The sequence below is a fragment of the Pistacia vera genome, unplaced genomic scaffold (assembly GCF_008641045.1).
Source record: "Pistacia vera cultivar Batoury unplaced genomic scaffold, PisVer_v2 Contig801, whole genome shotgun sequence".
In the NCBI taxonomy this organism is placed as follows: Eukaryota; Viridiplantae; Streptophyta; class Magnoliopsida; order Sapindales; family Anacardiaceae; genus Pistacia; species Pistacia vera.
Window position 1 is genome coordinate 39112 of NW_022196670.1, and position 72089 is coordinate 111200.

Genomic DNA, 72089 nt, shown 5'->3' on the forward strand with positions numbered 1-72089 from the left:
AGAGTTACTGAGCCAAATTTTCACTCAATGATATCATTTTTGAATCAATTTATATTTCTAGGTCTAGGTTTAATGCTCATTATCCTTTAAGTTTTATTAAGTTAGGTTCATCCCAGGTATGAGTAGAGACTTGAAAGATTTTTCTGGTCTTAGTTTTTCTTTTGTACATCTAGATTTTCGGTCTTAAAAAGAGTACTGAGGAGCTAATTTTTAACTCAATGATATCATTTTGCATCAATTTGTGTCCTAGGCCTAGGTCCAATCCACATTTTCTTAAGTTAAGGTTCATTCTTGGTGTGAACACAAACTTGGAAGATTTTGGCCTTAAAAAGGGTACTACTGAGCCAATTTTTAACTCTCAATGATATCATTTTGGATCAATTTGTGTCCTAGGCCTAGATTCAATCTGTTAGGATCCCATATTGAAAGAGAAAAGAGTGGGCATGTAGGTTATATAGGCTTGGACACCCTCCCTTGGCAAGCCGATTTTCTAAGAAAAGTTTTACCCAAGCCCATGAAAGACCCATGGCCCAGCCCAAATTGTTGAGTTATTGGAGTGGGTTCCTATCAATTGATATGAGAGCATGATCCTGTACCTATGTGGCAACGCACGCGTGGCAGGTTGACCTTGGGTTCGGGCTGTTACCTCGAGAAAGGGCATGGAGGCCCGAGGGAAAGGGGATCTGTGTAGTCACCCAAGGGGTAAAGAGGCTGATGGGGGTAAAGAGGTCGACGTGGACGTCGGTTGCGGAAGCGTGGTGGAATGTTAGGATCCCGCATTGAAAGGGAAAAGGGTAGACATGTGGGTTAAAGGTTTGGGCACCCTCCCTTGGCAAGCCAGTTTTCCAAAGGAAGTTTTACCCAAACCCATAAAAGACTCATAGCCCAACCCAAATTGTTGAGTTATTGGAGTGGGTTTCTATCAATTGGTATCAAAGCATGATCCTACGTCTATATGGCAGCGCACGCGTGGCAGCCTGACCTTGGGCCCTGGCTGCTACCCCGAGAAAGGGCATGGAGGCCTGAGGGAAAGGGGATCCGCGTAGTCACCCAAGGGATAAAGAGGCCGACGGGGGTAAAGAGGTCGACGTGGACGTCGGTTGCGGAAGCGTGATAGAATGTTAGGATCCCACGTTGAAAGGGAAAATGGTGGGCATGTGGGTTATAAAGGCTTGGGCACCCTCTCTTGGCAAGCCGGTTTTTCAAGGAGAGTTTTACCCAAACCCATAAAAGACCCATGGCTCAACCCAAATTATTAAGTTATTGGAGTGGGTTCATATCACAATCCATAGTTTTTTAAGTTTATTAAGTTAGATTCATTCCTCGTGTGAATAAAGGCTTGGAAGATTTTTCTGGTCTTAGTTTTTCTTTTGTACATTTAGATTTTTGGTCTTAAAAAGGTTACTACGAAGCCAAATTTCAACTCGATCATATTATCAATAATATCTTTTTGAATCAATTTGTGTACCTAGGCCTAAGTTCAATGCACAATTTTTGAAGTTTTATTAAGTTGGGTTCATTCCTGGTGTGAATAGAGACTCGGAGGATTTTTCAAGTCTCAGATTTTCTTTTGTACATCTAAATTTTTGGTCTTAAAAAGGGTACGGCAGAGCCAATTTTTAACTCATAGCTTTTTAAGTTTTATTAGGTTGAGTTCATTCTTGGTGTGAACAAAGACTTGAGAGAATTTTCTAGTCTCAGGTCTTTCATGCATATCTAGACTTTTTGCTTGAAAAGGGCACAGATACCATCAATGATTTCATTTTGGATCATTTGTGTAGGCCTAGGTTCAATGCATAGTTTTTTAAGTTTTATTAAGTTAGGTTCATTCTTGGTGTGAACATAGGCTCAAGAGATTCTTCTTGGGAGCCTAGGTCATTTGAAACTGAGACTGTACATTCTAACTACATATTCCAACATTCGTCCTACCACTTGAGCCACCCAAGGTCAGGTCACAGTTTTTTTAGTTTATTAAGTTGGGTTCCTTCTTGCTGTAAACACTCAGGACATTTTTCTGGTCTCAGTTTCATGGGAAATTGTGGCTTTCTACATGTTGAAGAGAAAAAATCTACTATAAGTTCAATATCCATCGTTTAAGAAATCGAAAACCAGATATTTAGTGGTAATGTAATGTACAGTAGTAAATAACAAAAAGTATTTATTTGTACATTTATATTTTTTAAGTGAAGTTTGGCTGGGTCTACTGCAACTTCACCATTGTAGTAGTATTGTGGACATTACAAGGTTTAACAAAAAAAAGTAGTGAATTTTTGGCATTAATACATTGATAATTATAGCAAGATTATCAGATTTCATAATCCCATAAATCTTCAAGGGTCCTGTATGGGCTAGTTGTTTGGTTGATAAGAAAATCTCCTCTCATAATCTTCCACTCTTCCAAATTGTCAATCTGAATGAGATCTTCATCGTCCAATTTAAGATTGAAAGAAGCCATGTTCTCCCTTATTCTCTCTTGATTGAAGCTCTTCACAATCACACTGGCTCCCTTCGACAATCCCCATTTTAGAGCAACCTGAGCCGGAGTAGCCTTGTGTTTCAGAGCAATGGCTTGGATGATTGGATGTTCAACCACAGCCGTTGATCCCCATGAATTTCCTGGCCCACCCAGTGGTGAATAAGCACTGACGTGGATTTTGTGCTCTCCACATACCTCACGAAGCTTGCTTTGTCTCCACATAGGATGCATTTCCACCTGTATAATTAAAAAAAAAGGGAAATTAAATTATTTATTTATTTTATATATTTAAATATTAAATAAATAAATAAATTATTCGATTTTTGACTATCAACTTATTAGTCGTGCAACATAAACTGTTTTAGATACATTGTTCACTGAATCAGAATTTAATTTTAGACGTGTCATCAATAAATAAAGTTGAACTTTTTTTCATTTTCAAATAATTAATTTGTTCAGAAATTAAAATATAGAGTTTCAAAGCACAACAACAGTTTTTTTTTTTTAAATAGTTTCAGTATTAATTATACCTAATTAATAATAATCGGATAATTAAAAATACAAAGGCAAAGCAAAACTTGAAAAGATGATTAAATAACCCTTCATCGATATTTGATATTTATTTACTTTTTTGTGACCGAGGGTGTTCGGACCAGTTTACATGTACCTCGATTAATCTTTCGGGATCTAAAATTGACAAACAGGTAAATATAAATCCTCTCAGTGGTCATTTCTATTAACAACTCAAGTGAATTGAATTCATAATCTCTTAAATAATATACTCAAAAATCCTAATTGACCCGTTGACCATCTAGTGATTGGTTGATATTTAATTTTTGCCTTCCCAATTCAAACTTTTTATTTTTTATTTTTTATATTATGTTATGCATGTGGGAACCACGAAGTATTAAAGAGTAAAAATATAATAATATATTGTTCTTAATACCTGATTAACGGCTGGAGGGACAGAAGCAAAATCTAACAGCCGTTGGATCTTCTTGCTAGAGAAATTGCTGACACCAATGGTTCTACACAATCCCAATTCTAAACATCTCTCCATGGCTACCCATGTGGCTTCAATATCCAACTTCTCAAAGTCTTCTTCATTGGGGACTGGATATACTGCCCATGGCTTTAATTTTACAGGCCAATGCACCAAATACATGTCTATATATTCCATCCCTAAGTTCCTGCACATTAATATAATTCCTCATATTAATTCAAATATGGATAAAGTTATGCATGCACAATCATCTATATGATATGTTGATAGTTCCAAAAGATTAGCTGAGCTTTCGAGATCTTCAAGGGCCTTAGATTCTGTAAAGATTTTTACAAGATCTTGAAGGAATAAAATAAAAAAGCTTTAAACCCACTTGCAAACACTGACCCAACTGCAGTTTTTAAGTAATGATACGAGTCATAAACATAAGATTTGGGTAAATCTTGATGATGGATTTTGTTTAATTTTAGGGTTAATTAATATTAATATTATTATTATTATATTTTGATGATATTGATGCTTACTTTAGAGTTTGTTTGAGTGCTGAAACAGGATCATGGTGATCACTTCCCCAGAGTTTAGATGTCACAAAAACATCCTCTCTCTTCACACACCCATCGAGAATCGCTTCGTTTAAAGCATTTCCAAGTGCCGGTTCAGAACCGTATATCTTTGCTGTATCAAAATGGCGGTAACCCATCTGCATATATAAACCATATTATTAATTTTTTCATGCAAAAATCATTTCAGCAGTACTCATATTATTTTCACGTAAAAATTTAAGCAAAAACAAAAAAACCCATCAAATGGGTTGTTCAGTCATGAATTAAGATTATCATTATGTGAAGATGCCTCTGTATAAGTTGGTTTTGAAGTAAAATCTAATTGAATATGAAGTTTATCACTCCATGAAAAAGGGATATGTGAATCTTGATACACAATCTATATATTTCACTGTAATAGTTCATATAAGAACCAGAAACAAAAAAAGGTACTACTATAACATTAACATCAATGCATTTCCAAGAAAGCAGAAGACTTAACTGAAAAAACTGGATTATATAAATGGATTAACAGCAAAAAGAAGAAGAAGAAGAAGAAGAAGAAGAAGAAAAATTATGTACCTTGAGAGCCAAATGAACAGCATGCTCAGTGGTTGCCTTATCATTGGCAAAGGAATAAGTTCCAAAGCCAAGAACGGGCAGTGTAATGCCGGAATTCAAACGTACTTGATCGCTCCTCATGGTGATGATGAATTTAATTTTGGTTATCTTTTCTCTCCTCTGTGGTTTTGTGTCTCTGCACAGCTATACAAATTTGGCCTTCAGAACTTGGATATATATACAAAACAAAGTCAACATTATTTAATTTGTTTATTAAGACACTTCAGCCCTTGAATATAAATATATATGTAAACAAATCCAAATATAAAATTGTTATTTGGGAGTTACTGAAACATGTGGGGGGATCTTTAATTATTGAGGAATAAAAATCAAAGCTAAGGGATCTTCCATGTCTCTTGGGATCTCATGAGATGGCTCTATCCATCGTCTAAAGCCAACTCTATTTTTTTTTTTTTAAAGGAAGAGGTTTGGACCAGTTTGCTCGCACCTCAATTAATCTATCAGAACTTTGAAGTAAATAACCAGATAAACCCTGTTAGTGGCCACCCTTAATCCCTCGAGGTCCTAAAATGAACGACCGAGTGACCACCCTTATTAGTGTTTGGGAGGACTCGAACTCAGAAACTCATGTTAGAGTCCTTTGCTCTTTTATCATCATATCACCCAACCATGGTTTTTTATCAAATGAAATCATGGATCATTAAGTCAACTCTATTTTAATGTCTTCTTTACGGAAAAAAAAAAAAAAAGGAATTTTGAGAATTTGTTAGAGATTTAATTTTCTTGTACTAAATAAAAAAATTTCTCAAAAATCACTCCTAATAAGAAGGATTTTCTATAGAAAAAAAAAATGATAAATGCTTCTATATATTTGAAAGAAAAATATTTAATGGTCGAAACACTAATTGGCTTTTCAAAATAATTATTTAATGTGATTCCAACTGTTGCTACCTTCCTATTTCTTGTAAAGGGCGGCCGTTCGGTTTGAGGTTGAAGGGATTGAATTTTAAATGTATTTATAGTTGAACGGTTTTATTTAATTATGTCAACTTATACCTTAATATAAATACCCATTTATTATTGTTTTACTTTGCCGACTTATGTTGACTTTTATTTGTTTTGTTCATTAATGAAATTGTCAAAATGGACACCCATTTCCTTGTCACGAACTTAGTTGCTCTTCATGCTCTTGTCATTGTCAACTTATTAGCTAATAAAAAGTTAGAAACAAATGGGAAGATACAAATAACCCAACAATTATTTAACATCTCAAATTACTTTTATACGTTTTATATTTGATGATCGTCATCTACATGTTTTTAGACATGATTATAACATGTTTGATTTTAAATTTATATATGTTACGCCTAAAAAAATCAGGGTTGACGTAAACTTACGTCAGCAAGCCCTAATCAGAGTTCAGAAAAACTTTGCGTCGTCCAGATGCTACCACGTCGACCCAAGACGGAAAGAATATGGTTGTCATCAACTTATCAGATTTAGGTTTTGTCTATGAGTGACTAAGGACCACACACTTGTCCCAGCCTCGGATAATTTGAAGATATTTGCTAAATTATCAGCCAATGGGAGGCAAGGAAGGACTTGCAAGACACTTACTAACTTACAGATTTGTGATTATTACCTTGAATTCCTTTGCTATAAATAGAGGACTCTCCCTTTCATTTTAGGGATTATGATCCTGAACTCTTATTCCAATTGTAATCTTGATTTTTAGAGCAAAAATAACCTACAAGAAAAAGACCGACTCGGTATTCTCTCTGAATACTCAATTATTGTACCTCTGCTTGTTGTTCGCTATACGTGACCTCTTGTAATCTCTCATATATAAAAGAAACAGTGGACATAGAATTCGCTTTAAGCATCCAAGCCACTTTAAAAATTATCTCTCTCATTTATTATTCAATCTTTGCATTCGATTATATTGATTAGCTCTCTCACAATCATTCATGTGTAATTTCTAAGACCTACGTAGCACTTTATACATGCAGGTCGTTAGTGTCAAAATCACACTTTAATAATATATATGATATCTAGATAGCACTACACATACAAAATTAGGGTCATAGCTTTACATCTCAACTTAATGAAGATTGAAATCATAAGGAATGATTGTTTTAATAAATATGGTATTGATACATTACTACTCATACGAATCAAAAGTTGGAATCCTTCATTTTTATGATAATAGATATTATTCTTATCAATATTTATCCAGATTTGCATATTGCAAATGGTGTATTATTAATTACCTCTAGGTGGTCAAGTGGTTCGATTGGTACTCTTAGGTGTATTATTCAAAAAGTCTTGAGTTCGAGACACTCATTGATTGCTCCTAGGGGTAACTGTTGTGATGTGGCACTTGATATTCACACACGGGGAAGTCAACTTTTACCTTGGGTGGTCAATGTTAATTTCTATTGACTTAAGGGGCATTTCAGTCTGTCTGGTATCTTCAATAAACCTAATCTAATTTAGGTTTTGCGCAACTTATTCTCGATCATTCTCTCTTGGTTAACAGAGAGAGAAAACGGTTGGAATATGCTGTGCTGGAAATCTGAAGAACGTCGATGGAATCAAACGGTGATGGTAGGTCTTAGCTGTCCTATCTGTTTCCCTTTTTTTTGCTGTATAAATGGCCTCTAATTTCTGCCTATTTGAATGATGTATGAGTGGTGAGAGCATCTGGGTGTACGGGTGTAAATCAGAGAGGTTTTTATCGGGTTGTACCTTGTGTAAAGGGGGTGAGCCTAATCTCTGTAAAGTTTCTCATTTTTCTTATAGTGGATTCTATTTCTTTTGCCCTGAAGAGTGGATATAAGTAATCTTTTAGATTACCGAACCACTATATATTTGGTGTTCTTTATTTATTTTCTTGCTTTTTCATTATATTTGATTATTGCTGTAAACTTATGGCTTTGGCTTGGTTTCGAATACTGCATTTTGTGTTCTGTTTTTGTTTTTCATGTTACAACAGTAACCATTGGAACTCTTATCCGATCGGTAATTCTAGAATCCCGAAGAATTAGTTGAGGTGCGTGTAAACTGGTCTGAACAACCCTAGTTATAAAAAAAAAAAAAAAAAAAAGTATTATCTTATGTGACATTAACATATAATATGATAGTAATATATCATAAAACAACATTTTGAATGTAAAATTTGGAATATATCTTGGAATCAATTTTTTGAACAACTAATAATATTTTGATTTTATAAGCAAACAAAATCTTAGGAAGTTTGAAGTTTTACTTTATAAAATTAAAAACTGTATCTAAATCAATCTTCTTGTTGTTTAAGTATGAACTGTTAAATCAAATTACTTTAAAAGATTTTAGATTGAATCTAACGTATGTAATTTCAAAGCGAATCCAAGCAAAGAGATTTCATTTGGATTATGAAAATCAAAGGTATAATGTAATAATCAAAGTACACATTCTAATTTTGTTAGTCCCAAAGGAATCGAATCCCAGTAGATAATAATAAAAATAAAAAACAAAGAAAAGAAAAAACATGGGTGGATTTGGGAAACAAACGCCAGAATAGATGTCTTGTCAAATAGTGCACCGCCACAGTAGATGATGTCGAGATCTGAAAAATGAAATCAAAAGCCATGTGAAGCCTTTGATTATTGCATGTTCTTATAATCTTGACACTTTTCCGTATAATTACTTGTGTACGTATACTACACCCTTCTTCTCTCATTCCCTTTAAAATATTACAAAGAAAGTCAACTAGTTTAATTGATTCAAGAGCAACTGCAAAGACTGGTTTAGACTTGGGGGTGGTTCCAATAGATGGGGGTTTTGATTATTGCATGTTCTTATAATCTTGACACTTTTCCGTATAATTACTTGTGTACGTATACTACACCCTTCTTCTCTCATTCCCTTTAAAATATTACAAAGAAAGTCAACTGGTTTAATTGATTCAAGAGCAACTGCAAAGACTGGTTTAGACTTGGGGGTGGTTCCAATAGATGGGGGTTGTGTTGTTTACACTTCACTCTATGTTGGTTTAGTATTACGGATTTTCAGGGCTGAAAGATTAGGGGTCGGTGATCTTAAAAATCAAAATTTGATTTGTAAAAACTGAATATGAGTGAGCTGGGGGAATTATATGTTGTGTGGGAAAAACCAAATCCGAATCTAATTGATCAAGGAAGAGATTTTTATACGGAATCATACTTGAAAGGACAGATAGTGGATTGATTTGATTCTCATTCTACACGTTTGGTTTCGACACAGCCCGACAGCTTGCTATAACCCTTCTTATGAAATCAATTATAAAAATATTTTTGTTTCTTTTATAAAGATTTTAAGATGGTTGTTTAATTTCATATGGTGATGTATTTTTTTGTTTATAGAGAACAACCGCCAGTGGTCCTCTTCCTCAAATTAAAGTAATTTCTGATTTAAAGTTTTAAACCTCTTTTCATTTCTAGTTTTCTTTTCTACTTAATTTTATTGTAAATGGCTGGTTATTCATCAATTCTAACTGGATATTGAAGACACTCCATTTTGTTTCAATTCCAGAACCTATTTAATTCACTCCTTCCGATTCATTTTAAAGGCATTATATTTGTGAGCGCATCCATTATCATACCCAGAGAAGCAACAAAACCCAGCTCAGTTTATACTTTATAGCCCCATATTATACTGTGTTCCGTTGCCATTTTAACCATTTCTGCTGAGATTTATTATTGAGAAGAGAATCCCTTGGGAAATTTTAACCATGCCCATTGTCCACAGAGATGTGGTTGGTTCAAGTTAATAGCTGTTATATGTGAACCATGAACATCGTCCAGTGCCCAAATTTCTTTAGGCCGAAGAATATAATAATCTGGAAAGAAAAAAATATTACAAATGTAACACTTTATACAAAGTGGATGTGAGGTTTTGACGGAATATAATGTGGTGCCACAAAAGATTAAAAAGAAATCAATATATACACTACAATTGATTAACAGTCTTAACCCGGATTTCCAAAACCTTAGTGCATGTTGTCAGCGATCACACCAGACACAATAGACTCATCTACAGGCTTAGGTCCACCGCATGACCTTGAAACTGATTCAAACAGTTTCTCAATCTCTGGCGCACACCTTGTGAAGCCACGGTTCCAAAAGTTGTATCTAGGATTCTGGAAAAAAAAAAAAAGACAATATTGAATTTAGTTTCGAAAACACTACCAACCCAACCATCCATACTGCATTCATTGTCAAATTACCTTGATGAGTTCGATAAAGGTTGTCAGAAGACCCCAAGGGTGAGGTCTGTTAACAATAAGGCGTTCAAACAACACTCGCGTTATCTGCTCCTGGATGATTTCCTGCATGCAACATGGTGTAAATAAATGAATAATTGAGTTCAGCACAAGCAGAAAGCAGTGCACGTTTCAATTACACATGCTATCAAAGTAATGCTATAAAATTCTGCCAATTACACTGAAAGCCTGGAATCTGAAACATTTAGATGCATAATTCATAAGTTTGATCAAAAGAAGAATTCAGGAGAGTATTAAGTCTGTTCCCATCACAAATTGCTACAGCACACTGATGACAAGTCATCATAACATGCAACGTCATCACACTGCATAATGCATGCCATGATCAAGAAGAATGTGTACATTTATTTTTGTTGTAGTAACAATACTTACATCACCTAAATGCCATGTGATAAGTTTATTTCATCGTATTATCACCAAAAAACTAAAGCCAAAAAGAAAATATGCTTTTTAATGACATTATAAGACAGTCAAACATAGTGAGGAGAACAAAAGTAAAGAGAAAAACATTTCTCACCTGACTTGCTTCATTAAACAAGTAGAGAAGAACAAAGGAAAAGAGATGTGTGTGGTTGTTAGGGTAGCGCAGCTGATTTGCAATTGCATTGAGGAAAAGGTAGCGCCCTTCTGTATCCAGGTCCACAATCAAAGTTTGAAAAATATCTAAGGCAGGACCCATCAGGTATAACTCCATTGGACCATTGTGAGTAATTGGCTGGGAAAGGGGAGGCGGGGTCTTTGTCTGCAGTTGCTCGATAGTCTGCAAAAAATGCCCACCAATTAGGCTTTAAATGAGAAGTAAATGAAGGATATGGTTCTAGATGACTTCCAGGAATCCTCCTCCTGAGTTGCTACTAGAGCTAAAGTAAAGCATTAATAATGAGTCTATTTCACTGAGTTTTCCCTTAACACAAAGGAGGATTACTTCCTTAGTTCTTTGCCAGTCTACAGAACTAGATACGGGAATTCATGAGTCTGCCAATCCTAATAGTTTGAGTCTGATCCATTTATTTGTGCACAGCTGTAATGCAATATTAAAGATGCCCCCTTCCATATACAAGTCATCAAAATCGAAGACAAGTCATTGAATAAAATTGAAAGATCATAAATCATGACGTGAAGCAAGGACATCACCTGCATTCCCACATACAGAACAAGTGAGTTTATCAAGGGTACATTGTACCGGGTACCAGCTTGAGCTGCCTCATTTTGTGATAGCAGTAATCCTTGCTTCAATTCTGATAAGAATGGCGATCCCTGATGTCTTGTCTGAAAATCAATCCAAAGATCTATTATGCTATGAAAGGAAAAGGAAGGAGGACCAAAACCTAAGAAGATGTGAGAAATCCAAGAGCAAAAGACATAATAAGATACATTTAACCAGTACGAAGAAGTAATAAAGCTGAGAAAGCAATGGAGAAAAAGAGAGTGAGGGAGCATCTGAGACTCCTGCCGCTATGGAACTCTGTAAAAAGTTTGATATTGAAGTCAGCTAATTCAGAAAATAGGAAACAAGCATTACCTTCAGATACTCGTCCACATCAGACTTCATTTGCTTAGCTTTTAGAGCAGCATCAACCTCTGAAAATATGTGCGGTGATCTATGCATTTCTGGTAGCAGGTCAATCTGCAGAAGATACTATTTATAAGAAATTACGATATATTAAGGTAAAGTATCATGTATCAACCTAACATCTTAATGAAAAATCCAATGAATAATGCAAACTCATTAATCAAATACCTTTAAGTTGGGAGTAGAAGGATCCGGCAGCCTCATATTGCGTGGAAATGCACTAAGGATAACATTTCGCATCTGAATACAGCTTGAAGGGATCACATCACAGAAGCTGAAGTGATTATCACCCAGAAACTCTGGAAAATCATGCAACAGCACAAGTAACACCCTCAGAGTTCCCTTGTACAGACTGTGAATCTGCAAAGGACGCAACATAAAATTAAGAGAAATTAGAAAGAGACTTTCAAAACTATTGATGCTGCAGGATAAGTTAAAGAGAATCAAACCGGTTCTCCAAGTTCAGCATTCCTCAAGTAAGGCTCCATGAATCTGAACAAGTCTACCAGCAAACATTGAACATAGATCCAACCTTTTGGCACATTGATAGTTAGCAATTTTGGCATAAAACTGCAGTGACTCACCAGCTCAAGCCATGCAAAGCTGAAATTAAATTTTTTCGTTACTACACAAAAGCAAACGTCTGACGAAAAAGAAGAAAAACAAAAGCAGAAAGACTAACAGCCAGTATCAAAGAAAGTTCACAAAGATATATTATGTCCAAATAACTTTATGCTATCGTTCTCTACCACAGAAATATTTTATATAGCCTAATATAGAAATATAATAAGGCAATGTGGAGCAAAATCTGAGCAACACTTTTTTGTTTTACCTTTATAGCAGAAGAAACTATTGTGCTAGTATCAAAAGCGGGACACAGAATAGTAGGATGACCAATGGTTCATCAGAAGATTTACAAATTAGTGCAAAAAAATCTCTACAGTATATTCTCCATACACATCCAAAACCTAACTATAGCGTAGCATCGCTCCCAAGTTTCCAAAATGAAGAAAAAAAGAACAATCTTAGAATTCTACGAAACCCCATAAAGAAAATCATTAAAATAAAGGCCCCTCTTCTCAAGTTACAGAGGGCAGAAAAGTTATGTTTAAGTACAGCCTTGAATGTTTCGAATGGCTAACCTGAATGCAGGAACTTTAAGGGGCTGCAACGCATGGAAAGCATTTGCAAAAATGATCAAAACCTGAAAGTATCCTATCTATGTCAGTTCATAAATTTTAAAAGAAGAAGCAGATTTAATATATTTATATGAAAAATATTACAAAATAACCTATATATTATAACCAAAAGACCTGAAAAAAATTGAAACAAATACCTGAAAGTTAGCAATGTCTGAGGCAGGATCCTGGGAAACAAGATCGAAAAGCCAGTTGATAAGCAACCTGAAGTATGGCCTTGGATTGAAAGATCCCTTCTTCACCTCTGCATCTCTCTGTACAATTCTGACAGTTACCGATAGAATCTGCTGACAGCCATAATTTATACCATTCAGCCAGTTTTTCCAAAAATAAGAAACAAATAAAAGTAAATTCTAACACAAACCTTTGGCCATAGCAAGAGTTTACTTGGTCCATGCTCCATAATGCAATACTAGCCATCAGAAAACAGACACAGCATAAGGAACTGCACGATGATGGATAGCATACCGAGACCAAAAATTTTAACAAGTGAAAATTATACCCTCAGAATGAAAGAAACAAGCTTTGCATAAGCATCGATCGGAACAAATGATAAATTTTGGGTAGCTTGAGCTGACTGAATTAACCAAGTACTTGAACTATTTTGCTCAGAGGGAAGGCAGTCTTCGACAGAGAATTCCTGAAACAAATAATAACAAAAATCATAAAAAAAAAATTTCAGTGCTACGTATCAGCAATTATGAAGTTTCCAAAACAGACAGAATATTACAGTGAGAATACGGAAAAAACGATCAGACATCCCATCCCCATCTAGATATCCATTTTGATGCAATTGTGCAATAAATTGCATGCACACGTCATCATTTGCGCCATGAAGTCCATATATCTGAGACCATTCCTTAAATACAGCAGAAACCTGTAGTATATTGACAATTTCACAAGATAAAATATAATATCATTATTCTCAGGAGATGCATAGATTTCAGAGAGAAAAAATCCAACATTTTGATATCTTAAATATAACCAAAAAAAAAATTAAAACTGATGAATGAACAAAAAAAAAATTTCTATTCTGTCACAATGTCATCTAATGATCTATATTCTCTACTGCAAGGGACCATAAGTGAGAAACTCGGAATAAAATTAGTATTTGTACCAAAATACTACCTGGGTGTGTGCAATATGGGTACAAATACAAGAATATGTTTAGTAAGAAACTTTTGGTTTTTAAGTCAGACCGCAACCAAAACACACTTTCTAAATCTCCATCCACACTTCTCTAGCATGATATTAAATTTTAGAGGTCTGACTAGGTACTGTACTCGTATACCTGATCATGAAAACCTGCAGGATCTAATCCAACAGATTCAGCATTGATGTACCCTTCCCTGCTTGTCATGGAACTATCAGATACCTGTTCAACAAGGCAATGAGAACTTATTCTTCGCATTAATCTAACAACCTCTATTTTATTCTAAAGAGAGAAAAATTGCGAGTATCAGCTACCATTATTTCACTAGTTTGCTTGGTCCGATCCTCCTTGCCAACAGTAACACCAGAAAGAATTTCTTCATTTGCAGCAGGATTCTTTGCAATTTCAACCAACTGTTGTAATGATTCTGGAGATCCTGCTCTCAGTGCAAGCTGCGGCAACCAGTCATCATTTACGTATTGTCAAACATTAGGATTACTCCAAGCAACTGAAAAAATAAACTAATTCCTACCTTTGCCAAGGCATCCACGAGACCAGGAAGTTCTGACAGATGGACTCTTGATTCTTGAACCAACAAGGTTTGAAGGAGATTTATTGCAAACTCCGTAGCAGCCTCTGTAAATTACGTATGATTGGAAAGCTTAATTAGATGCTCCAGCATATATGGACAAAGAGTCAAAATTTAACACATACTATTCCTTCCAGCATCAATTAGCTTTCCCATGTGCTTGTCATATTCGTCAAGATCTAGCAAATCCTTCCGTATAAGGCCAACAGTTACATTTGTATTAAACTTCCTTTCCTCCTTCGAATAAATCACCTAAAAGGAACAGGAATGTGTAGCTGTACATTAAGATCAAAGAAGTAACAGGAAAGTAAATGTAAAATCTAAGGGAAAGGTACAACATGTAAAACCAAGGCATAGTTTAACTGTATAAATGACTTTTCCCACTAACAAGCTCCTTGATATACTTTTATCAATTAACAGTCATACGGTAGCAAAAAATTACAACATATACTGAGAATGCTGATAAGGGTTGAGGAAAACTATCATATAGACAGCAACCCAAGAATTAATAGTGATGTGCAAAATTCCAATGTTGTAAGCATTTATTCAGCTTATACATCACTCATCCTCATTTGTAAGGATGACACATGGCTAGTATTTTTTATTTATTATTCTTATAAATTAGGAATCGGTATATGAAGATAGAAAAGTCAGAGAATGCAAAAGTGAACCACATATCCACCAAAAGATAGAAGCCTACCCGAAGAGGCAACAAAAAAAAAAAATTACAGAAGAGACAAAATATAGTGATCTGTGCAAACAAGAAACGGAGAGATACTCCTGCTCCCAAAGCAGCCATGTCTTTTGCTAAAAGATTCAAATACCCCATAAAACCAATTAAAGACTTTCATCTCATCTTTCTTGATAATTTCCCAGAAGCTCAAGAAANAAGGGACCATAAGTGAGAAACTCGGAATAAAATTAGTATTTGTACCAAAATACTACTTGGGTGTGCAATATGGGTACAAATACAAGAATATGTTTGGTAAGAAACTTTTGGTTTTTAAGTCAGACCGCAACCAAAACACACTTTCTAAATCTCCATCCACACTTCTCTAGCATGATATTAAATTTTAGAGGTCTGACTAGGTACTGTACTCGTATACCTGATCATGAAAACCTGCAGGATCTAATCCAACAGATTCAGCATTGATGTACCCTTCCCTGCTTGTCATGGAACTATCAGATACCTGTTCAACAAGGCAATGAGAACTTATTCTTCGCATTAATCTAACAACCTCTATTTTATTCTAAAGAGAGAAAAATTGCGAGTATCAGCTACCATTATTTCACTAGTTTGCTTGGTCCGATCCTCCTTGCCAACAGTAACACCAGAAAGAATTTCTTCATTTGCAGCAGGATTCTTTGCAATTTCAACCAACTGTTGTAATGATTCTGGAGATCCTGCTCTCAGTGCAAGCTGCGGCAACCAGTCATCATTTACGTATTGTCAAACATTAGGATTACTCCAAGCAACTGAAAAAATAAACTAATTCCTACCTTTGCCAAGGCATCCACGAGACCAGGAAGTTCTGACAGATGGACTCTTGATTCTTGAACCAACAAGGTTTGAAGGAGATTTATTGCAAACTCCGTAGCAGCCTCTGTAAATTACGTATGATTGGAAAGCTTAATTAGATGCTCCAGCATATATGGACAAAGAGTCAAAATTTAACACATACTATTCCTTCCAGCATCAATTAGCTTTCCCATGTGCTTGTCATATTCGTCAAGATCTAGCAAATCCTTCCGTATAAGGCCAACAGTTACATTTGTATTAAACTTCCTTTCCTCCTTCGAATAAATCACCTAAAAGGAACAGGAATGTGTAGCAGTACATTAAGATCAAAGAAGTAACAGGAAAGTAAATGTAAAATCTAAGGGAAAGGTACAACATGTAAAACCAAGGCATAGTTTAACTGTATAAATGACTTTTCCCACTAACAAGCTCCTTGATATACTTTTATCAATTAACAGTCATACCGTAGCAAAAAATTACAACATATACTGAGAATGCTGATAAGGGTTGAGGAAAACTATCATATAGACAGCAACCCAAGAATTAATAGTGATGTGCAAAATTCCAATGTTGTAAGCATTTATTCAGCTTATACATCACTCATCCTCATTTGTAAGGATGACACATGGCTCGTATTTTTTATTTATTATTCTTATAAATTAGGAATCAGTATATGAAGATAGAAAAGTCAGAGAATGCAAAAGTGAACCACGTATCCACCAAAAGATAGAAGCCTACCCGAAGAGGCAACAAAAAAAAAAAATTACAGAAGAGACAAAATATAGTGATCTGTGCAAACAAGAAACGGAGAGATACTCCTGCTCCCAAAGCAGCCATGTCTTTTGCTAAAAGATTCAAATACCCCATAAAACCAATTAAAGACTTTCATCTCATCTTTCTTGATAATTTCCCAGAAGCTCTAGAAAAAATCACCCCAGATTAACTACATTCTTTTGCTTAACACATTGGTAACTATAGTTATAAATCAAATCATTATATTTTTAGCCTTCCCACATTAACTTAAAGAATTAATACAGATACATTAATTGAATTATCAATTTATCCCAATCCAAGAAACAATTATGTCACTCGCACCTTCAATTAAAAAAACCATCAATCAATAGATAATATGCAACCCTTAAATTACATTATCTACACATATCTTGCTCAATCAAGAAATTGACAAAACAATCCATGACTAGTTTAAAAAATGAGGTTTAGTTCAAAGGAAATACAATCAGAAGTCTGAGAGGATTTAGTGACTTTACCAAGTTAAAATACAAATACATGTAATGACATAATCTTACAATCTACCATGTTTAATGTCATGGGTAGGAACGAAAGAATAGTACTTAAGTTCTAACATGGACAATGCATGTGAATCAAGTACAACTTAACCGCAACAATAAACACAAACTCAAGTTAACATGATTTAGCTAATAAAATGGAAGGATTTATGTAAAAGACCATCTCATCAACCGATCTCTAATACCACGTTAAGTTACAAACTGAATCCAAAAACTTAAGCTAATTAGTAAGGACCAAAATTGTCTTTAAGCTCTAACAAATTTTAAAAAAATGAAATACAAACCAGCCTAAACTTCTTGGAAATAATTGACAAAACAATGCTTCTCAAATAAACACTTTAATCAATAACTAAACTAGTGTACTTGGCTAAACATCCAAGCTAACTCAACACACTTTACCCCACATTAGATCCTAATTTGGAAATTTTTACCAATTACTCACTCAACTATGACTTTCATGCATCTCTCTCCATTTACTTCTGTTTTCTCCAGGAAACTTTATAAGTGTAAAAAACTCAGAACTTACAAGTAGGGCTGTGACCCAATCCGAGCCGCTTGCTAGTAGCTCGGGCTCAGCTCAACATTCTCGAGCTCAAGCGGCTCGAGTTCATACTCAGGCCACCCATTACTCGGCTCGAGAGGCTCGTGAGCATAACGGAGCTCGAAAGGATATATATGTAAGTTTTTGAAATTATGCGGGGCTTTATGTAATTTTTTGTTTTGCATATAAAATTGAAAAAATTGTAGAAACCTAACTTCTTCTTCTTCCTTCACCAACTCATTTCTCCTTCTCTTCACTTTCTTCTTTCTTCTCCTTCTCTCTTTTTCTCTTCTTTGAAAAAAAGCAACAAAGCTAATTGATGGCACCTTAGATCTACCGGTTTTATTTCCTTCTTCTTCACTTTTTTTTCCTAAATGACTTTTGGTGTTGATTGATGGTGTTAGGGGGCTATGGTGGTTGGGTTCTTTGGCTGTGAGCTACTGTGGTGTTTTGCTTGATAGTTTGTTGTGTATTTGTTGGTTTTTATGGGTTGGGAAGGTGAGGTAGCGGTGGTTGACGGCTTGAAGAGGTTAGTTAAAGGTGGTTCAAGAAGGACAGTATGAAATGGTTTGGGAGCTGCCCATCAGCTGTTTGGGAAAATGCCTCACCCATTGCCCAATTTTATGTTTGGTTTCTGTTGGGGCCTAAATCGAGCTCAAGCTTGGCTTGATTCGCTGTACTACTCACCAACCCCAAATTCTCCATCGAGCTCAAGCTCAAGTTCCTCCTGTACATGCCGAGCTGAGCTCGATTAGCCTCGGCTCGGCTCAGCTCGATAACAGCCCTACTTACACCCCCTTACAAAGAGCACTAACACATTAGGCTCTGAATACATCAAATTGTTTTTACATTAAACCAAAATGTAACGGTAAAATTTGTCATTTGAATAACCGTTCTTTCCACGACTTATTTGAACAATAAAAGATGCTTAAAAATTAACGCTACCCTTCATTTGAGCTCACAAATCTTGATATAGAAATAAAGTACGTTTAAGTCCACAAATTTAAGAACACTTCTGATAAAGAACAAAAAATATGTGAGACAGTAAGAGGGACCGGAAAGGGAGCCTAATTTATTTACATTGTATATGTTAGTCAAGCAAAAGAAGGCAGATTAAATTAAAAAGACAAAAATGTATAAAACGCCAACAATTGGTGCAATGAATTGTTTATAGCCACATACCCAACTTGTAAGATGCTTCATGACATTCTTGCAAACATCACGAATAGCCACCAAAATCGAAAGATGAGCAGCAACATGTATAGAATTTGAAACATTTTCGTATAAACTATTAAAAACCTGGGCCAAAAGTAGAAAAAAGAATTTGAGAGAAGAGAACAAAATATAACCAATTTTACAAACGGACAATAGCAAACCTTTTGGGCTACAGCCAGGGCAACTTCATCCCGATTTACATATTTCAGTATCAATTCAGGAATCTGAGCAATAACTCCCTGAACAATTAGAAGCCCAAATCAATATGATTGTTGAAATATATCTTCAAGATATATATACATATAATATACAATATAAGATCTGTAGTGGCATCTAGAATATTTTTTTAAAATAATTAAATAACTAATTTTCAACCACAGATCCAATTGATGCAAAAGGAAAAACAAAAGACTACCCGAATTTCTGTCTCCCCAGAATCCTTCGTCACCAAAGTTTCCAACTGAAACACAGCAACCCATTGAGTAGTTATTAAGATTAAGAAACTACCAAGCACTAAATAAAAAGAAAGATATTCAAGAAAACCCAGCATATACATTCGGCCCCCCTCCGTTTCCTACTTTTTTTCTAACTTGGAGGTACGGAGTTAGATTAAAAGGAGAAATACAAAATGAAAAATCTAAGACATTCAGGATTTGATAGAATCTAAATGGGATCATAATTTAATCTATTCAACACAATAGAACAATAATTTTTGTTTTTTTTTTTTTTTTTGAAAGTAAACTTTGAGTTGGGTATTGCCGTGAAAAATAATCAGTGCATTAAAAGGAACAATAATTAAAGAACCAGAATAAACCAAAACGAATGGGGTGTAAAATGAACTGGTGAACATACTACCTTCTGTGCAACAATTTGATATTTTTCCAGAACATCTGCCACAGATGATGACGACTCTAAAGTTCCACTTCCCAAGTGCCCTGAGGTAGAATCATAGGTATGACGGGAAAAGTTCCCAATTCCTTTTAGAAAACCAAGAGCAGAGATCAGATGAAATGATAAAGGTCATTAACAGGTACGAATTATAAAATAAGAACAAAAAACGATAAATCATAGAATATTTATATGACAGTTTCTGACTTTTGCAGCATTAAAGGTCCCCACTGAACACTTCAGGTGCAGCGGAAGTTGAGAAAATGAAGCAACAGAATTGATCTTAGAGCCATGAGGAATAACACCATCAATTGCTCCAATGCGAGTTGAAGAACCACTGTCAAAATAATAGATGAGAGAGAGCAGAGTAGCATTGTTGATGGGGAGGAAAAAAAAACCTCAACAACTATATATATATATCGCACCTAAGAAACTGAGCAGAACTAGGCTCCATTTCCTCAACATCTGAGGGCTGAGTTACAGCACTCAATCCAATAGTTCCAAGCCCAGCTGAATAAAAGCCAGGGTTAAGCTGTCCTGCAGATGAAACATATGTGCGAGACAATCCAGAACTGACAGATACACCAGAAGGTGTATGTGGACCAGAAAGTACAGTATTTGAGCTCTGGCCAGATTGATTTTGCCAGGGAAACCGAACAAAATCCTAACAGAAAAGATAATAGAAGACAGTTAAAAATCCTTGGACAACATAAAATGAACTGTACTATATCATATATAGGTCAAAATAACTAACCTCATATACTCGCTGTTGGGAATGAGACAAGTGACCTGGTCGGGGGCGCAGGGCCTCAGGTATGACACCCAGGTGACGCTGTGTATAAACACTTGCATTATAAAATGAAGGGCCAATGCCCTCTCTATGCTTCCTTCTCAAAGAAAGTTGCGCAGTAATGTCAGCATCAATGGTTTGCAATGCCTGAAATAGCACAAAATGCACCATAGAGAACCAAGAGGGTAAAACTAAAATTGCAAATAATATTGACTTTTTATCTTTTTGGATGGAGAATAGAAAAAATCATATGAAGACATAGTGAAAAGTATAAAAGTGTACTAGATATCCATCAACTTAAAGATTCTCTACAAGCAAATCAACCCCCAATGCAAATACAAAATAAGCTGAAAATCTTTTCCAGTTAAAAGACCATCATTATCCTTAGGACAACAAACTTTAGCCCAATTCAAGAGATGGTAGCTCACTTTTGCCATAACCTTCCCAAAGAAAGTCCCAAATCCTGTTTCCAATTATATTGGCTATCCACTAGGAATCTTAAACAGGGAAGAAAGTCTATAGCAAGCACATTAAGATACAAATAAAAACAATGACAAACAAGAACATTTGATTTCCACAAACAAGGCACATTACAATATTTAATATTTGTATTAAGTAACAGAATGGATTATGATCCGAAAATAATTTTAAAAAACTATTTCATTCCAAATCCTTGTGCACCATAGAAGTCAAAATGGTAGAAGCAATATATATATAATGTTAACATGTGCGCCAAAGATACATGATAAGAGGACTAAAAGACAAAAACTTGGTTGTTTCAATGCACTATAAAATGTAATTTTCTGTCTATTTCTATATAAAATATTTTTATATAACCAAAAGTCTTGTTTGTTTGTACCCTAAACATCTATACATGGTCAGCTAAAAACAATAAGAGAAGCAAATAAATATACCTTCTCAGTTGCAGCCTGTTCAATCACAGCACAACCCAGATCAAGGTTATCATTCATAACAAGAGGCACAGCTTGCTCGAGGAGTTCATTGGAGATATTTGAACCCTGAAATGAACTCCTAAGTTGATTTGATATTGAAATACGAAGGGGTTCCTAGAAAAAGAAAATAAGCAACAGTAAATCATTATCAGAAAATGCAATTGATTAACGGGTCAAAACAAGATACTTAGCAGCATAAAGCCATGTACAACTAGTAGAAAAACAGATTCCACCAAAAAAAAAAAAAAAAGGATAAATACAGACCTTGCATGTCACATGAGCCAAACTCCCAGCAAGACTAGCAACCATCAAGTGCGCAGCATTATATATGCGGGTCTCATCAGATTCCATAGCATAGTCCTTTTATATTTATTAGATGAAAAGAAAGAAATACATAATAAGCAAGTGCAAATTTATAAATCACAATACATAAAACAAAAAGAAAAAAAAAAAAATTGGGGCAGTTCCAACCTTCAGTACAAGTTCTTTGGTTGTCTGAGTAGCGATGGCAACACTGCGTTGGACAATGGGAAGCATTACCTCTTTGATAGCAAGCTCCATTGCAGAAGGAACAACTCTGTGAAGACGATATGGGTAAACTACAATGAGGAAAGAATTGATCACTTAAATCAGACTAGAAAGATGAAATACCAAATCCAAACCTCTGAAAGTAGTGCAAGCCCAAAGCACTGAGCTTTTGGTTTAAAATAATGTGATTTCCAATATTATGAATTGGTGAAGGTAGCTGCACATATAGCAAACATGAACACCTTAGTAGAGCACAGCAATAGTAGTTATTACTTAATAGAAAACAAAGTCTATGTGTGAAAGCAACCACACCTGACCAACAGAATATGGTTGCTGCGATGGAGCTACTTGAGCGGAAGGAAGGCGATCAGGTAGACCTAGACCAGCAATCTTTTCATCCTCCACTAATGGACCAGAAGCAAGATGAAGGCCACCAACATACTAAAACCAGAAAATGAATTGAAATTCAAAAGAATGAGAAGTATATAACCATAACCAATTAGTAAAGATTAAACAAAACAAACCTGGGGTATAACTTTTAGACGGCCACCAGGATGAGATGAATTGACAATTTCAGGATTTAGATCAACCAGATTCAATGTAGGGATGATTCCAGAGTTGACTTCTGTAACCACTTGTGGCTGAGATGCCCCAATATCTTTATTGGAAAAATCAGGGTTCCCTTCTACTGCCCTAACACAATCTTTTAGAAGAGATGTTGGTTTAACTTCCTTCATATCAACCCCAAGGTTCTTAAAGAGGACCTGAAGACATGGGACCGGATAAAAGATACAGTTAACAAAGAGACAATAATTTAATTAACAATTTTTAACAATGTAGTAAATGTTTACAGCTTTTTCTGACCTCAATATCAAACTTAAGATTCATTTTTAGATTTGGCATCAAATAAATCTCTGTGAGTAAACCAAGAATTGCCATGGTCCACGGATTGGGAGGCTGGTAAGCAAGACTACTTTGGCATGGTTCCAAAATCTGCAGCACATTGAAGCCAGCAAAACATCAAGCATCAAGCATCAAGCGAAGATGAGGTACCTCACATCAGTAAGAAAATAATACCTTTGAGGTAAAAGGAATCACAGCAATCATCAGTCCCTTCTGATATGCCTGTCCCAATAAAAAAGCAAAAAGAATTAGTATTATTACTATTATTATTATTTTGCCAAATGTACATGTATGTGTGGACTATCAAGATATATTGTGGAAAGAGAAAACTAAGAAGCTAAAATCACCAACAAAGAATTGCAAAATAATTACTTCTATGATTAAAGATTTGGGATCTATTTCTGAAGCCCTAAGTACTTGATTTCTGCCAATAGTAAACTTCCCAAGCCAGCTACCCAGATTTTTCAACAAGGAGCGCTCTTCTGAACTCGATTTTATAAGCTCCGATCTTAAAAGAACCTGGAATACAATGCTCATAATGATTAATCAATCTACAATATAATTACTTCAAACAGAAATGTTTTAGCACATAAGACCAAACCTTGCAATTTTCATATGCAGCTTTAACAATCTCTTTATTCAATGCTTTTGAATTAACTTTGTCCAGAAACTTCAAGTACAAGTCATGGAAATTGGGTTCAATGCTTGCTCTGGCAAGTATTTATTGACATGTAGGTTAACCAAAAATTAGTCAGATGATAAAGGATGAGAGCAACAATGTTTTGACAACCACATGCATAATCCTTCCACATACATGAATATATAGAAAACGTTTTTAGAAATAAATCAGAACTCCTTATAGTGGAATTTGATCAAACCTTTTCATCACCATATACTGAGCAAACCAAGAATAATACTGTTCACTTAAAATCTCAGTAAAATCCTTTGCTTTCGCATCAATGTTTAAAGTTGAAATATTATTGATCATAAATAGTATCTTATCCTGAACCTCTGATGCAGGAGCCTGTAAGGAAAATAATACAAAATTATACTTCTTTTACTCTTTAAGAAATATATAACTTATCTACAGTGGAGTGAATGATGCAGAGGAAAATAAAATATCTTCTAAAGTAGGAAGAAATAAAAAAATGTGCAAACAAATACAATATCTATATTATATATATATATATATTCAAAAAATCAGTTCTGTAGGACTATATTTAAAACAGTCCGATACAAATTAGTGTCAACTTAAGTAAAGTAATCTGACTTTACTATAAAATGGTTATTTAGGTTACCATTATTTCGTACCGGGATTGTTTTAAATATAGTTCTTTATCTGACTAGAGAATTTATATATGTCTGTGTTAATGAAGGACTGGAAGGGTAACAACAGATCACTGCCATAAACTAATATTAAATCACATAGCACCCAACATCCACAGAACAATGAGGGACATTTAAGCTATAGCTGTGCAACTCTGCCACCTATGCCAGGCATTGCTACTTTGCCACTAATAGATAAGATGCTTCATTTCATCTCAATCATATTACTGGATATCATCTCCACTATTGCTTCTTACCACATTGGGCAACATAAGAACTTAAGATCAACAAAATTATTTAAATCATGAGATAATGTGATATTAATTACTATAGCATATAATTCTCTTTCATAATGTATTAATATGTTGCTACACTTTAAAGGATACATACATGTAATAGGTTCGATCTGGGTTATCACACAATTTAAACTAAATATATTGGTTTCTTAGTTTCTTTTCTGAGACAGAAGCAGATAACCCAAGAACTTCATCTGAAAAAACAAAATTGAACTTTCTGATTTCAGTTAATCAGTTCGATAACATTGGTGACACCAACACACCAAGTTAAGATGAATGATAGCCCATCTAATACTTGAGCTGCCAACTGCCCACATTCAATGATTACTACAAACCTTACTAGATATCAAATACTTCTAAACAATTTCCAGACTACATAAGTAAGTCGAATTACATCAGACATTTTACAACATAGATCACTTCCTACGGAATCATCATATCAATACATTTTTCATTTAAAGGGAGGAAAACAAACTTCAATTTTATTTATCAATCATATAGCATAAAATTCAAACCTTAACTATTAATTTGTCATTTCCATGACGCATTAATGTACAAGACTCAATATTCAATGTTATCTATAAAAAAATTCAAATTAAAAAATGATCTTGATTATATCGAATAGTTCAAAATAATTACAGATTACCTAATCTTCAAAAAATCATTGCTGCTGGATATCAAACACTTCTAAATAATTTCCAAGCTAACATAAGCAAATGGAACTACATCAGGAATTTTATAACAAAGATCTCTTCCCAAGGACTCCTCACATCAAAACATTTTTCACTTAGAGAAAAACCAATTTCTTCTATTTTTATCAATCATACTGCATACGATTCAAACATTAACTATTAATTAGTCATTTCCATGAAAAATAATGTGTAAGACTACATATTGAATATTATATATAAAAATTTTCGAACTCAAAATGGTCTTGATTATATAATTCAAAATAATTATTTAAAAAAAAAAAAAAAAAAAAAACAAACATAAACATAATCTTGAAAACATGACTTATAAGGGTTTAAAAGACCAGGGCATCACTTCATAAATGACAATATTGTGACTTAGTATAGAGAAAGCTGAAAACTGAATATAACAGGGTATCATAAAATTGTAAAGCCATTTGTCACAGTAAATAAAAGTACATATTATTTCCTTCAAAGAGATGTCTTAAACAATCTTATATGGATTTGTTCACCAATCAAGGTATAATTCTTTGGAGCAGTATAATGTTCAAAATAATTTATTGTCCAAATTATATAACAGAGATTATGCTGCATCAATATCCTCATTAGCAGACCAGTTTAATCATCACTAGCACACTATTAAGTTTGTTTCAATTAAAAAAATGTATAGCAAATGTTATGCTTCAAATTAGATAATCAAGAACAACTGTATAAAGAGAAGTACCATCTCTAATAAACGTTATTCTTAAAATTTAATAATTCGATAACTGTTCAATTTATGTAAACAATATGATACCTTGATGGCAGTATCCCTTCTCTCAGCTGCCACAATGAGTGTTTCAATATTCAGAGCAGAACCAAACCCTGTATTATATGAATTTTGTCTAAGCACGCCTACAGAAATGGCATATTTTATAAATTAGATGCAAGAGTGTTAGAAGAATTCTGGATGGATCCTGGGAGAATTATCATCCAGATTTCTTGCCATTATCAGTCAGAAAAGGTTTCTAGACTTACTAGTTGAGGTAATTCCCCTAGAAGAATGAAGAAAACTAGAAGATGAAGACAGGGCTGCTTGGACACTTGCTGTATTTTGTGATGACAAAATTTGTGAGGACTGAAACACAATTACAACGGTGAAGAGAATTAAGAAGACAGAGAAATTATAAATGAGCAAAAGGATTAATAAAAAGACGAGGGAATACATTTTGATAACTAGCTGTATCACTTGAAATGACCGAAGGGTGCGTAGAGAGAGACAAAAGTGGTTTTGCATAACTATTTGAAGTGGTAGATTCTTTGTGCCTGTCACGAAGAAATAATTGATATCCCTGTTGCATCTGGATTGGAGAAGAGATTTGCTGCCCAGGCTGTGTGTTCCTAGATCCCAATAACTGCGAAGAATCAGGTACCTAGATCATTTAGTAAATGCATCAGAATCATTAAGTGTTTTAAATTGACAAGTATAGCAATTTAGGAACTAAAGACAAAGAAAAGCTTCAAGGCATTTTGTGATCAAAACAATTCCTCATGTCATAGGTAAGGTCTCTAGTTTCTTCAGGAGTTGAGACAACATCCCTTCTTATCAATACAAAATCAACTATAGTAATAAAGAAGAAGATACAAAACAAGGATGAACTGGAGGTCCACCCTTACAAAAGCATGTGTACACCTGCATCAAGAATAGAGAAGATACAAGAAATAAGATATGGGGCACTAAAAATAAAAGATCTTTTAAGTGTTGCCTCCAAAGTTCTGCCGTATAAAAAACAGCAAGTATCTAAGAAATCTATTTTACACTAACGCCATAATGTAAGACTGTGCTTTGTCCCATAAAAAAACAATGTTTTCTCCTCTAGATCATCAAAGATCCTTCTATTCCTTTCCAAACAAATAATTCATTGAATTCTGATACTTCCATACAACCAAATCATAACTGAAAAAGCCAGCCCAGAATTTTAAAGGCTCTTACAAATATTAAGCTTGACATGAGTCAATAATAAACTGAGTCAAGAAAACATCCTGTAGAACCAAACTGTTAAGAGTGAAAAGGCCAGTGAAATATTTTAAGCCTCTTCTACATATTAACTATGAAATTAGTCAACATTTAAAACATTATAACAATATTGATTGGGCATAAAACGATAGAGAAATTTTGATACACCAGAGTTCGAATATATCAAAAACACTGATGTTATCTTTTGTAGAAATATAGCAAATATACTGTATATTTCCTTTGCTTCACCAACATGCAGATCTTCTGATAGACCACAAATTCACCTTACTAATTTGTATACAGTAATAAATTATTTTTGTTTCCATTCATAATTCCAACAAGTCAATACTTAGACATCATATTCTTGCTGAATTGTTACAATGGTTTGAAACCTTTGATAATATCAAGCCTTCTTTTCTATTCCCCAAATATAAGTGGGACTTGGACTTTAAAAAAAAAAAAAAAAAAAATTTATGATAAAGCTTCGTTCAGCTTTTTCAGTGATATCTAGAAGAAATATGAAAAACATTCATTACTAACAAGTAAAGAAGGATAAAAAGAAGAAAACAAAATATAGATTAAAAAAGAAATAAAACAAACAACTTCCTCTCCACTCGCCAAGTGATCAAACTCACTATATGTACCTAAACCCATCAATAATATGTTAAGCTTTCAGTGAACGCATAGAAAAGGAAAGTGCATGAGTGAAAAAACTACGCATGCATTTTAGCAAAAGACAAGATCTAGGACTTTTTAATTACAGTTATAAAGGTGAAAAGCAATGTAGCTTCCAATCCTCCATTCTGGTATCAATAATTCTGCATTCACTCCAGCCAAATATCTAATGAAGATAGCAAAATGCTCATTGTAGAAACTAAACTTGGGTAACAAGAAACCAGTATAAGTTGGCTTTAGTGTTTCACTTAGCCTTACTCATGAAAATTGTAACTTCAATTTGGGAAAGGGGATATGGGGGCAGGCTGAAGTTACAAATTTAAAACTTACAGCATATTCAAGTGCATGACATGAGACAATGTTTCAAAACCATATGTCACCTCCACATTTTCCAACGTAGCTGGAGAACCATTGTGAGGATCAGTAGGACCACCATTGGCTCTATTTAATTCTGAGTAGCCGGATGAAGCCCTAGCGAGAGCACGTTCAACAAGTGCAACAAGCTCAGGATGAGTACCCCGCAAATGAGATATTTGCAAAATATGATTGCAGTATTGTGGCAACTCAACTAAGCAATCCAAAAACTGCTCCAAAGCCTTGGTACCAAAAGAGAATATCTACAAGCCAAAAACATCAACAATGTTAGGAAAATATATATATATATATATATATATATAGAGAGAGAGAGAGAGAGAGAGAGAGAGAGAGATGTTAATCACTGATGACAGAAATAGCAAAGAGAGCACAAACTTTTGAGTCTATAGGTTTACGCAATGCATCCAACACACCACGGAGAGCAATACCAAGTTCAAGATGGGTTACAAGACGATGCTTTATAAGAGAACCTGCAACATAGCAAATAAATGTGTTAGATATTCAACTCCAGAAGGCACATCTCAGTAAATATAAATTTAGCATACTCTATTACAGTGTTTCCACACATACAAGTTATACGATCAAACCTCATTCTCGCCCACCAAAGGCAAGATAGTATGGCACAAACAAGTATAAATCACAAAATAAGCATACCAAACAGAACAGCTGCAATCTTTAGCTGCTTTTCTGGATATTGTAGGAAGAAACTGTACTCTTCAAACAAATTATGTATCATGCACCGAAAGATTAACTGTTCCCTGTCAATTCACACACGATTACATTAAACCATCATACCAGATCTGAAATTCAAGCAGACATGGCAAAATTGGTAAAAGTAACTGTGTAATGCAACAAAGATAGGACTAACAAATTTCTAAGAGGATAGAAGACAGTATGCTATATTACTAAATTTCAGACACAAGTTCTACTACTATAAAAATTCAGTCTGCCAAATAAAAAATAAACACTGAAAAAGTGAAAAGAACACTGTATAGTGTAAACTATGAAGTCATGGCACACATCTGTTGAACATGATGGAAAGACAGAAAAAAGATCTAAACACTAAGCATCAAATTAAAAGCTCTAACATATGGAACATGATACGATAAAAAGTCCTCAAGATTAAGTTAATAATTTACCTTTGCTCATAAGACTCCTTGAAGCGTGCGAGCATCTGAACTATCGTATCAACAGGTACTTGACCAGAAAATATTTTCTGAAAATAAGAATTCACTTCATCCTCTATATCATCAGCATATCCCTCAGATGCTGATGCATCTGAAGCCCCAACATTTTGCAGTCGAGGACCAACATGCAAAGATGTCTCTTGCATTCTTTTCAATTCCTCAGCGAGGTGGTCAGAGGCAAATTGCTTAGAATTATCTTGAAGGACCTGTAAGATATTAGACGTCATCAGAAGTTATGTAATCAAGGAGACCACAACACATTATAGCTAAAGAAATTGCTAATATCAAGCAGAACCTTTAAAATAGTTAAATTTGTCTCTGTTTGTAAGTTCACAACAGCACCAGAATGTTCAAACAAATTGGCAGATACATCATCTGCTGCATCAAAAGTCATCTCCTTCAAAAACTTAAGGCATTCCTGGAAATCAGCAGTATGAAAATTATGAATAATATCTTCTGTGTACTCTGATTAAAACCAACAAGAGGCTTTATTTCTCATGGTAAATTGAATGAAAATGTTATACAGGAGATTAAGAAAACTGACTGCTAAGAAAATATCTTTGTAGACTGTCAAGTTATCATTCAACCATGTCTCAAGATTTATATATTCTTTCTGAGAAGCAAGGACAGCCAGTCGAATACCAAATGAAAACGGACTTTGCTCCAAGAGGAGTTGTAAAATCTGTAATGTATAAAGAATAGATAAAAGAAAATGAAATAATAGTAACAGTTAATAACCATACAATAATTACAAGAAGAATAACAATAATAATAATGTAGCAGAAGAGGAAGTACTAAATAACAGAAAACGCAGAACAGTTGCTAATGAAAGAAAGGTTTATAAGCATTCTTCTCTTCATATTCCAAAGTAAAACTGCACTTGCTAAAAAAATTTATAAAATAACTAGAAGAATTTTGTTGCTCTTTCTTTTAAAAAAACTCATCTTTTGTGGTCACTTATTTTCTCAAGACACATAACAGAGTAAACCAAGTGTAACAAAACTTGCAAGTAGAAATCAAATTAGAAAAGAAAATTCACAAAATTAAATTTCCAAATCATAAACTTTTAGGAAGATAACACTTGTTCCCACACCTAAACAGCCACTTGAAAAGCCAAAAGAAAAAAATGCCATGAGCACTGGCACACCAGAAGATGTGCTGAGAGAGGCGTCCACACTTGTATGTTTCATTACCAGTCAATTGTCAATCAACCAACTTCTTATAATCCATAAACCCTAAACCATTTGTCCCAGATGCAAGGTTACACACACATCTTCAGCTATTTTACAGCAGCACTAATGACTACAATAAATGTTTAGATTAATACAAAAGAAGTGATTGGGCAAGTGATGAATACTGAATACAAATCAGATTAAGAAAATGTCAATAAGTTTGGCCAGGATCATGGGTCATGTGTCGCAAAACTACAAATATTTCACACATAGCCTTTAGGCTAGGATCCAAAAACCAAATTGCATGCAACCATAAAACTGAAATGACTTGATGCATCACACATCAATCTTACAGGAGTAAACATTCACAATTATCAAAGCCATTAGAAAGGCCAACTCCAAAAAGAAGAAAACGAAAAGGCTGATTGAAAGCCCACGTCAGAAATTAAAGATACTTCTTGATTCCCAAATAAATAACCAGAAATAGTTATAAGGAAAAAAAAACAATTAGATGTTGTAATAACTGGAAGAACACCATATAACTTTTAAGTTTTACCTTCAGCTCTTGGCAGATGTCTACAATTTTGAGCATGTTTCCTTGATCAATTCTAATCATGTCTATGAATCCACAGGTCACTAGCTTGGGGTTAGAATGCCAAAGGTGAAGAATCACACTTTTCATGGAACTTGCAACTATCAAGGGAAAAACAGTGGAAACCACCTCGCACTGAAGGAGGCTATAAGCAGTCTGAAAGAATGAAATAACTCGCTATCATGCACCGTACGAGGTACCGAAGAGCCAATAACATCAACTCTAAAATACAAATTGATATATAAAAAGAGCAAAAAGAATACATTAATTTGTGCAATTCCAAGAAGTAAGATTCCAGGGGTGTGTTTGAGAGGATACTCTAGCATTGCTCGTACTGAACCCATATGGCCCCTCTCAGCTAATTGGCATAACACCTCCAAAAGATCAAGAGATAACCATGCATGATTTCCGGGTCCATCTGGATGCTCATAACCATAAAGTACCTCATTATATGCCTACAGTTACAAGAAAATAGATTTTAATTTAAACAGCGAAAGGAGGGGAGAACGGGAAAGAAGATTAGGCATTTAAAGCAACAAGCCATACTAGTTTCTTGACAGAATGATCAAAGGTGAATATTTCGGGTGGGGCTGATACAGCATATCTGAGAAAAGATAACTGGCCATCAGCATTCTTCCAAACAGACCCACAAACAGCATGCAGAGGAAAAGGATCCTGTAAACAATTTTGAATGGAAGATTACCAACTATCATGAATTTAACATGGTATGATGAAAGGTACCAAAGCTCCAACGCAATACCTGACATGCATGAGCATAAGTGGACATGAAAAAAGAAAAAGCGCTGTTATTGGGGATGAAAAAACCCTCATGATCCAAATGTTCCATAACATGTACCCAATTAGTTCTTGGAGCCTGGAACTCAAATTAAAGTTGCCCAAATCAGACTTTGCCTTCTCATGTCAATATCACTATAAGAAGATGAAAAAGGAAAGAGATTATCCTACTATACTTACAAGTTCCTTAATCGAGTTAACGAGAACGTCAACATTCCAAGAGCTGAAGCCATTTAAATCAGATGAGGCAGTGCTGCCAATAGCAGAGCAAAATGTCGAATAGGAATTTTGATTTTCCTCAAGCCCAACAAAAGTGCGGGCAATTGTGCTAAGTATTCTAGAGAGAGTGACTTCTGTCAGAGGTGAAAAAAGTGACAACACCTCCTTGCAATGCGAAGAATTAAATGTGCATCCATAACCTAGTTCTCTCATAATGTCAGCCATGCTAGTTTCACTCTCCATCTCTGCTAAAATGGCATCAAATTCACTTTCGCTGCAACCATAAAATGTGTCCAAATTTCTGCATAAAAAGATATGGAGCAAACAGATGACTTACACCAAATTTACTACAAAACAATAAACAAAATTGATTACACAATCACTATAAAATGAAAGATAAATACCCTAGAGACCTAGCCTCCTGTAAATTACTTGAAAGCAATGGAGCCAATATCAATGGCGTCCTCTCTTTTGGATCCATCAGAGACAACATTTGCATAAAGGAGTCAACATGCTTGGCAAGGCCCTCTGATCTGTACAAGAAAATAATAATATTCTGAATTTTCTCAGCAGAACCAATAGAAGCAGGATTTCCACATAACTCTTCTATCTGACCCATGCTAAAGTTTTGCCCTGAGATACAATGAATTACTCTCATTATTACAGGAACAAACACACAAGATCACTTAAGAGAAGGTTATCACTAGCCCTGAAACAAAATCATTAAGGGAACTAAACTTACTGATTGTTCTCATCTCAGCGTTGTTTATATCTGCTAAAGCAAGACCAAGGGCAATTTTCTCAAAGACTGATAAGTGTAATGCATCACATAAGCCTCCAAGGAACTTTTCGCTGATCACCATGCTTCCCAATGATTCAGCAAACACAGTACCAAAATTTGGTTGATCTAATAGATATCTAAATATTGCAGCTAAAATATCTGGCCTCAGCTGCAGTTTCTGGATGTCTTCTCTGTCAAAATTCACATGATCCAGGCAAGTCCGTAGCAGCAAAATGCTTCCCTCAGTTCCATATTCAACAAACTTTCCAAATGAAAACACCATGCAAGTAACTAATGTAAGAATTCAGTCAAAAAATCCCAAAATTGTTTACTTCTCGATAGTCAACAACATCAATTGAAATATCAAAACTACATCACATCATTAAGCAAAGTAAAATGTTAAAATTAAATATTCAAACTCAGCAAACAATACAACACCGTGTTGTGTCCGTTTGTTACAGCTTTTCCATATAGAGGTTATGAAAATAGAGATTGTTTAACTAATTGATGGTTGTTTGGTTATGTAAATTATAAAAATTATTTTTATAAGCAAATCATCAATAATATTTTTATTATAATGGTAGAATTTCTATAATAATAAAAGATATTTTTCACATTTCATAACTTTAAAAAATAAAATAAAATAAAAAGTACCCTCATAAAGAACTAATTTCTTGACAAGAAACTTTAAAATTATATTAAAAATGAAAGGATACATACAGACCAGATATCCATACAATCAATACAAAAACCTTAACCACAACATCAAAAGCTGTACAGAATTGAAATACAAAATGTAAATCTATATGTACACTTATTAAAAGAAAATTAAAAATTTTAAAAATCCTTTGGAAAGTGCTTCCCCTAGTAGAAACAAAACAACTCCTTTAATCAACCATAACCTCTTCTTAAATCCCAATCAAATGAAACAAAAAATTGAAAAGAGATTTTGACAACAAAAATGCTTTTTCGGCCAATATATAAGCTGTAACGTATGCGCATTTAATCAGAATTCTTGGTCAAATGCTTTGACCCTAATTCTTGTAAGTGAAACACTCCTAAATTTGGACCATAGCCTTTTTTTCTAATAACTCAAAAATCCATATGGATGTCAGCTGGGTTTGAAAATAGTAACTACAATGATTCCTAACAACCTTTAGCAATCAAGAAACCAAGATATTATATTCCAAGCAGCTGGTCTCATTCCATCTCAAGAGTATTTGAACTTCAACCTCTTGGTCATACAGTTCAACCCACCCTTTAAGGTTACATCTGCCTCTAAGTATTCTATGCAAGATCACAATGAGGTGTATTTTTCTATCCATCTCTTATTCTTTTTATTTGATAGTAGACAAAGAAACTGGCATTAATATAAAGGAGCTTATTAGGAAACAGTCTACTAGTCAAGGGCTAGCCTACATTAATGCCAGGGCACTATTCAAGGGCAAACAGTCCACTAGTCAAGGGCTAGCCTGAAAAAGCAAAAAGTCCTATACACAATATATATTAGAAATCCCCAAAACACACCAACCAAACGAAAAGATGACTATGAACACTCAGATTTCAAAAACTACACCTATATTAAAATGCACATCTCATTGAAATGTTATGGTATAAGTCTTTTATTTTTCCTTTATTCAAAGCCTTTTTAGTAAACTGTTGTTCCGTTTTCCTTTCGATCTTCAGTTACTCTATCCTACAAGGAATGGATGTCTTCCTCCCCATTAAATTCAAATATCCTTATACTCCTCTTAATCCAGATCACCTAAAAAAATTGCCAGAGCAGTGCCACGGAAGTAGCTTTATTGCATTTACCAGAAGCATCCAAGAACCCTATTGATAGGGATCTATGAGAAGCTAGAATAACCTAGGATGTTTTAGCTACCTGAATATAGAACCACAAACCAATAGCTAAGGGGGCCCGGGGTAATAAGTGGTCCATGTTTTCCTCAATTCTTCTAGAAATTACATGTCATGAAAGAGTCAAGCACATATTAGGAAAGGGAATCTTCGTTGAATAACTTCAACTGTAATGACATTCCAGATCATTCTACTGAGCAAAAAATAAGGAAAAGAGTGGTCATCGATCATCCAAGAGAAGAAGGATTTACAGGAGAAGAAACCTGAGCAGTCCAACTTCCACACCCTTCTTACCTCTCTAAGCTCATTAACAGAGATATATTCAAATATAGCCAGGAGAGTAGTGACGTACTGGATTTCTTCTTCATTCAGGAAGCAGAAAATACCACTCCTGATAATTGATGGAGACGTATGGGATCTCAACAGTCTACAAAGACGAGGTAACACTTCAAACAAAAGCTTATGTGAGAACCAAGCATTTCCTAAAATAGGTCCTTCCTACGGTCGCCACTTCTATACTAGTGTGGGAATCAGAGGGAGGGGAACCCTCGGAGATCTTGGAAACAAATTTCCTTGGGCTCCTAGACGATCTAATAGGCACCATTTTAGAATCCAAACCATTTATATGAAGGCTATAGTTTTATTATGAACACATGCCATAAGAGTTTCTTTTCAAAGCAAATTAGCACAATCATTTACCCAGTATAATTGTGAACACCCCCAACCCACCCCTCCCCTCCCCTCATTTCACTAAGTGATACTTCTGCTATCAGCAGAACTTCCACAAATCATCGTGTTTCTTATCATGCAAGCTACCCTCCATACGCCATTCATAAAGATAATCATTTACACATGCACGCAGGGACCATTTGGTGCTTCAATAAACATGATCTTGGAAAATAGTACCACATTATCTGCACAATATTTTCCCACAACCTTGATCAATTTTGCAAAACTTATTCAAACGCTTAGACATAAATACACACCCCAATCTTCTCATTAACTCAAGACAGCATGAACAGCCATGCATCACTACCCACAAAATAAGGAAAGTCTCTCAGTCTATAAACCCTTACAATTTCTGTACCAGGTAACTTTCCCTGTGCGCTTCAATTTAACCGCGGGTGAAGCCCTTCCATCAATTCCTTCAAGTTCCCGCCTTCCCACCACACTCATCCCAGAACCCAACCATTACTAACGATCATATTTATGCATACATATGTACATATAAAGTTGAAAACAATCGGAAAAACCAAACAACCAAACTAAACAGTTATATTAAGCTTGAGTACACAATCCAAATTTTTAAATTCTATTCACTCACCACACTCCCAATCAATCAAACATATACAAAATCCGCATATCCATGAAAAAGTACATAGTTGAAATAGACAGATCAATGTTTTAGACAAAAATTACCAATAATTTCTCCTTATCAACCAACAATATATAGTATGCAATTAGTAGTAAAAATAACAAGTTTAGGCGCGCACATGCAAGAGTTCGTTCAAAACGACGTCGAAATTGGAGTCGTTGAGGCTTTCAAGAAGGAACCGAATCTGGTCCGACACGAGCAATGAGAAAGTCACCATCGCGAAGGAAATTTATAATATCAGTGAGTAAATGATTCTTTAACACTAACGAAATTAGGGTTCTTGCTTCTTGTTGTGACCAAGAGAAAGTGTGACTGGCAGAGACTAGGAATTTTTGTCGAAAGAGAGCAAGAGAAGAGAGTCGATCCGCTTTTATAAGTTATAGGCGATATTTTGGTAAAATGACCCATTGAATCTTTTGATAAAAATAAAAAATGACCTCAATGCCGAGTGTTTTGAAAACTAACCCATCCTGGTGAAGAAGTCTATAATGACCTTAATGATGAAAATCACAGTAGATTTAATAATCACCGAGAATTCAGCCAAGACCGTCTATATTTGACAGACAATCAAAGGGAACGTTTATTTGTAGTTATCAAATTATCGGTAATTATTTTTAATGCTAAAAAGTAAAAAAAAAAAACAATTAATTCAAATTGAATGAATTTTATTAGTTTTATTTGGGATTTGTTCCGAATTAAAATATGAATAAATGATTTTCCTAAGAAAACTTGTAGTCTCAGATATAATATATGTCTAAATAATTCTAATTATGATACACCATATAATTTATAGGTTTATATTATTTCTTTCCGGTACTACATTATTCTCTTTCCATTTGAATACTTTGGTTAGTTTTTAAGACTTTCAGCTTGGTGGTCATTTTTATTAATTATCATAGCGTTACATGCATCTTGGGTCTTCAGAGGAAATTATAGCTTTCGGCAACGTAACGGTATTGGCAATGGCAATATTGACTATTGAGCAAGGAATTTGAGGTGGGACCGAATCATGGGATGAATACCGGCTGGCCTGACGTGGCAAGTACCAACTATGGACCGTTGGATGAGAATTATTCATCCTTCTCGGATTATCTTAACTGCCCAATACCAATACCTTATTTTGTTTTGTTTCCTAAAGCATATAATAAAATATCATAATTGGTAATCCCATAAAATAAAAACAAATAATAATAATAATAATAATAAAATTACCAATTTACCATGGCTCTGTATATTGTTCCCTATATGAATATGTGTGGCTTCTCAATCTTAATGTTGAGCAAACTAAGATTACCTTATACAAGTGTTATTTAAGTCACATAAATCTCTTAGTAAATATTAATAATAATTAAATTTATTGTTAAAAAATTAATTTGATAATGTATTATACTTTATTACAAAATTAAGAATATTATTTGTTTCCTTATAAAATTCTCTTAATTCTCCTACTATAACATCCAAACTCCAACAGAAGCAACCATGTAGAGAAAAATGAACGAAATAGAGACAGCAGCAAGAATAAAATAACAATAAAGCAAATCACAAACAATAAACAAAAAGAAAATAACATGTGCCATTTATCCTGGATCACCCAATATAAGCTACGTTCAGCTGAGTTAATATTATTACAATACTTCATCACCTCTCTCGTTTACAATAATTGAATTGCTCTATTATTGCTATTACTCTCATAATAAGAGAAAAATATGTTTATATAATAGGTTTAAAGTGACAAAATCTAATTTTACAAGGATTCATATTCTTAAGTCCAAACTCAATAAAGAATTAATGACTTAAAGAAATCTTACCGCGGTTATACATGGAAAATGCCCAAACCGCCTACAGGCTTGGGGGTGTTGCCCCCACAACCCCCTCGGTGAGCGAAGCGGGGAGCGAGGTCTCCGAATGCATCTGTATAACCCATTAATGCTGAAGTAGTCGACAACTTCAACAAAAAAAAGTAATGAACTAATATATTCTCGAAATTTGAGTCTCTTTGATGGTAAAAAAAATAAAAAGATGATCTAACATGGTTTTCCGAGTTGAGTCCTCACAACTGCTAATAGAGGTGACCACTAGAGCTCTTACTTGGTCGATAGTTCCAGAGTCTCAGGAGATTAGTTAAGGTGCACCCCTGGTCATTAAAAAAAAGAAAAATGATATCCTTACAAAAACCCATACAAAGAGGGTTACAAAGTGACATCATTCAGAAAAAAATAAAGAAAAAACGGAAAGAGAGAGAGAGAGAGAGTGAGTGAGTGAAATCATAAAAATCAAGGGTGGGGATTGTCTTTGTATGCCCTATTTGTATGTGTCTTTGTAAAACTAGCATTGCTCTTAAAAAAAAAAAGAGTAATGAACTAATAATAATAATCGACATTTAGTTTTCAATATCAAAATATTTTAAAGTTTATGGTTTAAAATTGCATTTCAAAAATTGGTTTTGTCTTGTTTCCAAAAATAAAGATTGTATAAATCTCTTATGAATTATTCCTATTTATGCAATAATATTGAACATAAAATTTGTGATATTCACTATAAAAATATACCATAAACATTAATTTATTAACAAAAACAAAACATTGATAGATTTATAAAATAAGAATAATACTACACTTATAAAGAAATTTTACAAAGATCTTCATACAAAGTATCTCAGGTTCAATGTAAAGAATTAAAATTTAATATTACCACTTTTACTTTCTTAGTTATAAACTTATATATATATTTTATGAATGGTGGTGTCCGAGCCAACTTACGCGCACCTCAACTAATCCTTCGGGATTTTGAAGTTGACAATCGGATAAATCTCCTCAATGGCCTTTCCCACTTAACAACCCAGGTGGATCGAAAATAGAACCTCTTGAATAATAAATTTAAGAGTCTTAGTTTACCGTTGGGTCATCTAGCGGTGGTTAGTTATGAATTGATATTCTTTCACAAACAAGGCTAGCTTTGATTAAAAATAAAATAAAATAAAAAATTAATTAGGTTATTGCAACAAATTTAATCTTATTTACAATTTCACAGTAATTTTTTGAATTTTTTTTTATTTTTCACCCTTTATACTCACCTTTTAACTTTTCACTAAATCCAAGATCTTTCTCAATCTCCCTCCATGTTTACAGTCACAGGAAAATTTATCTAGTTTTGTTCAATATCAACTTCTTTTAGTTTTGTTCGACCACAGAATATAGATAGAGAACACGTACTCTGATGAGTAAGGTTAATTTCCTGTGTTTTTATCTTTTTAGACCTCAATTATAATTATTTTTTTTATTACAATTTTATCCCTTACAAAAATTACTAAATAATATACACAAAGATTTATAAGCAAAACCCAAANAAGAGGAAAATTTATCTAGTTTTATTCAATATCAACTTCTTTTAGTTTTATTCGACTATAGAATATAGATAGAGAAAACGTACTCTGATGAGTAAGGTTAATTTCCTGTGTTTTTGGTGTAAATCTTTTGTTATAATTCATAAAAGGCTTGAATTACATTTTCCCATCTGAATTTTTGCAAAAATGCTATGGACCCCGAATGTTGATACCAAAATTTTGCAACGATCTATGTGGCATCTGACTCGGACGTGTCACATAGGACAGAACATAAATATTTAGTGAATGAACGACCGTCTAACAATTATGGACATTCTTCCATATCTTATGGACAACCGTTCATCACAAATGGACGAGAGTCCAAAAAATATCAATGGACTCTCATTTATATATTATGGACGGCCGTCCACATTATATGGACGACCATCCATATAATTTTAAAGCGCCAATACGTCTCAAATATATATTTTTTTAATTTACAAATTTTTTTTCACTTATAAAAACGTATAGCTTGTATAAGACGTTTCTACAAATAAATGTCAAAATTTTTAGATGAAATATTCATTTTTAAAGCACAAAAATTTTTAGATGAAAATAAAGGAAAAAAAAAATAACTTTGATTTTAAGTACAAAGTATGGATGGCAATCCATCTAATGTGGTCATCCAAATGAGATGGACTGGCGTCTATACTCAAATAATGTTTTTTTTTAAATTAACAATTTTTTTTCATTTATAAAAAATGTGAAAAGCAAGAGAGAAATGAAACCTGTTTTGGGAGGCCTAAATTTTTAACATTCTAATTGAATATTTTAAAGAAATTTTTTTTATTATACTAGGATTTGGGTACGGACGATCGTCCATTGTATATGGATGATCGTCCGTATAAGATGGTCGTCCGTCCATTATTTGTTTTTAAACTTTTTTGGACAGGTGTCCATTTACTATGGACACCCATTCATATTATATGAACGAAAGTCCATTAATATTGTCGTAGACAATCGTCCATTCGTGATGAACAACCTTCTATAACGTATGGACGGCTATCCGTGTAAAATGGATGGTCGTCCATTCACAGAATCAATATTTTTTGTCCAATATGACTGCGTCTTAGTAGATGCCACATTGTTCGGTAAAAAATTTCAATGCACAAATTCGGTGTCCATAGCATTACGGATTTAGAAACTATCAATGTCCCACCCATCGTCATTCGTTAGTGTTTGTTAATATAATGTGGCTCCTGAAACAATTTTAGTGGATGCAATGACTTCAATGCCCCTAAGATAGTGGCTATTTTTTTATTTTCTACTGAAGGGTCAGAAAAGCAAAAGAGAGGGAGAGCAAAAATAAAGTTAAAAGGAAATATTTATGTTCATTTCATTTCATTTCAATAGCATATTTATCGGGGCATATTCCATACATGGACCTCTCAAATGTCAGAGAAAAAAGAAGACAACGATGAAATTTACCGTTGTGAATGAATGTCTCTTTGTTTCGAAATAAAGTTCGAGCATGCCCACATGACAAACATCTCATGATGAGAATAATTTCTTTTCTTGGATTATTTTTTGCATACACAACGTGTTATGATAGAATAAACTACAAACCAGAAATGTTGGAGATAATGACACTCCGAAGGAGAATATCAACGCTTGTAGAGATATAGGAGGTTGGGAGAAAGTTACCTCTAATGGAGGCATTTAACTGAATTCATCGTCAATAAGTTCAAATGCCAATGGCGTCAAGAAGTTCTGAGTGTTGAGAAACTGAAACTAAGGAGTTGGCAACGATGGCACCGCTAGCAGCGACAGCAGGGACTCCAATGCCGGGAAAAGTTGAATCTCCACAAGTATAAAGCTGAGGAATGGGAGTTGAATGCCCAGGAAAAGTGTCTTTACCAGCTTGTATTGCTGGGCCATAAGTTCCTCTATTTCGTCGAAGAAACCTTTGATGTGTCAAAGGAGTTCCAACCATCTTAACATCACATTTGTCACGACTGAAACCTGGACCAAGCGCACGCTCCACTGCTTTCCACATTACCTGGAATGGAAAAGAAGTAACTTAACTTTGTTTGGCAAAACTTTCAGTGAATCAAGAAGTTCTGGTTTTACCACAAAATGCAACATAAGAAAAGCCAATTGTAAACAAACATATGTAATTAAATACCTCTGAACGTTTGACTTTGAGTTTTTTGTACTCGGGACTTCTACGATCAAGTCCTTGCCACAATTCAAATGGTTCAGTTCCTGGAGTATAAGCATGTAACACATGTTTACCGGGGGGTGCCAAATCAGGACTAAGCACACTAGGTACAGAAATTAAGACAACGTTTTGATCAGCATCAACTCCTCTGTCCCAGTCATTCACAACTATATGATGAATCCCCAAGTCTTCTCGTAAACCCTGGTGAGTCAGTAAGACAATTTGAAGATGGTTAATTGAACTCGTGCAAGAAGTCCGTGGCATACATTTGAAACATACTTCCTGGATTGACATTGGCAAATAATTTCTCACCTCTGCATCAAACCCCAAATGAAGATGCATAAATGATTCACATTGCGGTGTTGTATTAATCCTGCCTACGTAAGACTTCGGAAGGACTTCCATTGGTAACAGCTTTAAAGTGTCCCACATAGATGCATTGCTGACTACAGCTTTCTTAGCGCGTATAAACTGCAGTGGTATAAATGTTCCTCCATCAATAACACAGAAAAGGGTACATATTTTGATATAAGCCAATGTTAGAGCTACTTTTTTTATCACTCAAATTCAACTCACTTGACCACTTTTTAGCTTGACTCCAATGGCTCTACCATTTTCGACCACTATCTTCTCCACATGACTTCTCAGTGAAAGCCGTCCACCAAACTTCTCCATTCCTCGAACAAGAGCACTAACAAGAGCCCCACTTCCATGAAGAGGATACTCAAGAGAGCAACCTGGTTTATACCATTCTGCAAACATGTAAATCTGAAAATATTGGAGAACAAGATCAGTTTTAGCCATGAGTCAGGTATACAAGCAAAGGTGTATAACTATACAAAAATGTTAAAAGAGAATACATGTTATCAATAAACTGACAAACAAGTACACTATAATAAGATTTTATCATCCTGAGGCCTTGGCACCAATGAAAATGTGAGAATGAGAGGAGATTCATTTAAGAGACAACAAGGTTAAGGGCAATGTGTGTGAAGGGGCAAGAAGATTAATTTTCTTCTGTCAATGGAAGAACTACCAGCTAAAATTAAATCAGAGTACTTTAGAAGTCCAATAATAATGCATTACAAAACATGAAGTTCATTTGTATTAGCGCCTAAAAGTTGATCATTATGCTTAGATATTTTAGAAAACAATTAAGAATGAATTGAACAAAACCATGAGGTTAAACTATTGGAGTATATCAGTGAAATGATTCAAAATACTGTCATCTGATAAAGCATGCACGATTAGCTGCGTTCTAGTTTCAAACTCGGTAAGAAACTGTGTTTATTATCATATATTGAACCAGTAATTGAAGTTTTCCTCTTTGCAGAAGTGACTGGCCGCATGGCACATGAATTTAGAGCAAGCTAATCATAATCATAAAAGAATGATATTAGATTTAATTCATAATAGTTACCATCTCTGCTGAGAGTATACCATTAGATTTCACCCCCGCAAGCAGGAAAGCTAGAAGGTCCACCCAGTTTCGTATAAAAGGGTCTTTCAAATCCAATGAATCAACAATCTCAGAAAACGGTCGGAGAAGTTTTGTAGCACCCAAAGCTCCTTGAGGTCCCATCTGGGCAAAAGATTTCAACAGAGAGGGAGCATATCTTGCTGCCACAGTGGAAATGACACCCAGGTCACTTCGGATCGACAAAGGAGGCAGAGCCATTGCAGCTGCAGATAATGGAAGTATTGCATCCTGAAACCAAATTGCATACAATATTTGTGAGAAAATGAAGGCACAACTCAACTCAACTGCTATTAAAACAAGAAATGTAGATAACATCCCAAATTTCAATCATAGACAGCTCTTACAGAGATTATAATTTATTTAACAAAAAGAAAGACTTGTTCATTGTGATAAGATTACAATGCATCAGTAGAGAAGGAATAAAGGCTACTGCCTTGCTTTACGATAACAGCAAAATTACCATGATATGAATTCATAATTCTACATTGATGTGAAAATCAAATATTGATTAGGAGAAAAAGAATTATTAGTACTCACAAGAAGTTTTTTCCACTCCCGCACAGCATTCTGGCCTGCATACTTCTCAAGATCCTGAAAAAGATTTAAAATTCCTCTGAGCAAATAATTGGTTGATAGTGCAATCAAAGAGTGAAATGGGTACAAAAGTTGGTGGGAAGTCTTCAACTGACCAGCGTTTACATAATTAGTGACTGCAAGTTTTTGCATTACTCTCTAACTCAAGTTTAACGGTAATGTTTGTAATCTGATAAACCAGCAGTGCATAAAGTCTACAACCGTAAGGGGCACAAAAGACTTAGAAAGGTTGTTAAGGGAGTAGGGACCACAAAGAATAGGTGTCATGGATAGTCTGTTGGGGAACACAAATTGTGTGGTGAGGTAATTGTGGAAAGAGATTAGTATATATTCAGGGAGAGTAGTATTATCAAGGGGCTGACTTTTGTTGATAAAATAGTGGAGGCTCCTGGCTCCTCGAAACGCCAGGGTTTATGTTCAGCTTTATTCTATTTTGCATTTGCTTCAGTTTTATTCAAGTATTTGACTAATACAATATTGTTGGAATTGCCCTTGCTGTTTCTGATATATTTTTGGTTGGGATTGATTGTATGTTGGTCTATTTGTGTGAGAATTACTGTTGGTTGGTTGTCAATTGATTAATCTGCAGTGTGCGTATCAATTGGTATCAGAGCCAGGTTGGGGAATGGTAAAACCAAATAGAATAGGATGGATAGTGTGGAGAAAGAGATGAACACAGTAAAGGATGATATAGAATCTTTGAAAATTGACATGGGATTGTAAAAGAGTATTTGACAGAAATGAGGGAGTTATTGCGCATGAAGAAGAGAGGGAAGGTAGAAGAGAACAGGAAAGAAGAAATCATCATCATCGGCAGAAGCCAGAACACCAGTAGTGAAAGAGAAACATCGCGAAGACAGTAGGAGACGAAAAAAGAAACACCCGAAAGTTGGTTACCCATCTTTAATGGTGAAGATCCATTTGGATGGTCATTCAGAGCAGATCGTCACTTCCCCACAACCGTTATCAGGAGACAGAAATGGTGGAAGCAGCAGCAGTTTGCATGGAGGGTAGAGCATTGAGCTGGTATCAATGGGTTAATCCAAGCACCTTTTCAGTCGTGGGAAGCCTTCAAAACAGCATTGTTGATCGTTTTCGTCCATCATTTAAGGGGTCGGCATATGAGGCTTTAGTACCTTGAAACAAGATGGAACATCACAGAATATAGGGAAATGTTTGAAACTAACGCGGCACCATTGAGGATCTGTTGAAGATCTGCTGAAGGGAATATTTGCGAATGGGTTAAAAGAGAAATTAAAGCTGAATTGAGACTAAGTCAGCCAACTTCCTTGTTTGGGCTGATGGACCAGCCCAGAGATAGAAGAGAGAAATTGGGTGTTAGAGCAAAATAGGCCCAAAACCATTAAGAATCAAATGACAAGGGGGAGCCTTATTCACGGTCAGTTCTGCCCCAGAACACTTACGTTCCAACTGGTGGAACGCCAACGTCAGACCACCAGATCCTCGTCATTTTCGTCAAATCCCAGCAAGATTTCAGAGCGAAGGGAGAGTCGACTGAGTCTGTGGGGTCCAACAGCCGGACCGACAACTTCCGGCGACTCTCCGATGCCGAAATCCAGTACAAGCGGAGCGTGGACTATGTTATCGCTGTGACGAAAATTTGGACCAACCACAGGTGTAAGAACAGATCTCTGCAAGTTTTGTTACTCCTGGATGACGAAGACCCAAACCCACCGGAAGTTGAGACAGAAACAACGAAGAAGCCATCGGTGAAGGTAAATCCCTAGCTCTTTCGATGAACTCCATCGTGGGTATTTCATCGGAAAAACTTTGAAATTGAAGGGGGAGATTGGGAATGAAGTGTGGTGTTTTTGGTGATAGTGGGGCCTCCCACATTTTGTGTCCCATGAGTCGTCCAGAAGCTAGGGCTGAAGGTGGATGAGGGAAGGCCTTTTGGAGTAATGTTGGGGATGGGTGTACCATTCGAGGAAAAGGGATTTGTAAAGCATAAGGTTGAAGCTTCAGGAAATTGAGTTACAGCAGGATTTTTTTCCCTTCGAATTAGGAGGTGCCGACGTGGTGTTGGGAGTAACATGGTTGAGTAGTTTGGGATGTAAGCGCTAATTGGCAGAGGTTAACTATGGAATTTAACTGGGCGGGAAGAGGGTGATACTGCGTGGGATCCCTTATTGGTAAAGACTGAGGTCTCACTGAAACGATGGTCCGATCCGTACAGGCTACTGGAACTGGTTATTTAGTGGAGTTTGGAGCCATAGGATTGAGAAGAGACATGCAGAGGAATAGACCCGGTTTATTAGAGGTGATAGATAGTTATCCCCAATTGTTTGACCAAAATCCTAAATTGCCACCCCGTAGAGCTCAGGATCATACCATAGAACTTCAACCAGGGTCCAAACCACCCAATATCCGACCATAAATACCCGTACTTTCAGAAGAATGAAATCGAGCGGCTCGTTGGGAAATGTTGACTGCGGGAATTATCCAGCCTAGTGTGAGCCCGTACGCTAGTCCTGTCCTATTAGTTAAAAAGAAGGATGGGAGTTGGCGGTTTTGGGTGGATTACCGAGCCCTAAATGATATTACAATCCCCGATAAGTTTCCAATACCGACCATTGAAGAATTACTTGATGAATTAGCCGGGGCAACCATTTTCACAAAGTTGGACCTTAAGTCAGGGTACCATCAAATTAGGGTGCGAGAGGTTGATGTTCCAAAAACAGCCTTCCGCACACATGAGGGGCATTACGAGTTCCTGGTGATGCCTTTCGGACTCACTAATGCACCCTCAACGTTTCACACTTTAATGAACTCAGTATTTAGACCTTTTCTTCGAAAGTTCTCTGGTCTCTTTTGATGACATCTTAGTGTATAGCCCCTGCATATCCACACACATCCAGCATTTACAACTAACTTTTCAGATTTGGCAGGAACACGAGCTGGTGGTTAACAAGAAAAAATGCTCGTTTGGCCAGTCTAAGCTGGAATATTGGGTCATATGGTTTCAAAAAAAGGAGTAGAGGCAGATCCGAAAAAGATTGAAGCCATGGTATCCGGCCGCGACCGGTGAATGTGAAAGGACTGAGGGGCTTCCTTGGGTTGACAGGTTATTATCGGAGGTTCGTAAAAGGGTACGGATCAATCGCCAGCCCCTTACTCAGTTACTAAAAAAAGATTCCTTTATTGGGATGACTCAGCTCAATCAGCTTTGATAGGCCAAGGAAGCCATGACCTCCGTACCAGTCTTGACAGTTCCAGATTTCACACGGCCCTTTGAAATCAGACCGACCATCCGGCAGAGGTCTTGGGGCTGTTTTGGTGCAACAGCTCGACCATAGCTTTCCTCAGCAAGGCATTCTCCCCTACAGCGAAGCTAAAATCAGTTTATGAGCGTGAATTGATGGCCATTGTTTTTGCAGTCAAGAAATGGGTCATTATTTACTTGCAGAAAATTCGTAATCAAGACTGACCACGCAGCCTCCAGTTTTTAACGGACCAAAGATCAAAAACTCCAGGCACACCAAATGGATATCCAAGCTGATGGGTTTTACTTTTGAAATACAGTACTATCCGGGGCTTCCAACCGAGTGGCAGACGCTCTTTCAAGAAGGGAAGAGGGACAGATTTGGCACACTTTCAGCCTTATCTACGTACAATTTTCAGAATGAGGAGATGGCCTCGGAGGCACAAACAGATCCAAACTCAGGGAAATCATTCAAGACCTTCTCCAGGATGCTTCCAGTCGACCCAACTACTTTCTCCGCAGGGCTGCCTATTTTATGACGGCTGGTCATTCCAAAAAGGTCTAGATTTGGGTCCAAAATAATGGCTGAGTTCCATCAGAGTCCTAGTGAGGCCATTCAGGTTTCTTCAGAACATACAAGAGAATATCTGCAGTAGTTTATGGGAGGGCATCCGGGAGACATACAAAACTACATTAAGCTTGCGTCACCTGTCAAATTAATAAACAGTCATCATTAAAACCTACTGGACTCCTCCAGCCCCTTCCCATTCCAGAACAGGTTTTTGAGGATCTCTCTATGGATTTCTCGGGGACTGCCATTCGAAGGGAGTTGAACTATTTTTGTTGTTGTGACCGCCTGACCAGTATAGCCACTTTTTTAGTCTTGGTCACCCCTACAATGCAAAGGATGTCGCTGCCATATTCGTTAAGGAAGTGTTCCGATTACACGGGTTCCCGAACTCCATTGTTTTCTGACAGAGACAAACTCTTTATGAGTCAGTTTTGGCAAGTTGTTCAAGGCTGCCGGCACCGTTCTGAAATTCAGTTCGGCTTATCATCCGCAGACCGATGGGCAAACGGAGGTGGTCAATCGGTGCCTCGAAGCGTATCTCCGCTGTTTCTGTAGTTCTCATCCGAAACAGTGGCCTCTGTGGCTTGCTTGGGCCGAATACTGGTATAATACAACCTATCATGGCTCCATCCGCATGACCCCTTCAAGGCCCTCTATGGACGCGACCCTCCCATCCTTTTAAAATTCACAGACTGCCCTTCAACCGTGGAAGATGTCAAGTTCAAATAACTCGCGCAATGCCATGTTAAAGGAGCTTAAGGCAATTTAGTCGTGGCTCAAGCTCGCATGAAACACAATGCTGACCTCCATCGACGAGATGACTGCTTCCAGCCTGGTGACTCAGTTTTCCTGAAGTTACAACCCTACAGATTTAAGTCACTTGCCCAGAAAGTGAATGAAAAACTTAGTCCCCGTTTTATGGTCCTTACCCTGTGTTGGAACGCATTGGACCAGTGGCTATAAATTGGATTTGCCCCCCACAGCCCGTATTCATCCTGTCTTCCATATTTCGCAGCTGAAGAGGAGCTTACACCAATCGGTACCTATCCAACCCTTACCAAATCCCTCTCTAAGACATGGAATTAATGGTTCAGCCAGACACAGTCATCTCTCTGCGCACTCTCTTAGATGGGTCTAAAGAAGTTCTCATCAAATGGCAGCACTTACCTGATTTTGAGCCCCCTGGGAACCTGAAGTAATTAAAATGCAGTTTCCTCAGTTTCACCTTGAGGACAAGGTGGCTCCTCAAGGGGGGGGTATTGATAAACCAGCAGTGCATAAGTCTACAACCGTAAGGGGCACAAAAGACATTAGAAAGGTTGTTAAGGGAGTAGGACCACAAAGAATAGGTGTCATGGATGGAGTCTGTTGGGAGAACACAAATTGTGTGTGAGGGTAATTGTGGAAAGAGGATTAGTATATATCAGGAGAGTAGTATTATCAAGGGGCTGGACTTTTGTTGATAAAATAGTGGAGGCTCCTGGCTCCTCGAAACGCCAGGGTTTATGTTCAGCTTTATTCTATTTTGCATTTGCTTCAGTTTTATTCAAGTATTTGACTAATACATATTTGTTGGAATTGCCCTTGCTGTTTCTGATATATTTTTGGTTGTGGATTGATTGTATGTTGGTCTATTTTGTGTGAGAATTACTGTTGGTGGTTGTCAATTGATTAATCTGCAGGTGTTCTTATCATAATCTTACACATCTTTCGTTGCATAAGACTATTTTTATTTTCTAAAAGAGTATCAGGAGACAGGACAGAAATACTTTCTTCCACATTTCATGACCCTCAGTGCTCTATTCGAATTTATACAAAAGCATTAATCATACATTGAAAGTTGATAATGTGCCCCTATAATAAGAACATCAAATGAAACATAGTTTTGCAGATGCAAAGAGTCACTTTTAGTGGCTCTTAAGCCAGCAACTGAATCCTGATCCTTTCTTTTAAAGGTAAATGTTATATTTTAATTAATGTACTGGAGTCATTAGTTGATTCAGAATATAGTGTTCCAACATGAAGTAATAAGCGCAAAATCCCTATCTAAGGTGTTAGTTCTGTGCAAATGTTATATCAGTGCTTAGGATTGACAGGACGAACTGCTAGTTTTCGAATACGAGATATCCATTCTAGTCACTATGGACGCATTTGCCCAATTGACACGTCTGAAGGAATCAATGTTAGACTTATTGGATCCTTAGCAATTCATGCGAGAATTGGTTATTGGGGGTCTCTAGAAAGCCCATTTTATGAAATCTTTGAGAAATCAAAAAAAGTATGGATGCTTTATTTATCACCAAGTAAAAGAATGTGAACAAGTTGGGTGGAGCTGCAAAATGGATAATCACTCTTTATATCATTCGTGATTCTATGGAAAATTTCTAACCTCTCTCTTTATCTATATTCTAAATATTATTTGTTCCTCGGATGTGTGATGGATTAGACAGAAAAAATACGCCATGGCAAATTATTATTATTTTGCTTTTTTGTTGAAATCACCAAAATATTAACAGATAGCTCAGGGAATGTACCTTATAAAATTCCGTGGGCCCAATCTGGGACAAGAATTCACCTTCAGGTACGTAGACCATCCAAGAGTCGTAATTGACACATGGTAATGGCTCACCCAATGCATCCAACACCTGCAAAGCATACATTTCTATCTTTTAGTAGGCTTATATACAGCTCTACTATCTCTACTCTACAAAAATCATTATATAACTTAAACGACTAAGTACTTTGTTAATTGTCTAGACTTTCTTGCTGCTACATGTCGCCTAATAATGCACAAAATGGAAGATGGCTAAATAAACATCGAAGATACCTACTGCATTTCCTATATGCCAATTTGGATACTAAACTGCAAGAACACTGTAGATCTCTACACAAGTATGTCTATGTCGTATGACTTACCGACAGAAACACTTCATTTCCACCATTGCTCAGGGAGCTAAAGTTTAAAATGTCAGCTATCAACAGCAAGCAAATAATACAGTATTGCAACCTATATGTTGAAGTCTCACACCGACTAAACACGCTCAAACTTATTGGTTTATAAGAGTGGGTAATCCTCTCATTCAACAATACCTTATTTTGTGAGAAGTTAGGCCCACCTCAAATTATATGACTTTATGCTATACCTGTCTACCAAAACAAACGTGCTAAGATTAAACTATATTGATGACAAAAGAGAAATGAAGAACAAGATCATACCTGTGCAAGAGGATTTGCTTGAAGCCCTCGTGACTGAAACCCAGAGAATAAAGATGGCCCAGAATCAAACTTGTAGCCTTTAATCTCGAAAGAATGAGCAGCGCCCCCAGGTAGATCATGGCTTTCTAATACAAGAACATCTTCTCCATACCTCGCTAAGAGCCCTGCACAACACAATCCAGCAATGCCACTCCCAATCACAACAACATCCGCCTCCGGCTTCCCTTCACATCACACCGTAGTTGCATCATTAAACATCAATTTGTAATCGTTATGTAAGATTTTCCTATCCATGACTACTTTTATTTACATGGAAGACAAAATTCAGACTTGAATCTGTGCAGATTCTAAAGTACAAAACAAGCACTTCACATTTAATACTTGGAAGCGAAAAAGAACGTATAAAATGGTTTAATTAGTGGTACAAAAACCGATGATTACTGATTTTGATACCGAGATTTTATTAGGCCGACAAACAAACTGGCTGAATGAACAAAATTTCAAAAACAGAACTAACATAAACACTCAGGAACATAGCATTGCGTGGCACTAGGACTGTTAATTCCGGTAACATTACCGGGATTCACATCCAGTAACATAGCTAGCCGGGTACCTGAGAAGGGTTTGTTTCGTGGGGGGGAGAGGGAGCGGTTGGAGGAGGAAGGTGGTTGACCGTTGGAAATTCGCGCCAAAACGGGTTTTCTGACCGTTGAGGAACTGAAATTTGGAGGGAAAAACCGGTGAGATGAAGGAGAATGCGGGAAATAATTCAAAGCCATTAAAAAAATGGAAATAAAAAGAAAGTGTAAAGAAGAGTTGCAGAGAAATTGTTTCTCAACATCTTCTTAAAAGAGCTTTCCTTTCAGTTCATTGCTTCAGCTCAACTCATTTCTTGTTCTGAAACTTGCCACGTCACTGCCCTTTTGCTTTGTCCTATTCCATTTGTTTTTTTATCTTAAAAAATCTATTTAAAAAAAAAAAAAGAAAAAAAAACACTCGATTTTGGGCCTTTTGAGTAGGGTTGGTTGGTAGAAGACTAACTCAATTTTTGTATACGTATAAGGAATAGACGGAAGTGGCGTGCTGTTAAAAGCCCATGAAGAAACGAGCTACGTACTCCTCTCTGTGAGTTTGAAAGTTCCCTTTTTTGAGAGTATCAACCATTCACAAACTTCATTTTACCTTCTGGGTTCTTTTGATAATTCGCTTGAAACCGTTTGTTTCTCATAAATCTTAATCTAGTGTCAATGTTTAGAAAAAGTAAGTATTTTTTCTATTATTTTCTGTTTAGGAATAGCTTAAAATTGTTGCATTGAAGTAATTCTTTTTTGCAATTTATTATTATTATTATTTTTTGGTTCAGAATATTAATTGGGTCCGTTTGTTTCATTATTTCCTATCATATTTCCAATCATATCCTCAAAATACTATTATATTTTCTTCAACTGTTTTTAAATCCCTTAAGTTTATTAATTTAACTAAACACCCTAAAAAAAAAGTTTAAAAATTAACAAAAACACCCCCACCCACCCATATTTGTCAGATTCTGGCCACCACCGTCGGAAGGTGGCCAGAATCTGGTATAATGACATACTACCGACTGGATTTAGTCGGTAGTGTGCCTATCTATCATTTTTCGTCCAAATCCACGGCCAAAGATCTAGCCGTTAACGGCCAGATCTTTGGCCGTTAGGGCTGTGCAAAAAAAACCGGTAATCGAACCGAACCGAACCGGATTTTCGGGTACCCGAAAATTCGGGTCGGTTTCGGGTAATTTTTATAAGATACCCGAATTTTTGGTTCGGGTATCGGTTATTTAATTTTAGAAAACCGGGTACCCGGTTTTTATTTTAAACCAAAAAAAAAAGACGTCAGACTAAAGTCTAAAACCCAAAAAAAATCCCCAAATCTGAAAATTTCAGATGCCCTAAAACTAAAACCCGTCACTCTCCAGTCTCCACTGCGTAAACTTCCAGTCTCAGTCTTCCACTCTTCGTCAGTTCGTCTCTCCACTCTCTTCCAGTACTCAAGCGCTGCAGGACCTGCACACAGCCGCATCTAGCCAAACATTACCAGCAAAGCTTGAAGTGAAAGTGTTAGTAGCCTTGGAAAAAGTAAGAAAATATCCCACTTTAAAAGGATCTTCCATGAGAAAAGACGATTTTCATTGGTTCCCAAAATATCCCAAAAGCTTATAATACAAGCAAAAAGACAGTTCGCTTTGAAGATTTTCAGTTTTAGTGGAGAAAAACTCTCGTGTCCTTTCCTTTTTTTACCGGAAAATACAAACACTATTGCTGCACGCAAACTCTCTACGCCATCCCTTCTGCAGTTGCAATTAAAATTGCAGAACTGAAAATGAGTTGTTGCCTTAAGTAGCTGAGCAAGTTCTTGAGTAGCTGAGCAAGTTTTTTTTTTAGAGTTTGTGCATCGGTTGACTGAAGGGATTAAAGGAGAACAGAGGTAATAGAAAAAGGAAGGGAGTTTTAGAATTTGAGAGGGGATGTTGGTTAAAGAAGTCAATGAATTTGAGAAGAACTGCTGGTTAGGAGTTAGGACTGCTGGAAAATTCGGGTAACAAAATCGGATACCCGGTTTGTGACCCGAATTTTTGGGTACCCGCAAAACCGGGTATTCTAAAACCGGTTCGGTTAACGGGTATATTTTTGGAGGTACCCGAATTTTTGGGTACCCGGTTTTTGGCCAAAATTGGAGCGAGTACCCGGTTTTGCACAGCCCTGGCCGTAGCTAGTCGTCAACGATGACCAAATTGGCCAGAGCGAAAAAGGCCATATCGGCACACAAACGGTCAGATCCGGCTGGTCGTGCACTGTAACGCCAGATTTCGACGGTGGTGGCCGAAATCTGGCAACTGTGGATGGGGGTGTTTTTGTCATTTTACAAAATTTTTATATATTGGGGTGTTCAGTAAATTAGCAAACTTATAGAGGTATTTTTATTATTTTCAAATCATACCTGGTTATTTCCACCCAACTCTAAAAATATAAAAAATCATATCCAAAATGCTAAATCAAACACACCCAATTATGGTTTTGTTGGACTGGTAGAGAGAAGCGTGGTTTAGCACATGTTCGATGAAATGTCTCTAGGTAATTGAAATGCACCCGCTGATTTGAAATACAAGTTTGTGTGGTAGCTTGCCAGTGAAGTGGATCACAATATGGCCAAGGCTTTTAACACCTAATATCCTTTCTCAGATCATTAGGAAGCAGAAAAATCCACAAACAGCTCTCAGAATTTCAATGAAGCCCTAGAGAGATACCCCAGTTATAGACAAAATGGTCCGGTTTGTGCTGCTATATTGGCATTCTTGCAAGTTCGAATCGAATCATGGAAATGAAAGAAGTTATTAATTAGATAGAAAGAGGATTCTTGTGAGTGTAAGGATAAAGTTTTCGCCACTTCTATACAGACTTATGCAAGAGCTGGATTGTAGAATGAGGCTGTTTCGCTTTTCAAGAACCTTTCAAAATTCAATTGTCTGAGCTGGACAAAGTCTTTTAATACCCTTTTGACTTTTGAGGGTAACGGTGAACAGTCATCCATAGGATCATTGATATTTCCTGGAGTCTCGTCCATTTATGATGAACGGTCATCTATAAAATATAGATAGATGTCCATAATTGTTGGATGGTCATTCATTCACTGAATATCTGTGTTGTGTTATACGTGATCACGTCCGAGTCAGATGTTAAATAGATTAGTGTAAAATTTCGGTATCATTTATGATGAACGGTCATTTATAAAATATAGACAAACGTCCATAATTATTGGATAACCGTTCATTCACTATATACCTGTGTTGTGTTATATGTGATCACGTCTAAGTCAGATGCTAAATAGAGTGGTGCAAAATTTTGGTATCAAAGTTCGGTGTCCGTAGCATTTTTGCTTTCTTTAATTCCTAATGAATTCCCACGGGTTTCCAACATTCCTAAATTTTTAATTACTTGGGTTACAAGAAACCAAACTAGAAGCTGTTTTAGCTTATTTAGGAGACCCCCTTCCCTAATAAACCAAAACTCATTCCCTCACCGATATAGGAAATTCCCTTCACATATAAAAAAGGCTGACGCCTTAAACCAAGCGTATTTCTCTTTTTCTTCTTCTCCCTTCAACGTTCAACACACACTGCTCAAATCAAGTTCTCCACTTCTTTCGTTAACATTCTCTCTCTTCATATTTGATTTCACCACAACAAGAAGAAAAACTATGGAAGTAGTTGAGTTCTCTCGTCCCGTTGGCTATGTATTCGATCCTACAGACTGCGAATTAGTGGGTTTCTATCTTTCCAAAAAGATAGCAAACCAACTCATTCCTGGCATTGATTATTTCATTCCAGAATATAATCTGTATGGTTCTAAAGAACCTTGGCAGATTTGGAATTTCTTTAAACCGCGGCTTGGAGAGGAACGCGATGGTCAAGATTTATATTTCTTTACCAAATTGAAGAAAAAGACTTTGAAAGGTTCAAGAATCGATCGTAGTGTTGGCACAGGGACATGGCAAGGAGAAGATGGTGGTACAGAAATTGTATCCAACAATCAGAGGATTGGATCTAAAAAGAGATTTCGGTACGAAAACAAAGACTCCAATCAACATGGAGGATGGATCATGCACGAGTATAGTTTGGATTCGTCTTTGCTGCTTCCGGATCAACATAACAATTACGTGGTCTGCCGTATAAGAAAGAACCACCTAGCCCTGAAGAAGAACAATAGAAGAAAGTGTCAAGAAGTGGATTCTGAAAAGAAGAAGAAGAGTAAGGTTCAAGAAGTGGATTCTGAACCACTACCACTCGCAACACTGCCGGCTAGGAGTACAACCACCACCACCACCACCATGGTGCAACAACCATTACAACTTGAAGATGAGACAGAGCTTTATAGTGATGAACATGCTTTGGCTATTCGCCAATATCAGTATGAAAACCAACAGAATTATTCTCTATACTCCACCGTTAATAATTTGTATTGAAGATGAAGATCCTCACTCAACTCAGAAACTTCTTTATTGTAATTTTTTTTTTTTTTTTTTTTTTTGAGGGCATTAAATCGGATGTATTTTATATGTTAGTTTCTTGAATTTTCATTCGTTTTCTTGTTTATTTAACAGTTTTAACTATTTTTAAGTTCTACTAAAAAATCAATTAAATTATAAGAACCGTAATTCCTACAGGCTGCAGCAACACAATTTCGACCATGAATATTTAACAAATATACAATTGGTGAAATATAATTTGTAATCCTAAGAAATAATTATAAAGTTATATCGAAGGCATGATGGAATAAGAAAATCATTAAATACGTATATAATATTGTTGACGCTTGATTTTGGACGCTAACGACTCGCACGTGAGAAGCACTAAACGGACTTAGGAATCACACGTGATGGATCCATAAGATTTGAATATGGAGTTGAGATTATATATGTTGCAGAAAACGTAAATAATAGGCTAACAAGAGGGGTTTTTATAGTGGTTCGGATGCTCAAACAAGCGACTCTTACATCCACTGTTATTTTATTGATCTCTGACTATTTCTATGATATTGTCATACAAAGATGAAGAAATACAGTATTTACAGAGAGAAAGAATTGAGCTCTTATCTATGGTTAACTCTCATATGCCCAGCTTCCTCTTCGGGAAGAGAAGTACCAATTTATACACCTAAACACTCAATGTAATGAGTGTTTTACAAGTTGCCTTGACACATGGAAGGCTTTTGTCCATTCATCTCTTTGAAATGAGATAAAGTTAGTGTGAATATCTTTGAGAAGATATGGGCTTGGCAGCACATTTATTAGGCTGACATTAGCGTGACTTTTGAGGCATAACAAATATTTACTCCAAGCTGTATGTCAAAAATTATTTTATTAATTAACTCTGAAACGCAAAACTCTATCTTGTAATGTGTTTAAGTTGAAGAGCTTAGGGCTTGATTCTGTTGATGTTTGGGTGCTTTTTAAAAAAAAAAATTGGCGAAAAGTTTTATTTGAGATTTGGATATAAATGTTGGAATGTGAACACTTTTTGGTAATTGATAAAGAAAAGGCAAATAAGAAGAAAAAAGAATTTAAGTTTTAGACAAATTTCTAGTTTAGGAATTTGTAATTAAGAATAATTGTTTTCCTTTTCTATCGTGGGATGTATTAAGAAAGAGGAATTGGTTTAGATCTTTAGTTAAGTTAAAATAGGAAAATGATTTAAATTATAAAAGTTCTATTAGGAACAGAAATATGAATCCTAGTAGAATAAGAATGTCCTATTTTACCTATAAATAGAGAAGTTAGAACCAATTTAAGGTTATGAGAGAGTGAATAAGAGAAAGAAAGAATGTGGGGATACAAGGGGTTTTGATGTAAGGGTACTACAGGTATCAAGTAAATACCAAGGAGTATTAAACATTATATGAACGGGATGTCTACCTAAGTAAAGGTACTAAATTAGTGGTATGATGAACACTTGTATCCTACTCATAGATTTATAGTGGATCTCTCTCATCAGTGGATATATATTAACTATGTCAAACCACATAAAATATCGTATGCCTTTTTGTTATTATTATTGTTGTTCTTTATTTTTATGTTTTTTTTCTCCTCTGATTTTCAACATGGTATCATAGCAAATTCAGATTTCCAACAATAAATTCTTAGTTTGCTTGTACGATAATAATTTTTTGTTTAGTTTAAATATTTGATACAATTTCAATCTCTTTCTCTGAAGAATAATACTACACGAACAACTCTCTCTCATAACCCTGACGTTGTAGCTTGCAATTGATCAGTTTATAACGGGTCTCACATGAGTCCCGCATAGATCTCACTAATTAATTGCGAGTTGTCATGTTAGGATTATAAAAGAAAATTTATCAGAAACCTGGTGTCAATGAAATGACAATACCCCAGCGCTGTTAGCATCTAGGTAATGGTATTCTTCTGATAATAATGGTTTGCTTAAAACTAAGTCATAAAATTTATGTAAAATAATTACTTTGTCCTTTGTTTTTTATCTGATTGCAGAATTCAGTTGTAAGCATAACATTGCTCTTTCTCTAGAAACCACTAATAATTCCAACATGCTGATGTCATCTATAATGTTGGCGTATGGACGAGCAAAATCTAGCGCCATTTGCATTGGAAAAGCCTACCTCCAATGAGGACTAACTCAACCAGAACAATTAGAGTCCGTTTGGTTCATTATTCTGATAATTTTTAGAATAATATTTTGAAAAAAGTTAAATTGGGTGGGTATTACGATGTAGGATTTGAAAATTAACAAAAATACTCCCTATGTTTGTTTATTTACTAAACACCCCTATAATAAAATATTAAAAGTTAACAAAAACACCCTCAACCCACCCATTAAATATGAACAGCTAGCCACCACCGCCAGAGGGTTGCTAGGGTGTTTTTGCAATTTAAAAAAAAATATTTAGGGGTGTTTAATTAAATTAACAAATTTAGGAGGGTTTAAAAAAAATTGAATAATATAGAATAATATTTTGAGAATAAGTCAATTTTACTGTTTAACTTTATTGGGAATACTAATAATAATATTCCCAAGAGTGTAACAAACGGAGCCTTAAATTTATCAATGGTAACATAGCGCCGACGTCGAGGTAAAACGTATACGGACATCCGATGCCAGCGTTGCGCCTATGTAGGTTGAATTCTTTGAAGCAATATTCCAAAGCCAACCCTCATGGTTGTTTATGATCCTAAGGAAGGGTATGTATATGTAATGTATATGGTATTTGATTTGGTATGTATATGTAATATATATGGTATTTGATTTGGTATGTATATGTAATATATATGGTATCTGATTTGGTATGAGTACGTTCATTTAGTTGATTTTACACATTTGGATAATTTGATTCTTAGCTCAGAATGTTGGTTTGTTTTAACGTTTTAATGCAAAATTGTCCTCGCCATTTACTAAATTAAGGTGGTGTCTACTTTGATGTCCATGGCTACAGCTTCTTTTTAAGAGTTCTTTTTTGCTTGATAACTGATAGTATACATCTATTATAATAAACAATGCTAATCTTAAACAACGTAAAGTTTATTTTTTTATTGGGTTTAAGAAACACTAATGGAGGAATCATGTTGATTGCATTAATATTGTGCAAAAGAAAGTTACTGCATGCTGTTGCAGCTGAATTTTGCTAACTTGCTATCATGTTGATCAGCTTCATCAGCCTCAAGACAATAATGAAGCTTTGAACAACATGGCATCATGTCGATTGCATTAACATGGCCCATTAGTTAACTAGTGAAGAAGAATTAAGTGTGGAAACCACCACTAGGTGACCCAGTGGTCAACTAAAACTCTTGAGTGTATTACTTAAAAGGTTTGAGTTTGATCCACTTGGGTTGTTAATAGGGGTGGCCATTGAGGGGGTTTGTCCGACTATCAACTTCAAAGCTCCAGGGGATTAGCTGAGGCGCGTGCAAGTTGACTCAGAGAGAATTATGTGTGAAAAGCCCATAATTGTGAGCACATTGAGTAAATGTATGGCGAATGGTGCTGTTGCACTGTGCTTACTAGAGTACAAGAATAAGACTTCAATCATGAACAAGCTAGACCAGAATTTGTTTCTAAAGCTTATATATATCAACATCTAATTTAAATCTTAAGAAAATAATTACAGCTTGATTATATTAGTTCCCATTTTTCTTCTAATTGTTGCCTCTTGGTTAACATTTATTCTGCTGTGAATTTGGACTTTTATGATTGCATGATGTTTTTTAAATCCTTTACCTTCATTTTGGTCATTGTGCTTGAGGAGTTGAACGATTCATTGATTATCTTTGTTTCTATGTCTTGCTTGAAATCTGTCATCGTGTTGCAGAATGACTAGAGTAGTGTGAAAAACCAAGCCTAATTTAGTAAACAAACTCACCAACCTAGCTACCTCTGTTGCCGTATGAACTAAGATTCTATATTCAGCTTTAGTGGAGGAAAGAGCAACAACTTTCTGTTTTTTAGAACTCCATTGAATCAAATTTGGTCATAGATAAACACAATAACCACTGGTTGATCTCCGATATTCAAGATTTCCACCCCAATCAGCATCAGCATAGCATTCAATATGTAATGCCTTTGCTCGTTTGAAAAATAAGCCATAGCAGATAGTAACTGTAATATACCATAGCACCCTCTTTTAAGCTTGCCAGTGGAGTTCAGTGGGAGCTTGTAAAAATTGACTATGCTTATTCACAGTGAATATTAGATCAGGTCTTGCAATGGTCAAATATTGTAATGCACCAATCGTACTTCTGTATAAACTAGGATTATGAAATAGTTCACTGTCGGTTGAACTCAATTTTATCCCAACATTCATTGGAGTAGAGCAAACATGTGCTTCCATCATCTTGGTTTTAATAAGAAGATCAGCAGCATATTTGGACTGCTTCAGATGAAGACTAACAGATGTCCTAGTTGCTTCCAAACCGAGAAAGTATTTGAGTGACCCAAGGGTCTTTATAGCAAAGTCATTGTTGAGATCTTTCATCAACTAAGTGATAAAGATTGCATCTGAACCAATGATTAGTATGTCGTTAACATATACAAGTACATAGGTAAAACCTGAAGCTTGCTGAAGAGTGAAGGGACTTGAGTCTGAAATAGAGTTTTGGAACCTTTTTTGTCGAAGAGCAGTTTTCAACTTTTCAAACCATACTTTAGGAGCCTGCTTAAGACCATAGAAGACCTTATTTAACTTACAAACAGCCTTTGGAAAGGATTGATCTTCAAAGCCTGGAGATTGCTGCATAAAGACATTTTTTGTTAGTACCCCATTTAAAAATGCATTATTGATGTCAATCTATTGAATATCCCAGCCATTTGTAACTGCAATGGTTAGAATAATTTGTATAGTTGATGGTTTGATCACTGGACTAAATGTCTCAAAGTAATCAAGGCTAGGGATTTGTTGGAAACCTTTGGCAACCAATCTAGCTTTGTACTTCTGAAGAGAACCATCAGCATTGAATTTTGTGCAAAACACCCATTTATTTCCCACAACATTCATATCTGGAGATGAGGGTACAAGAGTCCAAGTATTGTTGTGAATAAGAGCATCACACTCGCTTTGCATAGTAGCCTTCCAATTGCTACTACTAAGTGCATCAGAAACTGACTTGGGTTCTGGTTTAGGAGCTTAAGACCCATCAACTAAGTAAGCTAGATGAATATCATCTAGATTGGGAGTTACTAACTGTAACCGACTACTAAGTGTATCAGAAACTGACTTGAATTTTGGTTCAGGAGCTTCAAACCCATCAAGTGTATCAGAAACTGACTTAAGTTTTTGTTCAGGAGCAGTAGACCCATCAACTAAGTAAGCAAGACGAATATCATCTTGATTAGAAGTTGCCAACTATAATCGAGTAGCTGATTTAGCTCTTGTAACCATGAGATGCCTGTTTGTAGATGTTGGAGCAACATGAGAAACACAAAAAATGCATAGGATTTGTCAAGAGTTGAATTATCCAAAACATCTGTACTGTTTGGGAACTGATGATGTGAACTGTTGTGATTCAAAAGACCTACTATATTAGGGAATTGAGAAGCAGTAAGATCAACCACAAGCTAACAAGGTGACAGAGATAAGGTCTCAATGTTCATAGGTTGATTTGGACATGGTGAGATGGATGTGTGGTTAGGTGAAAAAGATTTGTGTTTAGTGTCAGTATTTGGAGTGGTAATGAGAGAAAGAATACTGGTTTGATTTTCTAAGAATTGAACATGAGTTTTGGTACAAGAAGAGGTAGCTTTTGTGCTAGGAAATTAGGAAGATGTGAGATCAACTATAAGTTGACAAGGTTGTAAAGATGAGGTTGTAGTGTTTGTTGTAGTATTTGGGTTAGTGGTATAGGGAAAATTTTGTTGAATGGTATCAGTGGATACCATATGGTTAGGAGAAGAATTCTTACCATTTGTTGCATGAGCTGTGCAGTACTTGTCCATGGAGCAAGGGACAATAGGTGAAGCTATGCCAGTTGATGGTTGAAGAGAATTGGAAGTAACCATAGGAGGAAAAAATGAAACTGTTGTGGTTTGAGTGTTTAGAGTGCATGACTGAGTTTGAGGTGAAGAGCTCGGAGTAATGAGGGCAAAGGGAAACTCAAACTCGTTAAATCGAACATCAGGAGTAATGACAATCTGTCCATCTGATTTTAAACACTTATACCCTTTGTGGATTAGGCTGTAACCTACAAAAGTACACTTGACCGTATGGAAATCAAACTTGTGCTTGTTAAAGCTCTAGGTAAGGAAAACAAGAACATCCAAAAACTGTTAAGCTATCATAAACAGGAACTTGATGAAATAATGCTTGATAGGGTGAAATGTTATGAAGTGTGGTAGTAGGCATTTTGTTTATGAGATAAACAGCTGTCTCAAAAGCAAGCCACCAAAATGTCAAGGGTGGTGTGCTGTCGTAGGCACCCAGAATTAAAACCTAAAAAACACATGTAGTAGTGTGAGTCAGGATCATTCCCATGGAGAGTGTCTAGCCGAATTTAATGTTATGTGAACCAGTATGGGGGGGTTTTGAGTTAAACAGAAACAATTTCGGGAAAACAACAATTCAAATTAATCAATCAATCAAAATAACAAACATTGGTCTAAGTCAACAGCCACTATCAGAATCTTTCAACTGATCATCGATACAAAAATAAATCAATTCATACCCTGAATATTCACCGTTGGAACTATTTTCCTATCACTCCTTAGTTGTAATTAATTAAGAAACAAGCGATCTAATTAACCTTACTACTAAACAACCCTAGACAAGTGCTAAAGATTTAATCTAGTGGCAGCCTTAAGACCTAGAGAGATCAATGAAGCTACACAACACAAACTCAAGCGGTTGCATTTAATTTAGTTGAATGTTCTTCTTAAGACTTAATAATTCCTAACGCAGCAAATTCTTAAACCCTAATTGCTTCACAGGTTAAAGGGATCAAACAATTACGGATTTGATATCTAACTTAGCAGTAGATTGCAACAATTAATAAACTGGCAGGCCTCCTAGTAATTAAATGCAACAATCATAAAATTAGGCACAGAAGAACATCCAATACTCAAACACAAAAATTGAACACAAAGAAAAAAAAAAAAAAAAAGATTAGATCTCACGGTTTTATTGATTCCGAGACCTCCGTTTCCTTCGACCAATTTATAAAAGTTTTAGCCGCTCATGGCCATAATCAAAACTCAAAAGAGAAATTGCAGAAGAGAAGAAGGAGAGGCGTTTGTCTCTCCCAATCTGATCTCCCCTTTAAAAATATCCAATTCAAATCTTTTTTTCCTACTAAATCTCCTAAAAATATTCTAATATCCTCAAATATCATTTATCCTAATCTGATTAATTGAAAATAAAATAAAGTCCTAATATAAAATAGGAAAGTGGTGTTTCCAACTATAACTTGCATGCAATAGGTCTTCAAAACTTCCAATAATAAACTGCCTATTTGACTTGCATGACAAGGCAGAATGTTCTAGAACATCAGAGTGTAGGTACGTCAACTTCAAGCCCAATTACAACCTTGGTGCAGTGAGTATCTCTCAAATTCAAAACACGAAAGTTGTATATCTCTTTCTTAGGGTTCCACAGCATTTTGAATCATCTCAATTGGAGCTCGGATGAGAGAGTTATGCCCAGATTACAAAGCGATGTCAAAGCTATCTGAATTCACCTAATTAGTTTTGTTTTTGCATTTAACGCCTCCATTTGCATCCTAAATCAAAATAGAATAATAATGAGTACATTTAGGCAACAAATAAGTATAAAAGACTAGACACTAAGGGGGGTTAAATATGACATTTTGCATTCTCATCACTTGAACCAATAGGTTGCTGGCTAGGAACTCCAAATGCATAAGTGTTGACAGCACTAGGAGAAAGATGAACACCATTTTGAGCCCCATATTGTGTATTGTGTGCTTGTTAAGCACTAGTTGATTGATTGTAAACACCACCAGCACCATTGAAATGAGCAAGACCATTTCCATTAAAAGGGACAGAACCATTATAAGACATTTGAACTCCACCAGAACCATTGAAGTTAGCAGGACTAGACATTTGAGCTCCACTAGAACCATTGAAGTGAGTAGGACCAATATAAGAAAATTGAGCTCCCCCATTACTATTGAAAGGAACAGAACCATTATAGGAGTCTTCATCGTAAGATGGTACATTACCAAAAGAACGTTGTATTGCTTCAGTATAAGCAAAATTATACCAGTGATAACATTGTCCTTCTGAGTGTCCTCCCTTGTTGCATAATTAACAAATCAACTTTCCTCTTCCAGTATTCCTACCCCTTCCTCGACCATAGGACATTCCAAATACATGAGGTATGTTGTGAGGAACAGGTTGGCTATATGTTTGAGGAGAAGGTATGATAGTAGGTTGAGGATAGTGCAGGTTACCTAAGGATATCAGAGAGGGTACAGTATTGTAAGTATAACCAAAGGTTTTGGCAGATTGTTGTTGACTCATTAATTTAGCTTGGAGAGGCACATTTTTGCTATTATTCGAATTACCAGTAGAAGCTATATTAGCAGAACAATTATAGAGATTAACCGAGTTGAATTTTTCAAGACGAATCTCATACTTTTGAAGCAAAAATTATGCTTCTTGTAGTGTAACAGAGTCAAATTTTGACTCAATTGTGGAGGTCAAGTTCACTACAACATGATCAAACTCTAGTCCAAGACCATCAATCACATACTATAGTAAGTCATCATCAGCTATAACGAGTCCACTTGCGGACAAGCTTTCAGCAATCTCTCGCATTTTCTTAACATAGTCACATGTACTTAGATTGCCTTTTTGTGTTGTTTGGAGCAAATTCTTAAGGGGCAGGGCTCTTGCTTTGGAGTTATGAATTCATTTTCTAGAGCTAACCAAATTTCAGTAGAATTTCTGCATTTTGAAACATTGCCAAACATGCTTTCTGAAATTGACGCCAAAAGCCAACTAAGCAAGAATTTGTCTGTTCTCTTCCACATTATATGGGCAGGATTTAATTTCCCATCAATGGAAACATTACTAGCTTTAACAGTATTCCCTATTTGACCTAAGTCATGTTCAATTGGGGAATAAAAAATTAATAAAGGAGAAGGGCAAGAAACTCTATCAACAAGATGGCCAAAAAGCTCGTGTGAACCAACGGTAAATAGGACTTGGGAACTCCAAAAGCGATGGTTGTTCTGCATAAGCTTTGGATTGATTACCTGCAAGCCCAGTGCTAGAACTGATGTAGTTTGATTAGGTGACTGCTTCAACATCTCGTTAGAGTTGTTGAGTGAATTAGAAGTGTTTGCCATTGACGCAAGTCAGCAGCTCTGATACCACGAAAGGAAAACAAAATAGGGCAAAAAAACAAAAAGTATCAAAGAGGAAGAAGAGAATGTGTTTACTGCATAAATCCTTAATTAGTATAGTAGAGATTATAGCTTTTATATTAAGCTGCTGTACTAACTGATTTAACAGTAATCAGTTATACAAGCAACGGCAACGTATTAGGCAATATAAGATTTTGACTTTTACTTTATAGTCAACAATCTTGACTTATCAATAATGTTCGTCACACTCTTAGTTCGAAGATAACAAACTAATTTGCCTATAAGCATGTTTGCTAATGACTGGTGCTTAAGTGTGGACTTGGATTGCAAGGAAGTTCCCAATGCATTCAAAAAAATATTAAAGAAAGAAATTACGGCTTGGGTGAAAAAAATTTGAAGCATTTATAAAAGCTAAGTCTGTAATAGCCACTACTCAATAATGAAAAACATATAAAATAATATAAAGAAATTGGGCCAAAATTTTTTATTAAATATATTATATATTAATATTCTTTACAAACATATACATTTTACACAAACTATAATGTGTACAAAAGGTATTAAAACATGGTGGACAGTAGTGTAACCGCTTCCTCCGTGTTGATGCCATCCGACATGCGTCCTCACCTGGATCCTGCAAAACATAGGAAAACAACGGGGGTGAGCACTAAAATAATGCTCAGTAAGTAAATCTCTATTCATCATCCCGTAACTCTCTCTCTAAACTCTTTCCTACAACTTCTCATTCAATTCTCTTGATACTCCTCTATTTCTCTTTCTCTTAGAACTCTTGTCATTACCTCTCTTAGTAAGTCACGACCCCATCTTAACGGGGGACGGCCGGGACTCGCTCACTCTACGTGACCTCTACTCATTCTAGCCGATCGGGCTCGGTTAGCAGGATTCAGAACCCTTGGCCATGTGAGTGTATAATCTCTCTCTCAGGTACTGGGTATAGCCCTCATCCGCATGCACTCTCACGGGCTACACCACTTCCCTATCTATACTCATGCCGCTCTCTCAATGCGGCGTACAGCGGGAATACTCTACCCATTATCACGGGTTCCCCATGCACAACTACTCTATTCTCTTTCTCTAACTCTAAAGTAGCTTATTCTCAAGTTCTTTACTAAATCTCAAGCTACTCTTAAGTGCATAAACAAAATGTGTATAGCTAGTCATTCTCATTAATGCACTAATGAAATGTCAAACACAAGGTTTCCTCAAAACAGTCATTCTGCACAAGTTCACTAAAAGGCCATAACTTGCATTATACCCCTCGATGCTAGGTTCTAGTCTCGTTGTTAAAGCTTAGAAACAGGGCTATAACTTCTTGTTCTGGTCTCAGCCCAGTTCATCCGTAAGATGCCCAAAAATACATTAGAAAGTTACGGCAGTGATAGGGCAGATTTCACTTAGGCATTTATCAAACAACTCATGTGCATAAAACACTCTACTAAAATTACTACATACTTTATTTCTAGCCATCCAAAATGGGGAAAAACTCCTCAATACTCATAATCCTATCAAGAAAAGCACTTCCAAATAGGTTCATACAACATCTCTCAAAATTCATCTCAAATTCCTTTCTCATCACACATCACAAACACTTCTCATAATACATATCATCTCAACTCAATTCTCAACAACATAAAATAATTATACACAGCATACATCTCTACTCAATCTCTAAATCTCTACTCAAAAACTTATTCAAACTCAAGTTAGTTGGATTTACTTACCTTGTGAAAAGGTGACTTCTTTAGCACTTTTCTTCCTGTTGTCTTGTCTCTTCTTCTACAACTCAAACAACAACAAGAACAATAACAACCAAAAAAGACTCACTATAACTATAAGAAAATTCCATCTAAAGTAGAAACCTTACTTAGGATGCTTAGATGAAATCTATACTCAAAATTACTCAAAAGCTTCTAAATCCCTTAGAAATCTTGGAAGATTGGATGGAGAAATTGAGAGAAATTAGGCATGAAGAGGGGTGGAATGAATGGACTAAGGGTTTTCTACACTTTAACTCTTTTTAGCTCATTTTAAGCATTATTTCCCATTTTGCCCTTGCCCTTCCTTAGAAATTTCATCTATATCCTTTGATTCTTTACAAATACACCCCATCCAAACACAATCTTACTAAATTTCTTTACATTTTACTCCCACTTTTCCTACTAATTAGGGGTAGAATGGTCATTGTGCCCAAAAGAAGAATTCTCTAGAAAACTCAAGAAACTTTGTATTAGGCTCATCGCCGCGGCGAAGAACTTTCCGTCGTCGGCGAAACAGGGCAGAACCTACCCGTGAGCGCAGCCCTTCCTCGCGCAGCGAAGCTTCTTCTTCGCCCGGTGAAGATTTGTTCCAAACTTCACCAAAACTCAACCAATTTCAAGGCAACCATTCAACCAACTCAACATACCATGACAATAAACAAACTCAATTGAAGCTGAAACAGTAAACTTTTAACTAATACAGCAAAATCTTAAATACGTACCTCAAGTGGGATATTACAATTCCCCCCTTAAAAGAATTTCGTCCCCGAAATCACACGAATAAACTCGGGTACCTATTCTGCAGTCTTGTTCCGTCTCCCATGTGGCTTCCTCTACTTTGTGATTCCTCAAAGGACCTTCACTAATGGAATACTCTTGTTCCGGAGCTCTTAATCTTCCGATCTAAAATGTACAGGGCACTCCTCATACACAAGATTCTCTAAGGTCGACATCTTCTATACTCAAGATGTGGGAGGGATCACTACATACTTTCGTAGCATTGAGACATGGAAGACATCATGTACCTTGTCCATACGAGATGGTAATGCCAATCTATAGGCAACTTTCCTAATTCGTTGCAAACCTCAAATGGACCAATATATCTTGGTGCTAACTTCCTTGGTCCCGAAGCGCATTCGTTTATAAGGGGAAACTTTCAAAAATACCTTATCACCCACTTGGAACTCCATTCTTTTCTCTTTAAGTCGGCATAACATCTTCTGTCTGTCTTGGGCTTGCTTCATTCGGCCGGATTAATTTACATCCTCTATCATTTTCTGAATCATTTCTGGCCCAAGAGCTATACTCAACTCACTCTTTTCGCAATCTCATCCCAATGTAGTGGAGACCTACATTGTCTACCATACAAAGCCTCGTAAGGCGTCATTTATTGTAGACTGATAACTGTTGTTGTAGGCAAACTCCACTAAAGGTAACATTTCATGCCATAACATTCTATAACCATACAGCCGGCTCTCAACATGTCCTAAGCACCGATTCATTCTCTGTTTGGCCATCTGTCTGAGGTGAAAGGCGTACTGAATGCCACACGGGTACCCAATTTTCTGCAAACTAGTCCAGAAAGTGAAACAAATCTCGAATCTCTGTCTGACACTATTGTCTTGGCACAACGTGTAATCTGACTATCTCTTCATGTAGATCTGAGCACACTGATTGAGGTGGTACTTTCTTTATGGAAGGAAATGGGCGGACTTAGTTAATCTATCCACATCACCCAAATAGCATTTAACCATCTCTGTACTCTGGGAGACCTGTGATAAAAATCCATCGAAATACTCTCCCATTTCCATTTGGAATAATAAGTGGATGAAGCAACTGATGGCCTTTGGTGTTCTGTTTTACCTGCTGACAAACCAAGCACTTAGCTACATATTCTGCAATATCCTTCTTCATACACTGGCCACCAGTAGCTTTTCTTTACATCTTGGTTGCTCCAGGAGAGCAGTGTATGGTGTGTATGAGCTCTGTAAGATTCTCTTCTTCAACTATCTTTGAGGGATACCAAACGATTCCTGAAATAGAGAACACCACGTAAGTGGAACTCTGTTACCTTGCCCTCATGCTCTTGTGAAAATATTCTCTGACACCACTCATCAGCCACTTGTAACTTGACTTTCCAGTAAGGTGGATGGACCTCTAACCTGGCAATCCTTCCTGGATACTTCAATTTGTTCTTTACACAACTCTTCTATCAACTTTCTGCCTAGTAAGCCGGGACAAATAAGCTTTCTGCTTAAGGCATCGGCTACTACATTGGTTTCCTCGGTTGATACTTAATCTCACACTCTAATCCTTAACCAGCTTTAACCACCTTCTCTGTCTCATATTCAACTCCTTTTGAGTGAAGAAGTACTTTAAAATCTTGTGATCGGTGTAAATATACTCTTGGCCACCTAAAGATAATGCCTCCAAATCTTTAAAGCGAAGACCACGGCTGCCAATTCTAGGTCATGCGTAGGGTATCTCGTCTCATACTCTTTCAATTGCCGAGAGGCATATGCTATTACCCTACTAACTGCATTAACAGCACCAAGTCCTTGCAAAGAGGCATCGTATAAATATCATAATCTACACCCTCCTGAGGCAACACTAACACTGGAGCTGTTGTTAACCTCTTCTTAACTCTTGGAAACATCCTCACAGGCTTCTGACCATATAAAAGGAGTCTTCTGTTGGTAAGAGCTGTCAATGGTTTAGCAACTGGGCGAACCCTTAACAAAAGTCTGTAGTAACCTGCCAGGCCTAAGAAACTTCAGACCTCTTTTACTGTCTTCGGGCTCTGCCATTCAAGGATTGCTTTTACCTTGCTCGGATCTACTGAAATCCCTTCCTTCGACAATGTGACCCAAAAATATCACTTGATGAGCCACAAACTCACAACTTTGAAAATTTAGCATACAACTGCCTTCTCTCAACCGTTGCAACACTATTCTCAAATGTTCCTCATGCTTTCTCTCGACTTAGGTAAACCAGGATATCATCTATGAAAACCACTATAGAATTGATCCAAACAATCATGGAATACCGGTTCATCAAGTCATAAAAACGACTGGGACATTAGTTAAACCAAACGCCATCACTACAAACTCATAGTGCCCATATCTTGTACGGAAAGCAGTCTTAGCACATCCTGCTCAGCCACTCTTACCTGATGGTACCCTGACTCAAATCGATCTTGGAGAACACGCTGCTCCCTTCAACTGATCAAACAAGTCATCTATCGAGGGTAGCGGGTATTATTCTTCACTGTCACCTTATTCAATCTCTATAATCAATACTAGAGGTAGAAATAATGGGCGGGTTAGGCGGGTAACCCTAAACCGGCCCGAAAAAAAGAGGGCTCAAACCGGCCCGCCTTAATGGCAGGCCGGGGTGAGCCCAACCGCCAGCAACGTCGGGCGGGCCGGGTTACACAATGGTAACCCGGCGGCTCGCCGGGTTGCTGATTTGTCCTCTTTGCAAGAGGCCACAACCCGGCGGGTGGTGTGGGGGTGGCTATGCCAACCGCGGGTTGGCTGTTGCCAACGGCCAACCCGCCAGGTTGGCAACAGCCCACCCGCGGGTTGGCCCGAAAAAAAAAATTGTAAAATATTTTTATTTTTTCAATTACACTTTTACCCTTGAAATCTAGCCGTTTTATAGCCGTTGGAGGGGTCTTTTTCGTCATTTTCTTTCCCTATTTTTTTCTATATAAATTGGACCTAAACTCTCATATTTTTCTCACAACTCAAATTCTCCATTTTCTCATATTCTCTTCTCTAACTCTCAAGTCTCAATTATTCATTATTCTCTTAATATTTTTGTTATCAATTTGCTCTTATTTTAATTTTTATTAGGTTTGCAATTTTCAATTCATATTTCCAATTTCCATATTCCAAATCTCTTTCTTTAATTTTTATTTCTTCTACATCATTTTTTTTCAACTACAAGTCTACAATGGATAGATATTTCTCTCCCATCAATTTAATGAGGAAGAAAACTATTATCTAGTCCTAGTCCCGCTGATTTTAACTATGAAGCAGGAGATTCAAATAGTCCCGCTGTCCCAATCCCAGTCTCAGAATCCATACACCTCAAAATATGGCGTCGATTCAACAGCGCCCGGTGGTTCTAGAAGTCGTCCTCGTAACTGTCGTCCGTCCAACTTCATCTCAAGCTGAGGCGGGATCATCAACTGCCGTCGAAAGCGAAAACAGACACACATCAGACGTTTGGGCGCATTTCGACAAGTTTACGAGACAGAAAATGGCGTTCAAGTCAAGAAAGCAAGATGCAAATATTGTGCAAAGTTTATAAAGCTGATCAGGTAATGGTACTAGTACTTTAAAAAGGCATGCTAATAAACAATTAATCAACATGGAAATAGAGAAAGCAATCAAACTCAAATAACTAATATGGGTACTACTTGGCGGTATAATTTGATGTATATAGGGAACAGTTAGCTTTATATATTGCGCATCTGATCAACCTATTAATATGGCAGAAGATAAATATTTTGAAAGATTGTTCAAAATTCATTTTTCCAGGATTTAAAAGTTATTCTAAAACTGCAACTAGAAATGATTATAAAATTGTTTAAAAAATGAAATTAGAATTAAAAATAAATTTCATACTTGTCATATTTAGTGTGTGCTTTAACTGCTGATATTGGAGTGGGTAGAGCTAAACAAGATTATATTTGTGTGACTAGTCATTATTTTGATAATGAATTTAAATTAAATAAATCTTTATAGGATTTAGATTAATGGATGTGGATCATAGTGGTTTAGAAATATAATAAAATTATTGAAGTTTTAGAAGATTATGATATTATTGATAAAGTGATAAGTTAACTTTAGATAATGCAAGTTCTAATAGTAAAGCTATAGAATTTTTTCAAA

The 72089-nt window shown here is 36.0% G+C and overlaps 4 protein-coding genes across 4 annotated transcripts; 1 reads left to right on the top strand and 3 right to left on the bottom strand.

Moving 5' to 3' along the window:
• Positions 1 to 2305: 2305 nt before the first annotated feature.
• Positions 2306 to 4774, bottom strand: LOC116117282 (NADPH-dependent aldo-keto reductase, chloroplastic). Its single transcript, XM_031403315.1, has 4 exons — positions 4604 to 4774; positions 4004 to 4179; positions 3423 to 3666; positions 2306 to 2713 (listed from the first exon to the last, which is right to left on the bottom strand). The coding sequence occupies exons 1-4, from the start codon at positions 4721 to 4723 to the stop codon at positions 2306 to 2308; spliced, it is 948 nt and encodes a 315-aa protein (XP_031259175.1). The 5' UTR covers positions 4724 to 4774.
• A 4644-nt stretch (positions 4775 to 9418) lies between these two features.
• Positions 9419 to 36730, bottom strand: LOC116117266 (CCR4-NOT transcription complex subunit 1-like). Its single transcript, XM_031403298.1, has 55 exons — positions 36520 to 36730; positions 33128 to 33428; positions 32790 to 33018; positions 32347 to 32686; positions 32132 to 32245; positions 31918 to 32046; positions 31635 to 31826; positions 31336 to 31527; positions 30152 to 30289; positions 29903 to 30025; positions 29560 to 29813; positions 29075 to 29178; positions 28796 to 28890; positions 28426 to 28662; positions 26580 to 26786; positions 26392 to 26491; positions 26171 to 26238; positions 23942 to 24087; positions 23665 to 23773; positions 23436 to 23582; positions 23238 to 23285; positions 23025 to 23153; positions 22685 to 22924; positions 22473 to 22601; positions 22295 to 22377; positions 22104 to 22209; positions 21897 to 21992; positions 21594 to 21746; positions 20644 to 20826; positions 20315 to 20553; positions 20073 to 20226; positions 19857 to 20018; positions 19417 to 19461; positions 19163 to 19240; positions 18969 to 19085; positions 16102 to 16228; positions 15920 to 16023; positions 15702 to 15839; positions 15526 to 15609; positions 14545 to 14671; positions 14363 to 14466; positions 14145 to 14282; positions 13969 to 14052; positions 13408 to 13554; positions 13180 to 13317; positions 13042 to 13089; positions 12815 to 12961; positions 12621 to 12682; positions 11928 to 12081; positions 11647 to 11838; positions 11428 to 11532; positions 11040 to 11174; positions 10423 to 10665; positions 9849 to 9950; positions 9419 to 9761 (listed from the first exon to the last, which is right to left on the bottom strand). Exons 1-55 carry the CDS (start codon positions 36616 to 36618, stop codon positions 9612 to 9614), a joined length of 7815 nt encoding a protein of 2604 aa, XP_031259158.1. The 5' UTR covers positions 36619 to 36730; the 3' UTR covers positions 9419 to 9611.
• A 4389-nt stretch (positions 36731 to 41119) lies between these two features.
• On the bottom strand, positions 41120 to 51925 carry LOC116117285 (prolycopene isomerase, chloroplastic). Its single transcript, XM_031403316.1, has 9 exons — positions 51642 to 51925; positions 51029 to 51252; positions 50347 to 50457; positions 43962 to 44015; positions 43365 to 43652; positions 42521 to 42712; positions 42257 to 42415; positions 41909 to 42145; positions 41120 to 41782 (listed from the first exon to the last, which is right to left on the bottom strand). The coding sequence occupies exons 1-9, from the start codon at positions 51805 to 51807 to the stop codon at positions 41468 to 41470; spliced, it is 1746 nt and encodes a 581-aa protein (XP_031259176.1). The 5' UTR covers positions 51808 to 51925; the 3' UTR covers positions 41120 to 41467.
• Positions 51926 to 55261: 3336 nt separating this feature from the next.
• Positions 55262 to 56026, top strand: LOC116117267 (NAC domain-containing protein 101-like). Its single transcript, XM_031403300.1, has one exon. It carries the CDS (start codon positions 55262 to 55264, stop codon positions 56024 to 56026), a length of 765 nt encoding a protein of 254 aa, XP_031259160.1.
• The last annotated feature ends 16063 nt before the right edge of the window (positions 56027 to 72089 follow it).

Bases quoted from the DNA above. Each gene is read 5' to 3' on its own strand.
- LOC116117282 (XM_031403315.1), bottom strand. From the start codon at position 4,723: ATGAGGAGCGATCAAGTACGTTTGAATTCCGGCATTACACTGCCCGTT. The intron at 4,180-4,603 runs GTACATAATTTT...TTATATATGCAG, and splicing joins CTGTTCATTTGGCTCTCAAG to ATGGGTTACCGCCATTTTGA. The intron at 3,667-4,003 runs GTAAGCATCAAT...ATTAATGTGCAG, and splicing joins GCACTCAAACAAACTCTAAA to GAACTTAGGGATGGAATATA.
- LOC116117267 (XM_031403300.1), top strand. From the start codon at position 55,262: ATGGAAGTAGTTGAGTTCTCTCGTCCCGTTGGCTATGTATTCGATCCT.
- LOC116117266 (XM_031403298.1), bottom strand. From the start codon at position 36,618: ATGGTGACTTTCTCATTGCTCGTGTCGGACCAGATTCGGTTCCTTCTT. The intron at 30,026-30,151 runs GTCAGTTTTCTT...GCTGATTTCCAG, and splicing joins ACAAAGATATTTTCTTAGCA to GAATGCCTTAAGTTTTTGAA. The intron at 20,554-20,643 runs GTTAGTTATTTT...CTTTTCTGTTAG, and splicing joins CCCAACAGCGAGTATATGAG to GATTTTGTTCGGTTTCCCTG.
- LOC116117285 (XM_031403316.1), bottom strand. From the start codon at position 51,807: ATGGCTTTGAATTATTTCCCGCATTCTCCTTCATCTCACCGGTTTTTC. The intron at 42,416-42,520 runs GTGAGTTGAATT...ATACCACTGCAG, and splicing joins TCAAGCTAAAAAGTGGTCAA to TTTATACGCGCTAAGAAAGC. The intron at 42,146-42,256 runs GTGAGAAATTAT...CTGACTCACCAG, and splicing joins ATTTGGGGTTTGATGCAGAG to GGTTTACGAGAAGACTTGGG.